Consider the following 72,089-nt stretch of genomic DNA (forward strand, 5'->3'; position numbering starts at 1 on the left):
TATCAAGAATAAATCTTAAAAAAAAATTTTTTTTTAATCTCACGCTATGATTCTGGATTTGTTGATTTCTTTTTGAAAGTGTGTTATATTTTGTATGATATATTTTGAAGCTTTGTTGGTAAGTTTATACAAGTTTAAAACTGTTATATCCTGGTATTTGTGTCATTATGTAATGGCTTTTTAAAATCTCTAACAATCATACTTAAAGTATACTTTGCTTTGTATTAACTTAGTTAAGCTGGGTGTTAGATGTTTGCCTTGTGTGTTTCATGTCTAGTCTTTTATTTTCATTTTTCTTTGTCTTTTAATTTTATAGTTGTCCCTTCTAAATAGTACATGGCTGGATTGGGGTAAGGGTTGGGAGTTGTGTAAGTTTCCCCCCCTCTAGTCTGAAAGTCTTACTGTGGAAGGTGTGTACTGATTATTTGAGACTTTGTTAATTTAAGTTCACATGGTAAAATCTGAGGACAATCTCTAAATAAGTAGAGATAAAATCCATAATTTGCAATGAAGAGAGGAGAAGAATAAAGAAAACATGATTAATGCAATAAAAGGAAGGAAAGGAAAAAAGGCAGCAGAACAAAAGCATAGTAAAATAGAAAGCAAATAAATAAAATAGAAAGCAAAAAGTAATAGTAAAAATCAATTTAAATATGTAAGGGTCAATAATAAATGCAAATTAAATAAGCCTGTTATTTAAAACAGTAATAAATTCCAATTAGGGGGCATCTGGGTGGCTCAGTGGGTTAAGCATCTGCCTTCAGCTCAGGTCTTGATCTCAGGGTCCTAAGATTAGGCCCTGGGTGGAGATCCCTGCTCAGTTGGAAGTCTACTTGTCCCTCTCCCCTTGCTCATACACTCTCTCTTTCACTCCTTCTCTCCCAAATAAATGAATAAAATCTTTTTAAAAATTTATTCATTTATTTCAGAGAGAGAGAGGGAGAGAGAGAGACAGAGAGAGGGAGAGCGAGGGCACAGTGGAGGAGGGGCAGAGGGAGTGGAAGAGGGAGAAGCAGACTCACTGCTGAGTAGGGAGCTCCATATGAGGCTTGATCCCAGGACTCTGAGATCATGACCTGAGCCAACAGCAGATGCTTAATTGACTGAGACACCCAGGTGCCCCATAAATAAAATCTTTAAAAATAATAATAAACATTAGAAAAGAGAACAATAGAGTTAGAGATGAGAGCAAAGAAGAACAGCAAAATCAAAAGCTGGCTATTAAAAAAAGAAGTTCCAACTAGTTTTAATTCAAATTTCATCTGTTATTTTTATTTTTATTATTTTAAACGTTTTATTTATTTAAGTAATCTCTACACCAAATATGGGGCTCAAACTCACAACCCTGAGATCAAGAGTCCCATGTTCTCTGACTGAGCCAGCCAAGTGCCCCTATGTGTTATTTTTAAATAATATCTTGCTCTCTTTAGTGTTTCATTTTCTTCTTTCATGATTTTAATCATTTTTAAGAGATTTTATTTATTTACTCATGAGAGATACATAGAGAGAGGCAGGGACATAAGCAGAGGGAAATGCAGGCTCCTCGCAGGGAGCCCCATGTGGGACTCGATCCCAGGACCCTGGGATCATGCCCTAGCCAAAAGGCAGATGCTCAACCACTGAGCCACCCAGGTATCCCTGATTTTAATCATTTTAAACCAAATGTTTTTGTATTCTCTAGTAAAAGCTCAAGAATATAATACATAACATCACTCTTTTTCACTGAGCTCTAAACTGGTAAGAAATAAAATGTATTGGAGACAAAATGAATATTTTAAAACACAAGTTTGGTGTTGAAGGCAGTAACATGTCTTAAAATTAATGAATTTGTAGCAATTTCTACTACGTGATTAGTTACTGATCTGATCACCAGGTTAACTATGCCCAATAGAAGAGGGACTAATGAGCAATTTTAATTTTTTTCCCCTGGTATCCAAGGGTTATTGCCTGGAATGAAGGAACAAAAGAACTACAAGGAATGGGATGACATGAAGCAAATGTACAAAGGTAAGAGATATTGGAAATATTAGTGGAGGAGGGGAGTTTTAGAATACTAGAAGGAGGTAGTATGCCAAGAGAAAATGCTAGTGTTTGGATAGGCCAAATTATTAAAGGCAGTATTCCTAATGGCATTTACTTCCAATATGCATACACATTGGCTGCCATTTTTAATTTTTGCTATATCATCTTCTGCCAACTTATAAATTTCTACATGGTATATATTAGTTGACTTGCTTTTGGACAAATATAAGAATTACATTTAATATAAAATATCAATATCCTGGATGATGAATTTAGAAGTGTTGGGACTTTTATGATAGTTTTCAAAATAATTTTCTTTTACACTGTGAAATAAGCATATGTTTTAAAGCAAACAGCTACCTTTACCCTAGAGATATATCACCTGCAAACTGCTACCAGTGTTAATAAAACATCTCTTGCAGTTCTAACACTCTTTTAATTTCTTTCTGCTTTTTTTTATCCTCAATAAAGTTTCTTGCTTTCTGTTCCTCTGCACAATTTCTCTTGGGAATGAGAAAAGCAATACACTGACCATGTGTTAATATTTGAAAATCAGCTTCTTATTTCAAATCGACCTCTAACACAAATACCATTTACCTAGTACGTTGCAAAGTAACTGGAGTTTTCTCAGAAATTAGCAAATACTTGCATATATTGTATTTGTGCCTTAAGATATGTAACTGAAGCAATTTTAAAATTATTTCTAATAAATTCATGCTCTCAATCCATAAAAATAAAAAATAATTATGATTTATCTTGATTTCATGAAAATTTAAAACTCACTTTTAAAATTAAAAATTTTTAATTAAAAAGAACTAAGATTAGAAGCAAGGATAGACATTTTAGGAACTTTATAAGCACTTTATTTATTTGTCATATTTTTTATTAGGCAATTTGTGTATCTTCACCAAACTGCATTTTGCAGAGAAAACATCAACCTTTATGTTTCAGAAGTGAGAAATATTATGACTTTATTTATAGTACAGTATTAACAAAATCAAATATCTAATGGCTTCAGTACAAACTTTCTCAGACACCAGGGATGCAAAGGTGAAAAGATGGAGTCTGTGCTCACCAAGAATTCATGATCTATTAGGGGTAGCAGAGAAATAATTATTATTCATGATGAATTGTATCAAATGGTGTAATAGAGTTAACAAAAAGATACTTAGAACTATGAAGGAAGATAGATTGATGCTAGAGAACTTGAAAGCAAATTGTAAAAGGCAGTATTCATCACAAAATTTATTTTCAATACATGCATGCACTGGCTGCCATTTTATATTTTGTCCTCTCATAATTTCTAAAGGCTAACAGAAGTTGGTAAAAATTTTGCTATTATTTAAAAAAAACAAAAAAGTATGGAAGTGGTAAACCACAAAATCCCATGTTCACTCTCACTTTTGTGGGAGAATTTGGAATTGTGTCTGTGTTATATGTTTCACTACTGATACCAAAGACATACTTAGAAAAGGAGAGTCGTAAGACTACTAGACACTTTGGTGTAAAGATTGATATTTTGTGATGTTATTCAATTAATTAATTATAGTACCTACAATATTTGTCCCAGAGATAGATGCCATATATAGCAAAAGACAAAGTAATAATAATTTCTTTTTCCCTAATGTTGCAATTACATAATTATACTTGTAAGAGCTAAGAGGAGGGTGGCCTGGATGGCTCAGTGATTGAGCATCTGCCTTCAGCTTGGGGTTCTGGGATTGAGTCTGGCTTTGAGCTCCCCATAGCGAGCCTGCTTCTCCCTCTGCCTATGTGTCTGTCTCTCTCTCTGTGTCTCTCATGAATAAATAAATAAAATCTTTAAAAAAATAAAAAAGCTAAGAGGACAAGGAGGAGAAAAAATTGAGGAAAGAAAGAATGAATGAATTCAAGCTGTAGATATATGAGTTCGATGTGAACCCAAAATTTATATCAAAGACTGATGCCACTTTCCTGATTCATAGACACTACATTAGAAGGTTGGAGGCACATGAATCCTACTGCCCAAAGAAAAATGAAACAGCCATTAATGGGAATTACAGGTTCTGAATGAAAGCTTTAGCCCTGACCTCTGTAGAGCTGATGTGGAAGGTGCTGGTGATGATAAAAGCATAGGAGATAAAAGTAGTGCTGATGGGCACCAAAATGTTCATGTCTATTAGGACAAAGACCATAATCTCATTGTCGGTCCTGGTGCAGGAAAGCTGACTGAGCACAGAGAGTATGTCAAGATCGCGGTTGACGATACTGGCATCACAGAAGGGCAGTCTCACCATAGAGAGTGTGGGCTAGGAAACCCAGACATCCCATCACATATGCTCCAAACTCCAACAGAGAACAGGTCTGAAAGGACAATATAACACCATACAATAGTGGCTTGCAAATGACAACATAGTGATTATATGCTATGCTGTTGATACATAACATTTGGAAATGACAAAGAAACAAAAGAAATAAAGGTGCATCAACCACCCTGGATAGGAGGTTTTCCTCTATACAATGTTCGTGAGTATTTTGAGGGCAAAGACAGAAGAGTGATAGACATCGATGTCAGAGAGACTAAAGAGTAAATATCATATGAATGTATGAAAGTATGTATTTAGTGAAATTAATATAATCAAATTCAGCCTGAGAATCACAGCCACCAGATAGATCTCTAGAAATAGGAGGGGGAGCTAAAATACTCTGGCTTTTTAGATAAATCTTGAGGATAAAGTCTGTCACCAGGGAGTAATTTTCATCTATCATTCTCCTGTAGGAGTCAATCTATGGAGATGAAGGAAGAGCCAATTAGAGGAAAACTGACCTGAGCTATTTCTCACTCATGAAATATCACACAGGCTGGAATTCTCTGAACCTTTGAAATCCCAGGATTTGCATCAATAACTTCTACCTACAGAAGGGCTACAGTGAGAAGAATACTAAGTATATCTTCACTTTAGAAGAAAGTTTACTAATAAAATGGAAAGTCTAAAGAGAGAAATCTTGAAGTTGGTGATTTGACCAGTAGAAATTGTCAAGAAAAACACAAGCAATATGAGGCAAGGTATGGAGGCAGAAAAACATAAGGTACTTTGGAAGAGGAACAGCCACTCTATTTTAATTGGGACCAAGGGATTTGATTGCTCTTTCCTAGAACTGGCCTTTAACGTTATGAGGAGTCATTAAAGAATGTTGGATAGCAGAATTACATAATTAAACTACTTTTGCAAAAGAAGAAAGAAGAACCACAACCACCACTATGGAGAGGTACAGATTGAATCAGAGGAGAACTTGAGACAGAAAGTCAGCAGAAAACCTATTTAGTAAGGTAGCAAGGTCATAAGGTCATTGTAAATTGGGAGACACAAGAAGACTTCACATAACATGGAAAATATAAGATACAGATCATGAGGCAGAAGTTCAAAATGACCATGTTTTTTGATTTTTTGGAAAGTAGGAGAATGGCATTTTCATTAACAAAAATGAGAAAAAACTAACAGCAATGAGTTTGGGAGAATGTTGGTGAATTAACTTGATGTGAAGAAAGAGGACACAACCCTCATTCTGGTGTGTACCATCAGATACATGAAAATGCACCCCTCTTCCCATCCCAACACTGTTAAGGCTGCTCCTTTAATAAGTGGGCAAGTTTTAGCAAAATATAAAAATAAATTAATGTTCTATAGACCCTGGGGAAAGACCTCTTTGATAAAAAATAGTGAAACATAAGTAGACAAATTCTTAACCTACTTTGAACTCCACATGCCTGTTATCCTCTCAAGAAGACTTCAGTCTTCCATCACGGAGTTGGACTCCCCAGCCGCAGCATCCATGTGTTCTACACCACTGGAGAAACTTTCTACAGTGTATTGAATTTGCCTGTGTGTTTGCTTTACTGTCTCTCCCTCTAGGCTGTAAGTTTTTTCATAGAAAAAAAATTGTGCTGTGTTCAAAGAATCTGATAAGGTATTTGTCATACCACAGAAACTTATTAAATGGTTATGATGGTGGTAGCTGTAGTGATAATGGAGTGGTGATGGTGAGTTGGAAAGAACAGGGCCAGCAAAATAAAGAGGAAAGTTGCCTTAATAGAAGTGATTGTTGGAGTTATATAAGGTGAATGAGATCATTACAAAGCGTAGAGAAAGAAGAACAAATGGCAAGTGGAGATTTAGATGACCCCTACAGTGGATGGACCTACCATAGCCAACAATACATTCTGGCTCTTTCTCCCTAATTTGTCAATCTCACAAACCCAATTTCTCTTCCTCATGCACAATCTATCAGTTGGATGGATGTTAGACCTACTACATCCTTGTTATTATATTCGAGAGACAGAAAGAGACCCATAACAGGGAAGCAAAGAAATAATAATAACTGTTACAAATTAAACAAGTAAAATATATACTAACTGGTTGTTGTTCCTAACTAGATAGCAGGACTCCTAATTAGATGCAAGGTAACAGGAGTTACTTATGAAATATGTGCTATTTGAAAAGACATACTCCATAGGCCTACTGTTTTCATAATAGAGATTACAAAAATTTGGATTCTGTAAAAACCTCTTATTTTCTGGGTACATGAAGAAGAATTTAAAATATTTCAGGGGACACAGCTTTGAAGGGTGGAGAAACACTGACTAGTTGGTAAGCTCTGAGAAGGCCAGGACCTTCTGCTTTCCTCATGTATCTTTGTACCCAGAACCTAGAACACAGGGCTAGTTACATAGTGATAAATAGTTAAGAAGTGCTGAATAATTATTATTTGAGTGAATAAATGAATGCATTTCTGTATGCTAATTTATTAGTATATATTGCTCTGAATCTTCTGTTATAAATGTAATGATTATTTAATTATCCCTTATGTCTCCCTATTTGGCCAACAAACTATCTTTTCATTTAATATAGTATAGAGATTGATAGCCATAACATTCTAGAAATAACTAATATGCAGTCTGGTTACAGGCTCACTAACCAAGGGAAAGGTCAATTAATTTTAACTATGAAATAACCATCAGACAATAAGAAGATTTAACAAATGATGGAGAAGGAGGCAAGAAAGAGTAGTAGTCTGCTAATACCCAACCCTTGATTGTGGAACTTTCTTTTAGAATTCCCTCTCCAAATGCAGTTCATCTAATGAGTCCCTAATGTTTATTCCCAAACCCCTGTGTACAACAGAAGATCCAATATTATTCAGCAAACAAAAACAAAAAAGAACCCTACAAGGTAAGTCTCATTTGTGTCCTGAAGGGGATGAATACTTCATGGATTTATTCTAAGTTTTTGTTTCCACAGGGAATTTTTGAGGCCTCTTCTGTAAATGATGCAAGATGCAGAGATAATTCCTTTTCCATTTCAACTTCCAAAGGGATTCCATCTCAGAGAAATTAAATTTGCAAGAAATTGCAAATTCTAATGTTCAAGTGAAATGAGTGTGAGAGCTACTTTTATTTTCTATTTCCTAATGAGAAATTTCTTTAGACATTATTATTTTCTTTATTAAATTCTTCCACAACATCTATCCCTTCTGCTCCCTAAAAGGAGCCTCACCTAAGATGGGGTGAATGTCAGGGAGGTAGAATAACTCTTCCTACCTTCAGGAGGCTTCACTCTAGAGAACTCTTATGATGAACAAGATTTCAAGCTCCCACAATTTTCAGGACCCATATGTTATTTTTGTCAGTATACACCAAAACTATGAAAGATTCAGTTACCTGGATCACAAGAAACTAATGAATGAAGGTAAATGCCAACTTATTAACTTCTACTGAGAAATATAACTGTCATGTTACAAAATTTTAGGCTGTTGATGATGATCAGAGCATGACTCAGAGAAATAAAATGACTTGCTGATTCTGCATAGCTAACAAGGGCTGTAGCTGAGTTCTGATTGTTCAGGATTTCTTCCATTATATAAAATGCCCTTTCCTCACCCCACCCTGGTTCCTGGACTCCTTTTTCTAGTTCTCCATTCTCATTGACTTGTAAAGATTCTCCTTAAAAATGAGATTCGCATGTTAAGTGTTTTTTTTTTTTAAGATTTTATTTATTTATTCATGAGAAACACAGAGAGAGGCAGAAACATAGGCAGAGGGGAAAAGCAGAGTCCCTGCAGGGAGCCCGATGCGGGACTCGATCCTGGGACCCCGGATTCATGCCCTGAGCCCAAGGCAGGTGCTCAACCGCTGAGCCACCCAGGCATCCCCCAAATGTTACATTTTAGAGTAAAAATGCTCCACTGGTCAATGCTGCTCTGAAAACAAAGTCCGTGTATTGTTACACAAAAATACAGTTATAACACAATAGAGTTGTACAATAAGTGCTGTAAGTAGAGTTTGTGTGCATTGATGTCTGTTGTGCACTGAGCTCATTTTAGGCCCTTCAGCATAATATTTATACCTGAAACAGTTATGGAAATGTATGATAGCTGTGTTGTCCTGTATTTATTGTATTTCTTTATTTTTATCATATAAAAATATGGCACAGTGGTTATTTGCTACTTAGCCTTTATTTTTATCATTAAGAGCAAATCTTTGATAATAATTCATCCCATAAAACAGGAAATCCCCTTGGAGACTTAATTTCCAAGAGTGCCTTCTTAAAGAAATGCTGGGTGCCTTGTGGGGGATTTGGGGGTGGAGAATCACAGGTAATTCACTCATGGTTAAATAAAGTAAATCTTAAATTGCACAAATGGATTCAATATAAGCACTATTAGGGGCACCTGGGTGGCTCTGTAGTTGAGCGTCTGCCTTTGGCTCAGGTCATGATCCCGGGGTCCTGGGATTGAATCCGACATGGGGCTCCCCACAGGGAGCCTGCTTCTCCCTCTGCCTATGTTTCTGCCTCTCTCTCTCTCTCTCTCTCTGTGCCTCTCATGAATAAATAAATGAATCTTAAAAAATATATAAACACTATTAAATAGATCTATTCGTTAGGGCACATTTGCTGTCCACCACTTTCACACAAATTTGTCAAATTGCATACGTTCGGTGATTTAGGAAAACTAAGCATCACTTCATGAAAAATGTACAAAATGAATTTTCATTGAGTTGCATTATTAGTATATAAATTAGGATGTGAATGCCCAAGTAGGGCACAGGTACAGTCCTAGCTACAGGCTTCCTGCTTTCCTCCCTCTGAAAGCCCTTCTTTCACAGTAAATGGAGTTTCCCAGTCATTCACCACCGGTGCTGAGCATTACAAGTCTATGCCCACAAAGCCTCTGACCTCAGCTAACCCAACCCCCTGTCACCTCAGCACCCATTATGGTTTATTTTAAACCTTCCCCTCCCTCTGCAGAGGTCCCATCTCTTTACCACCACTAGTGGGTGGTAATCCCTTTCTCTTATTTGATGGAGAAAGACAAAGGGATGGAGGTGTTGAAAATAGTACCAAAGGCGTCCACTCCCATCCAAGGATAATCCAGCTTCCTACATGATCTCCTGTGCCTGCAGGATATGTTACTCAGGCAATCGTCCCTGCTCATTCTCAAGGCTCAGCTTCTCCCTTCTCTACAGGCTACTTCCTCGCAGCTTATCAACATGCCCAACTAAGTCCCTCAATGTAGTTCATGTAGTTCTATTGCTTGTTCATCCTCTAACATCTGCCTTGTCTTTCCTTCTCCTCTTAGCACTGTCTTCTTTCATGTTTAATAGACTTCATTTTTTAGAGCACTTCTAGGTTCACAGCAAAGCTGAGTGGAAAGTGCAGCCCATTTGTGAACCCAGATACCTCTATCCATGCACATACACAACCTCCTCCATTGTCTACATAGTGCACTGCAGTAGTGTACTTATTACAACAGGCAAGCCAAACTGACACATCCTTATCACCCCAAGCCCATACTTATATTAGGGTAATTTTGTATTGTGATGCTATGAGTCTGATAAATGTATAATGGCATGTAACTACCATCATAGTATTAAGCAAAGTAGGTTCACTGCCCTAAAATTCTCCTGTGCTCCACCTATGCATCTATCCCTCCTCCCAAACCCTTGTGGTAACTACTGATATTTTTACTATCTCTGTACTTTTGCCTTTTCTAGATTGTCATACATTTGGAATCATACAGTATGGAGCTTTTTCAGATTGGCTTCTTTCACTTGGTAATATGCATTTATGGCTGTTTCATGTGTTTTGTACATGACAGCACATGTCTTTTGGTGCTGTACCACAGTTTATTTATCCATTCACCTTTTGAAGGACATCTTGGTTGCTTCCAAGGTTTGGCAATTATGAATAAAGCTTCTGTGAACATCAGGTGAGGGTTTTTGTGTAGACATAAGTTTTCAGTACCGTTAGGTAAGTACCTTGAAACACAACTGCTGAATCATATGGTTCAAGTATAATCAGTTTTGTAAGAAACCACTAAATTGTCTTCCAAAGTAACTATACCATTTTCTATTTTTACCAGTAATGAATGAGGGTTCTTTTTGCTCCCCATTCCTGTCAGTATTTAGTGCTGTTAGTGTTTTGGATTTTAGCCATTCTAACAGGTGTCTAATTATTGTTTAAATTTGCAACTCACTAATGACATATGATGTTAAGCATCCTTTTATACTTATTTGCCATCGTATATCTTCTCTTGAGGTTCAAGTCTTTTGCCCATTTTTTAAAACCAAAGTGTTCATTTTCTTATTAAGTTTTAAGAATTCTTTGTATATTTTGGGTAAGTCTTTTATTGGATATGTCTTCTACAAATATTTTCTCCCAGTCTGTGGCTTGTCTTTTCATTCTCTCGGTGGTATATTTCAAAGAACAGAAATTTTTAATTTTAATGAGATCCAGTGTATCAATTCTTTTTATGTAGATTGTGCCTTTTGTGTTGTATCTAAGAAGGCATTGCCAAACCCTAGGTCATCCAGGCATTCTCCAGTTTTATAGTTTGCATTGTCATCTTATAGGGTTTTTGTACCTCTCTTTCTAAAACTAATACATGACCATTGTGGAAAATATAAAAATAATACAAAGTGCAATAGTTAATCTCAGTAAATCTGCAAATTTTCCAAGAAAAAACATGCATATATACATAAGTACATAATATATATGTGTGTATACACATATTAATACATTACACACACACATATATAATGCATTTTTTTGAAAACTGAGATAATCTTCTACATAATATTTGCAATTTGCTTTCTTTACCATGCAATGTATATAGTACATACACATTTTTTCATGCTAATGTTTTCTACAATATAAATTTCAAAATCTACAGTTTCTAATTGAATGCTTCTTCCATGCTGTTTAATCAATTGTCTACTGTTGAACATTTATGTTTCTCCTTTCACACAAACAATACTTAGATGAATGTCCATATATATTGTAATTTATTCATTTAAAAATTTTTAAGTTTCTAGAATATGCCACAGCCTAACATCTTCATCCCTGTTCATACGTTTTAGACTTAATTATTATAATTAAGAAATAAAGGGTGAAACAGTCAACGTACTTGCCTGCAAATTAATTATAGCTTACTTTTTTTGCCACTACAGCTGGAAAATCCCAGGAGGAATTGGGAAGAAAAGAGATGTAGAGATAGCTTTTAGCTATCAGATAAATATTAAGTAAAAAATGTCGCCTTCCATTTCTCCCCTTGTTTAATATATTTCCTGTGGTTTGGAATGGTTACTGTATTCTCAGACCAATAAAAAGTTGAATAAAATTCCACAATAAGAAAAGAAGTCTGTTTAAAATGTAAGTAAATGTTAAAATGTCTATTAATAAATGAAAATCATAAGTTGATTTCAACAGTAAATTTCATGAGTACACAATTTCATGGTGTTTTATTAATTTGGTCATGGGAAATCCTTTATAAATGAATTCTTCTTTAAAGTATTTTATTTATTTTTAGAGACAGAATGTGCAAGCAGAGGAGAGGGGCAGAGGAAGAGGAGAGAGAGAATCTCAAGTAAACTCCAGGCTCAGTGCAGAGCCCCATGTGGGACTCAATCACACAACTCTGAGACCATGATCTGAGCCGAAATCAAAAGTCAGACACTTAACTGACTGAGGCACCCTAAATGAATTCTTTACAAATGAAGTGCCAGAATGACAGTCTGGTTTGCATACTCAGTCACATCAGGAAGGCATTCATTCAAGTTCCCCCACAACTAGTAAGGAAATCTTTGTACACATCACTCATTATATTGTTGGACTAAAGTCCTAATGCTTAATTGCTGGGTCAAAGAGTGAACAAGCATAGGGTTTTTTTTAATACTGTCATCCAAAATAAATCATACATTTCATTCCTATTACAAGTACACAACATGCCTTTTGTCTATAGTCCCATCCAGTACTGGATCTAGTTTTTTGATCTTTGCTAATTTGATAGAATAAAATTACATCTCACTGTTGTTTTAAATTTACATTTTTTTGTTTCTATTAAGGCTGAATTTTTTTCTTGTATTTGTTAACGATACTTCATCATTTGCCATTTACTTATATGCTGAGAACATTGATCACTTAGTTTAACCTGACACCACAAAATCTCCTTTCCAGTAAAGTTTATAAGTGCCCACATATTCCTTTGTCCAGAGACAATTTTAGAATCACAGAATGTTAAGAGTGGAAAGTTCTAAATCACCAGTTATCTACACAAATAATATCATAATCATTTGAAAATAATCCTAAGGTGCATGTTCCTGAATCCTGCCCACAGACATATTCTGATTGAGTAGGTCGGAGATGGAACCAAGAGATCATAATTGTAAATGTTTCCTGAATGATTCTATCACATACCCAAGTAGTAAATTATTAATCCAGTTCAATCCTATTAGTGTGTAAGTCAACAATTGAGACACAATTAACACAGATTTTTTAAATAAATAGAATACCTGGCATAATCCAACCAAGCCTCTTGTCTTGCAGGTTACTTAATCTGAGGTTCTGAAATGAAATGGCGTTACTATACGGTGACGAACACTGAACTACACCCATGTACTATAGTTTGCATCCCAAGCAAAAGGATAACAAACTTTGCAAAACCCTTTTAAATAAATACTATTATTTTTCTCATTTTAAAGTTGAGGAAATGGATATCTTGAAATGTTAAGTAACTTTTTCAGAATCACATAATTAGCAAATGACTGAGCTGAAATTTAAACCCAGGTAGTCTGACACCAGAAACTGTGAGCTTACTCTACTTTGCTGCTAGAAGTCTGCCCAACTCCTCCCCCAGTTCCTTCCCTGCCTCCCTTCCCCCAGTTCCTGCATACATACAGCCATCTAAATAAAACCAAATCAATCTCTGTTTTTTTTTTAATTTTTATTTACTTATGATAGTCACACAGAGAGAGAGAGGCAGAGACATAGGCAGAGGGAGAAGCAGGCTCCATGCACCAGGAGCCCGACGTGGGATTCGATCCTGGGTCTCCAGGATCGCGCCCTGGGCCAAAGGTAGGCGCTAAACCGCTGCGCCACCCAAGGATCCCTCAATCTCTGTTTTTCATCACTGTGCTTTAAGAGAAGATGGAGAAGAAAAGCAATATGAAAGCAAAGTATTAAGAAAATCACTCTAGGAGGGAGAAGTGCTAACAATTCTTTGAGTGACTCTTCTCCCCCCAAATCCCCTTTTTGACTCAAAATTTAAAATCAAATAGGCCAGCATATGTTTGTCCCACCAATACTTGCTGAGCTTTCACTAAGTGCTATACACTCTGCTACCCATTACGGGTATAAGAGAGAATAGATATACATGGTGCCTTTCCTCACAGGGAAGACATATAATCAGACAATTACAAAAGCATATGAAAATTGTTCTCATTACTGTGGCAGGCCTGACTACTTCACTCTGGGAAATACAAAACAGAGCACTTAAACTTTATAAGATGGGTTAGGCGGTTGTTTTCCTTCAGGTGATACCTGAAGTATAAACAGAAAACGAAGAGGGTTAGAAACAGGTAATGAGAGTGTGCTGGAAAAATAGAAATAAAAAGATAATAGATAGATGATAGATGATAGATAGATAGATAGAGATAATAGATAGATAGATGATAGATAGATAGATAGATAGATAATAGATAGATAGATAGATAGATAGATAGATAGATAGATAGATAGATAGAAGGATAGCCAACCAACTATGGAGGGACCATGAGCAAAAATGAATTTTCAAGGAAAGATAGGGAAAGATAAGAAGAAACCTCCTAAATACCCTAAACATTCTCAAATGTTTTTCCTAACATTTTAAAGAGTCCAACTTGGATAAATATGTCTTTCTTACATAACCTACTCCATTGTGGTTAACTATAAATTTTCCTGCAAATGACTTTCTTAAAGTTTTCTTATAATTAAGTAGAGTCAGATTGTACATTTCAAGGGAAAAAGAATATGAGTACAAAGGGATCCATACCTCAATAGGGTCTACACAGAATGCTACCAGCATATATCTGAAGGTCATCTAACATTACCTTCTGTCCAGAAAGACTTCCCAGAGGTTCTGGATAATCTAATACCTAAAGGATGGACAGGCTGAGTGAGGCAAAGAGGGTACATGAGGGTGTTCCTGGTAAGAGCAGAGCTTGTAGGGAAGCATGCAAAAGAACAAGCATTTATTAAATTTGGAAAAGTTCATTGTGAGTTTAGTAGACTACTAGAATAAAGGCATGGAGGTGATGATGACAGAAAGTCAGGCTAGGGATGTGACCAAGATCAAGATATGATCCTTGTTTGGCATAATGTGGAGCTTTGTTTTACCTTGAAGACAACTGCAGGAACAGAGTAAACTAAGGTACATGAGATCTTATGGTAAGCATGGAAAGAACACTCTGGTTGCAGTGCAGAGAACAGATTTCAAGGGATAAAGACAAGAGAGGAAGTGACTTGTCAGGAGGCCAGTTTTCAGATGATAAATGATAGTGTCATGAGGAGAACAAGAATTGTCAGTACTTAATAAATTGGATATAGAGGACAAGCAAAGAGAGAGGAATCAAGGAAGACACCAGTTCGGAGTCTGAGCAGTTGAGTAGAAGATAGTGCCATTCATGATGACAGAGATCGCAGGAAGATAAGACAGTCTGTGAATGTTCTCTCTATGGGATAAGAGGAAAACAATGGGAAGAAAGAAAGAGGAAGGTTGAATAAGTAGGAAGAGAGGAGAGAACATAGTATTGGGCCCCCAATACTATTCTACAAACATCTATTTGCATTAATTTATTCATCCCAATAACACTATAAAGTAATATGATGCCCCCCCATTTTGCAGAGTTTTCACCCTGGGCCTTCAAATTCCATGTCCAACACTCTTTCTATTATACTTAATTTCTTTCAACACAAAAAAACCTCTATAAAGGAACAAAAACAATTTTAAAAGAAAGCCATGTTCATTCTCTTATAATAATTAATACTATTCCAGCTCAGGAAAATGTTTTTCTATTCAAGCTTTTTTTCAGGGCAACCTTAACCTCCTTATTCCTGAGGCTGTAGATCAGAGGATTGAGCATAGGCACCACAATGGTATAGAAAACCGTGGACACTTTCCCCTGGTCCATGGACAAAACAGAAGAAGGATGAAGATACATGAATGCCCCTGACCCAAAGAAAACAGAAACAACAATTATATGTGAGCTACAAGTGCTGAAGGCTTTGGACCTTCCTTCCGTGGAACGGATACGGAGGATGCTGGCAAGGATGAAAGTGTAGGAGACAATGATAGTGAGGCTGGGCACACCAACATCAAAGCCCACAACAATGAGAACCACCAGTTCATTGAGGTGAGTGTTTGTGCAGGAGAGCTCCAGGAGGGGGAGGATGTCACACATGTAGTGATTGATGCTGTTGGCATCACAGAAGGTCAACCTCAGCATGCATCCTGTATGGGCCCAGGCACCAATAAATGCCCCCACATATACAATCATAGCCAGCAGAGAACAGACCTGCGGGGACATGGTGACTGTGTAGAGCAGGGGCTTGCAAATGGCCACATAGCGATCATAGGCCATTACTGTCAACACATAGCACTCTGCGCTAACAAAGAAGCAGTAGAAAAAGAGCTGCGTCATGCATCCTGCGTAAGAGATGGTGTTCAGCTTTGACACAAAGTTTACCAACAGTTTTGGGGTGATGACGGAAGAATAACAGAGATCAATAAATGATAAATTAAAGAGGAAATAGTACATGGGGGTGTGAAGGTGAGAATTCAGTCCAATTAGAGCAACCAAGCCCAGGTTTCCTGTCACAGTGACAATGTAGATTCCTAGGAAAAGGAAGAACAGGGGCAGCTGAATCTCTGAATATTTGGTTAAACCCACAAGGATAAACTCAGTGACTAAGGAACTGTTTCCCATATCCATGCTCTTCCAGTAGGATCTGAAAGATAGGAGAGTAGAATCACATTGAGAAAGAATCCATATTTCCTATGCAATCCCATGCCCAGTCCAATCCGGAGCCAAAAAGCCAAAAGACTCTGCTGAAGTTTAGCTGTTTTATAGAAAGCTGGATCTGGCTCTGCTCATACAAGGAAGACAAGTATCTGGGAGGCATCAACATACTTTCAAGTAACAATGGGAGAATTATTTCAAGAGGGGAAGAAGCGCAGAAATTTGTCATCTTTTCTCTGCTTTAGTTTGTCACTTGTATTTTTTATTCCTTCATTTACTCCAGTTTGTACTTTTGATCTTTAATCAGCACACACTGGCTACCTGTGCTGGCCACAGATCCAGATCGGACACTGTGTAGGAGATCATGAGTGCAGAGACTCTGGTTTCCCAAGCACACACAGTAAGAAAAGTCATTAAGTCAGGAATGGAAGCTGGGTCTCCTTCATAGGAAATTCTCTAAGGGGCAGAAAAGATTGGAGACAATCCTTCTGCAAACCCCATTAGCTCAGCACTATATCTAATCTCTACTTTCTTCCTATGCAGATCCTGTGATCAGCTGTGCCCAGGGCCAGAGCTGGTAATAGCAGAACAGTTTATTACTTTCCATAGTTCTGGGTTTTGAAAAACATAAAAACATAAGGGTTCAATGCTCACTCTTCTTTCCCTAGTGGCATCACAGCTACCTTGTGGTTTTCTCTCCAGCACTGATCTCCAAAAAGAAAGTTCTGCTGCTATGGATGGCAATAGAGCCCAACCAAATACTTTGACTTCCATTTGTGTGGAGGGCTCAGAGCATTTATAATCTCAGTCTTCAACTTGCTCTGAGACTCATTCAGACAAAGATCATTATTTTTAATAATGATTTTACCCAGAGGTGATCATTAAACTACAAAAATAAATAAAAGAATATTAACAGCTCTCTTGATTTTCAACATAATAACAGAGAGCATCATGTATATGATCTTATTCTGAGCTTGGAGGTCTCAGGGGTTTGATACAGGGACTTTCCCAGGAGACTCCATAGTTTAAACCCTTTGGGAAGGGCAGGTGTATAAAACTGTACATGGATGAAGATGCTTATATCTTGATGTCTTTGGAAGCTCATATTGTACTCAAAATTGCATATTCTTCTGGAATAAATGAGGTAGAGATCTTTTTTCTCTCTCATAGTGCCTCTTTGGCTGTTAGAGACAAATGCTAACACATAGCTAATTATATTTTAAATACCTATAAAAATAATACATGTACATACATATCCTTCCACACATATATATTGTTAACATCATGGCATACTTGATCATATGATTAATGGTTTGTATCTTTTAGACACCATTGCCTTCTGTTCCTTTTTCTTGGCACTCTCTTTCCTGTTTTAGCTCCCCTTCATCCATCATGCCCAGTCATTTATGTTTACAACTTACAACATCATTCCTTATTTTCCTAAATGCTGATATAACCAAATAGATTTATAAGGGCTTTCCAATTGACTACAAACTACATATTTTTAAAAATTTATTTATGAGAGACACAGAGACAGAGAGAGAGAGACAGAGAGAGACAGAGACACAGGCAGAGGGAGAAGCAGACTCCATGCAAGGAGCCTGACATGGGACTCGATCCGGAATCTCCAGGATCACGCCCTGGAATGAAGGTGGCGCTAAACCACTGAGCCACCCGAGCTGCCCAAAACTACATATTTTTTTTACCTTTTGCTTTTGTCATTTAATAATATTTCACTAAAATCTCCCAAAATTCTATGTTTGGACATGTCATAACTTTAACAACAATACCACATTGATAGAATTCTATAATTTTTCCATTTTTATCACCAAAAGCAATGATAAAATAGTCATGATTGTGCATACATTTTGATATACAATACTTTTATTTCAGTGGGAAAGATTCCCATAATATTCTTTTAATTAATTTCATATGTTTTTTCCCAAATACTATAATAATTCATATCTCTGCAAGCAATGTATAAAACTACTCCCCCTCCCCAATTACATTAATGAACAGATCATTTAAACTGAAAGTCAACAAGGGAACAGTGGCCTTAAATGATACATTGGACCAGATGGACTTAACATACATATTGAGGATATTCCATTCTCCAACACCAGAATGCATATTCTTTTCTAGACCACACAGAACATTCTCCAGAATAGATCACATATTAGCCTACAAAACAATTCTCAATAAATTCAAGAAGATTAAAGTCATACCATGCATCCGTCCTAACAACAATGCTATGAAACTAGAAGTCCACCACAAGAAAAAAATCTGGAAAGACCACAAATACATGTAGGTTAAAGAACATCCTACTAAACAATGAATGGGTCAACCAGGAAATAAAAAATAAATAAAAAATGGATGGAAATGAATGAAAATGAAAACGCCATGGTCCAAAATTTTGGGGATGAAGCAAAAGTGGTCATAAGAGGGGAGTGTATAGCAATATAGGAAAAAGCAAAAAAAATCTCAAGTAAACAACCTAACCTTATACCTTAAAGGAGCTGGAAAAATAATAAATAAAACCTAAAGCCAGGAGCACCTGGGTGGCTCAGTAGTTGAGCATCTGTCTTTGGCTCAGGGTGTGATCCCAGGGTCCTGGGATCAAGTCCCGCATCAGGCTCCCTAGAAGGAGCCTGCTTCTCCCTCTGCCTGTGTCTCTGCCTCTCTCTCTGTGTCTCTCATGAATAAATAAATAAAAATCTTTAAAAAAAAACCCCAAAAACCTAAAACCAGCAGAAGGAAATAAATAATAAAGATTAGAGCAGAAAGAAGTGTGATTAAAAAAAAAAAAAAAAGGAAAAAACCACCAATAGATCAATGAGACCAAGAGTTGGTTCTTTGAAAAAATAAAATTGATAAACCTATAGCCAGGCTTATAAAGAAAAAAAAAGAAAGGGCTCAAGTGAATGAAATAACAAACAAGAGAAGAGAAATAACCACATCATGAAAATACAAAGGAGTATAAAGGAATATGAAAAATTTTATTCAACAAATTGGATAACCTGGGAGAAACAGATAAATTCCTAGAAACATATAAACTACCCAAACTGAAACAGGAAGAAATAGAAAATTTGAGTAGACCAAAAACCAGCAAAGAAATTGAATCAGTAATCAAAAAATTCTCAATGAAAAAAGTCTAGGACTGGAGGACTTCATAGGCGAATTCTACCAAACTTTTAGAGTTCTCCTCCTCCTTCTCCTTCTCCTTCTCCTTCTCCTTCTCTTTCTTCTTCAGATTTTATTTCCTTATGTGAGAGAGAGAAAGAGCACAAGCAGAGGGAGAAGCAGAAGGAGAAGGAGAAGCAGACTCCCCACTGAGCAGAAAGCCTGATGCAGGACTTGATCCCAAGACCCTGAGATCATGACCTGAGACGAGGCCAGACGCTTAACTGACCGAGCCACCAGGTGCCCCACTACCTATTCTTAAACTATTCCAAAATATAAAAAAAGAAGGGAAACTTCCAAATTTATTCTATGAGTCCAGCATTACCTTGATACCAAAACCAGATAAAGACACCGCTTAAAAAAGAGAGAGAGAGAAAAGAGAACTACAGGCCAATATCCCTGATGAACATAGATACAAAATTCTCAGTAAAATACTAGCAACCCGAATCTAACAACACATTAACTGAAAGTTATCTGAGGGGAGGTAGGTGGGGGGGATGGATTAATAGATGATGGGGATTAGGGTGTGCACTGGTTGTGATGAGCACTGGGTGTTGTATGAAAGTGTTGAATCACTATATTATGAACCTGAAACCAATATTACATTGTATGTTAATTAACTGGAATTTAAATTAAAACTTTTTTTAAAAGTGGGTTGCATCTCATGCTGTAGTTGTTACATAGTAATCATAAAACACAAGACCTGAAGACTGTGTGTGTGTGTATGTGTATAGGAAGGCAGTATAAAGAGAAGTTGATGATGGAGATCTAAAAATTTGGGGTTCAGAAATTAAGGGAACATGGAACTCAAAACCCTCTTTACTTTTTTTTTTTAACAGTCCTTAACTACTGTGCACACTGATCGTTCCAAATTTAATCCTAAACAGCAACGACAGCTTACTTAGAGAAAGTGTCGATTAACCAAAATCAGGATGTAATCAGGGAACTTTCTTTAACTAAGAGGACCGTGTTCTGTTAGGCATTGAAACTCGAAGTGTTCACACTGACTTAGAAACAGCTCTTAGTTCACAGGCACAGGTGAATCTCGTGGCTTACCTGTTTAATGCTCAGCTGTCCAATTTCAACACAGTCATACATACTTTCATTATTTCATTAGTGCCATTCAGATAACTCAAAAAAGCAAGAATTGTTAAGGAAAACTCTACATTTTACGTGTAAAACACCCTGACTTGATTCCCTTCCTTTGAGAGAAGTCCAAATAGACACAGGGAGCTTGATTTCTAACTAAAAGTTATAGTTAAGTCACTTTATTTATTTATTTTTTTAAGATTTTATTCATTCATTTGAGAAAGACAGAGAATGAGTGGGGGTGGAGGAGGGCAAAGAGAGAGGGAAAAGCAGACTCCCAGCTGAGCAGGGAGCCTGATGGGGGCTTGATCTCAGGACCCCAGGATCATGACCTGATCCGAAGGCAGACATTTAACCAACCGAGACACTCAGGCCCCCCTAAGTCTCTTTCTTTTAAACTTTGCCAAAATAGATTTTACAAGTTTTATTTAAACTTTTGGTAGTTACTTTTTTCAAAAATAATCTAAGAAAATGGACACTAATTTGAAAGAAATTTTACCTTCTCTAAATGCAACAGATTTAATTTGTATTTTCAGTCCTCTTGAATGAAAGTTTAGTGACCAGGTTTAACACTTTCTTGGGGCCACCTCAAATAGTGATTAAATATATAACAGAATGGATGCAACTCTGCAATATCTACAGAGGTCCCAAAAATAGCACAAATATTATTTACTTATGTAGATGCACTTCAGTCTCAATAAGGAAAACAATTTTATCAAAAGGGACAGTAAGGTGCTTGGGTGTCTCAGTTGGTTGCACATGCAACTCTTGATTTCAGCTCAGGTCATGATCTCAGGATCGTGAGATTGAGCCCTTCTTGGAGTTCCATGCTGGGCTTGATACCTACTTGGTATTCTCTGTCTCCCTCTCTTCCTCTGCCCCTCCTCCTCCCTCTCTCTCTCGAAAAAAAAAAAGAGAGAGAGAGAGAACAATAAATAAATCTTAAAAAAAGAATGAAATAAAACACCAACTTAGATCAACCATTTTATATAAATAAAACTTAGATGAAAAGCATATTAATAATGGAGTAAGGAGATGTGGTATGAGAAGTCATGCAAAGCGTAAGTTTAGCAATGCCAAACATCTACAACAAGCAAACATACCAGTCTTGCCAACTTTCACAACATCTACAACTTTTTTTTAAGATTTTAATTTATTTATTCAAGAGAGCCACATAGAGAGAGGCAGAGACACAGGCAGAGGGAGAAACAGGCTCCCTGAGGGGAGCTCAATGTGGGACTTGATCCCTGGACTCCAGGATCATGGCCTGAGCCAAAGGCAGATGCTCAACCACTGAGCTACCCAGGCATCCCTCATGACATCTACATCTTAAGTGGATATTAGAAAGCAAGTAAAATTGTAAATATTATTAGTTATCTTACAAAATGTTGACATTGTCGCTTAGTTTAGATCAAGGATTTTTAGAATAAAAATTTTTGGCCTCTTTTCTCCAAAGAAAAACAACATCCTATAACAGAAAAGACATTGTCATAATTTAATTTATTCACCAAAAGTTTCTTTGAAATTATTGTTGCTTCCTTAATCACAACTTGAGGGTATTATATCTTAAATTCATAAGAAGTAGCATCTAGAAGTCAACAAAAAACAGGAGTGACTTAGTTCTTTTTTTTATGTCCTCAAGTCCTAGGGAGGTTAACTTTTTTTTTTGTTTTTTTAATATCAAATAACTTGAGAAATCCTGTGATCCTCATATTTCTAGGGCCTTCCAGGAAGACATGGAGAATCATAAGAAGGGACTTTTACCACATATCATTTTGCTTTCCAGATTCCTTCTTCCTAACTTGAGTATTAATTACTACTTACTGCTTTATCTTTTGAAATGACCTCTATCTACCTGGTCCCACAAATGTGACTACCGCTTTTACCCTTCATTCCACCAAACACTACTGCTGTATGCTCACTGTACATTATAAATTTTATGAAAGCTTTATAGACTATATTTTTACAGCACAGTATAGAGCAGGATTAAAACTGAGATTGAAATGTGGTTTCTAAATCCTCCATGACCATTCTGTACACCGAGACCTTTTATTTATTGGCCATGTGTCTTGTTGAGCCATGGCCTAATTATATGTTCTGAGATCCTTTCTCTCCTCTGTCTTGCTCGGTGAATTACAAGTATGCATGAACATTCCAAATTCATTTTATTTTTTAAATTTATTTATTTATTTATTTATTTATTTATATTCCAGTTAGTTAATATACAGCATAATTATTAGTGTCAGGTGTACAATATAGTGATTTAACTATTCCATACATCACCTGGTGTTCATCACAAGTATATTTCTTAATTCCTATCATCAAGTTCATTTTATTTTAATTTTGAAAAAGTAACATTTCATTTGAGCCAGTCCTTTCTGAACTGTACTTGCCAGCGGAGCTTCCCCTTTTCCAAGGGGAAAAAAAGAAAAACATCAGAATGTTTTCCTAAACAAATAAACAATCGAAAGCAATACCCATCCTGAGAGAAATTCATGTATCATCCTGGAACAAAGCGGAGTCAGTTTTGAAATCAGAAATGCTTTCTTGTTTTCCATGCTTATGGAAACAAAAAGTAATAGAATAAAGTAGAAGCAAAGTACACTACAGAGTAGTAGATTTGAAACCAGAAGGCTGAGACTTTAGTCTATACTTTTCATTCAGAAGACAGACAGCTGTAAGTCACTAGCTACTCTGAGCTTTACTTTCCAATCCATGCAATAAACATATTCCAGAAAGAAAAATAAAAGTTCACTATGATAAAGAAAAAAAAATAGATAATAAGCTTATTTCTTAATATTATTACTAACTGAAAAAAGGGGAGAAGAAAGTGTGCAAATGGAGAAGAAAGAAGCCTACTCTACAAAAAGTAAAAATATGATGTTGTTGGGGAAAAAAAAGTAAAAATAAATTATAGAGAGAAGATTCTCCTTTCCTTCAACATGATAAGAAAGAAATAGGATAAGAAGGTTGCCAATGAAATTACCGTAATTAAAAACAGAAGCTCCCTGTCTTTTGACTAACTAGAGACGCTGTTTATGATCAAAACTGCCTCCTACTCAGAGTTTTTCTCACAGAACATTTAACATCTTTATTTCTCAAGCTGTAAATGAACGGGTTCATCAAGGGAACCACATTGGTATAAAAGACAGAGGAGATTTTCCCCTCATCCATAGACCCAACAGAAGATGGTTTAAGATACATAAATGCACCTGATCCAAAGAACAAAGAAACAGCAATTATGTGGGAACTGCAGGTGCTGAAAGCTTTGGACCTGCCTTCAGTGGAGCTGATGCGCAGGATGCTGGAAAGGATGAAACCATAAGACACAAAGATGGTGACAGTGGGCACAATGATGTTGACGCCCACCACAATGAAAACCACCAACTCATTCACATACGTGCTGGTGCAGGAGAGCTGGAGCAGAGGGAGGATGTCACAAAAATAATGGTTGATGGTGTTTGCATCACAGAAGGTCAGTCTCAGCATGCATCCAGTGTGGGCCATGGCACCTGAGAATGCCATCAAATATGAACCAAGCATAAGGAGGGAACACACTTTAGAGGACATGGCAACATTATACAAAAGTGGGTTACAGATGGCCACATAGCGATCATAGGCCATGGATGTCAGCACATAGCATTCAGAAATGCCAAAAAAACAGAAAAAGTAAAGCTGGGTCATGCACCCCCTGTAGGAGATGATATTCTTCTTGGATATAAAGTTAGTCAGCATTTTGGGTGTAAACACAGAAGAATAACAGAAGTCTATGAAGGACAAATTGAAGAGGAAAAAGTACATGGGGGTGTGGAGGTGTGAATTCAACCCAATTAGAGTGATCAAGCCTAAATTTCCCAGCACAGTGACCACATACATGAGTAGAAACAGGCAGAACAGGGGGAGCTGGAGATCTGGTAGGTCTGTGAGCCCCACCAGAATGAATTCAGTCACAAAAGAAGCATTTCCAGGAGGCATTCTTCTCTAAAGGGATCTGTCTGTACAGAAAAATAGTTACATTAAGAAACAACTCAACTCTTCTTGCAAGATCTTATACAAAAGAGAGTGTGTATATTGGGAATGCCTGAGACTAGCCCAACATGGACCCAAAGAATTTTACCACTACCATGATATGAAGGGACTCTAACTCTCCCTTTATTAAAGCCTTTATAAGATAAATATAGCAAAGGGCATCTCAAACTTAGCCTAGAGAGGCAGGTCCAACGACGGACCTCTGGACACACCAATGGAGAAGAGAGAAGTTGGGACCAGGACAGAATTATCCTTCTCACATCTCACCATTTTGTTCATTCACTTCACCCTCTCCTCACCCGTAAAATAAGTGGCAGAAACCGTAGCAACCCTGTGCTGGCCTCAAGTGCAAATTATACTTGATGGAGTGAGAATTAAGAACACTGCTTCTGGGGCAGCCTGGGTGGCTCAGCGGTTTGGCGCCTGCTTTCAGCCCAGGGCATGATCCTGGAGACCCAGGATCAAGTCCCATATCGGGCTCCCTGCATGGAGTCTGCTTCTCCCTCTGCCTGTGTCTCTGCCTCTCTCTCTATCTGTGTCTCTCATGAATAAATAAATAAAATCCTTAAAAAAAAAAAAAAGAACACTGCTTCTGACCTAAATAAGGGACCAGAGTCCAGGGGAGGCTGAGTTACTGCCCCAAGTCACAGAGTAAAAGCCATAAATCCAGGAGTGAGAGTTCCATCCCTGAAGAGGGCACTTACTGGTGGAGATACTGAACCCTCTAATCTCTGAATATCCTCTTATCTTCCTCGAACACATTCCCCTGCCAACTTCACTTGAATGTCAATACTGCACAAAATAGGAAAGAGAGTGGCATATCTCAGAGCTCTGAACTTTCATCTCAAAACAAAGAATGCGTTATTATAAATGGAATTCAGATACTCACGCTCCTTAGGTAAGAAAAGCTCCATGTTCTCTTATCCCTGGTATTTACCCCTGTGGTCCTGGAAAGGCAATTTCAGGCTCTGAGGCTTTGGTTCTAATAGGATTCAGCCTGACTTAAATTCGGATATACCCTTGAAATATTTCTGATCATAATTTCTGATTATGACTTCAAGTCTACTTGGGAAGCAGAGAAAAATAAAGATTTTATTATTACCACACTTACTACTTGATTGGACATAGTTTAAAATGTGTTTCAGGATATAATGCACTTAGTTATAAATAGGGTAGAGGCTTGCTTAGTGTTTTCCTCAGGGAACAGATTTTATGTGTAAAAGAATAAGGAGACATGTACCTTGGGCCATGACATGTCTTTAGCTCCTAAGGGACTCAATATTTCACTCATTTTCACTTCTCTCTAGGGATTGTACATCCTTAGATTCAAAGTAAAGTCCCATCTCCCCTTTACCTTCATCTCTGAAGGGAAATCTACTGTGTTGTTCTATCCCTTCTTTGTCCTCATATCCTAAATGGAATTTTTTTCTGAAAGGGTTCTGCCTCCAGGCTTCCTTATTTCTAGACCTCAAAGTTTTCAAGTATTAGAATAACTCACCTGTTCTCTCTCCTGAAGTATCTCTAAAATAATTTGCAAAACATTTTTAACTAAAAAATAATAAATAATAATAAAAAAATTTGCAGTACTATATGTTCCTTCTCAAGTTTACACTTTAATAACCTATTGGAAATTTGTACCTGATCTGCTATCATTTTATGCAACATTTCAGCAACTGGGGTTATCAATTTCTTTTCATCACAGAAAACAATAGGGTCAATGGAGTTAGAGGGTATGTGTATGAATTCTATCTGCCTACTTCCACTCTTACAGTAATACCTCGGGCAGGTTACTTAATTTCTCTTTCTGTGGTTCATTTTTGTAAAATAAGGATGATAGAAATAGAATTTCTTTCATTGGGTTGGTGTGATAATTAAATTTTTATTTTATATTTTTAAAGTTTTTATTTATTTATTTGAGAATATATTTCATTTTATTATGTTATCTTATAAAGAGCTACTTGTTAATCTGAACATTTATTTTGGACCTCTTTACTTCTATCCTTCTTAAACCAATTACACTTAGTTAACATAATACTAGTTTTAGGTGTGCAATATAGTGACTCAACACTTCCATACAACATGCGGTGCTCATCATGGCAGGTGCACTCCTTAATCTCCATCACCTATTTCATTCCTCCCCTCTGAGAATCAGCAGTTTGTTCTCTCTCTCTCTCTCTCTCCCTTTAGTAATATGGTTAGAACAGTGCCTGGCATATAATAGTCAATAAATGTCAGTGATCATTATTTATGTCCTCATGAATACATCATAATATTCATCAGACATTTTTTCCCCTTAATTCCTATGTTCTCCTATAAACTATACAAGTTCTATAAGGACGAACATCTCCTCTGTCTTGCTTAGTACTTTGCTTTTGGGGTTAAGATCAGTGTAGAGCATGTTGAAGAAATTCAATAATATTTCTGAAAATCATGTTGTTCTTTGGCCTGAACCTTCAGAAAACATTCCACATGTCTCACATGCTAAGCAATGTGTCCACAATGACCTCCGTCCTTGTCCCTCAGCCACCACATATCCTCCTAGATTTTAACTGAATCAGACTGCTCAGCTGTAGTACCTCCTATTATTCTAGCATCTCTCCATATAATTCCTCTTATTCTGTCGTGATCCTCTTACACTGTTGCTAGAATAAGCTTCAAAAGCTAAGCTCTGTCTCTCCTTAGTTTAAGAGCCTTCACTCGTTTTCCATTACCCATTGGGCAGTTGAAATTTTGTAATAAAAGTATGAGTCTCAAAATTAAGAATAAGTCTTGGATAAAATTAAAGAAGAAACCGAGTCAGAGTTATATTTAGGAAGCCTTGAAAGAACTATTTTGATTGATTTATTTTTTTTTAAATTTTTATTTATCTATGATAGTCACACAGAGAGGGATAGAGAGAGAGAGAGGCAGAGACACAGGCAGAGGGAGAAGCAGGCTCCATGCACCGGGAGCCTGACGTGGGATTCGATCCCCAGTCTCCAGGATCGCGCCCTGGGCCAAAGGCAGGCGCCAAACCGCTGCGCCACCCAGGGATCCCTTGATTGATTTAATAAGTATTTTGCTCACATTAGGTGTTTTCTTTTTAAAGTTATTTATTTATTTGAAAGAGAAAGAGAGCATGAGCAGGGAGGAGAGGCAGAGGGAACGGGAGAAGCAGGCTCCCTGCTGAGCAGGGAGCCCAATGCAGGGCTTGATCCCAGGATCCCAGGATCATGACCTGTGCCAAAGGCAGACTCCCAACTGACTGAGCCATCCAGGTGCCCCCACATTAAGTGTTGCACAAACATGTAGCCTTCTTACAAATATAAGAAAAAATATTGGAGGATGTTTCTATTTCAAAGACCATAGGGTATACTGAACAATGATCATAGTCCAGGTGAACCAAAGATAATGGTTAAAATTTACATGTAAATCTGCACAAACTCACCTTCTCATCATGATAAATTACATTTTCTCTCTTCAGTGTTTCCCAAAAAGGAATAAGAATCTCACAAAAATGTTCATTTGTTTAAGTAACATATTTTTTATTTAATATCCTGGGAATGCAACCTTCAATCTAATTAGAAAGTTTCTAGCTTCAAGTTACAGAATGCCCAATTAAAACCCCATTTTAAACAGGAGCTTATTTCTCTCACCTAGCAATAAGTTTAAAACTAGTTTATCCTAGGTTTGTTCCAGCAACAAATCACTCTTATCAAGAATTCAGTCTCTTCCATTTTCCTGTCCTCAGTTTGTTGGCCTTCATTCTCAGGCTTGTCATCTCATGGTCACAAAAAGGTTGCCATAGCTCCAAGATCACATCTAAACATCAATATATCTGAAGAAGAAAGAAAGCAACAAGCCAAAAGAATTATTTTCATATATCTCTCTATAGCATGAAGTAAATCATCTCCAAATTCCAATAAAATGTTTCTTTGCAGTCATGTGGCTATGGCACATGGCCAACCCAGCTGCAAGGAAAACTGACAGAAATGAGAATCTCCCTTTTCAGCCTCTATAAAAAAAAAAAAGAAGAAGAAGAAGAAGAAGAAGTTTCTGTCATTAAGAATACTTGGATCAGGTTGCTTTGGATGGCTCAGTAAGTTAGCACCTGCCTTCAGTTCAGGTCATGATCCCAGGGTCCTGGGGTCGAGTCTCACATCAGGCTCCTTGGCCAGAGGGGAGTCTGTTTCTCCCTCTCTCTCTGGCTCTCTACCCACTCACACACACTCTGTCTCTCAGATAAATAAATAAAATACTTAAAAAAAAGAATACTTGGAGAAGGAATACCTATTGCATAGACCATCCATACAATCTACTACCAACAAAGAGCTTGTAAAAGATATTTATAATAGGGATTGTGTTTTTTGATTTAAATATAGAGTATAATTGTTATTTTTAAAGTGAATTTACAGTTTTAAGCTTTAAATCAACCCAATTGCCTTAGGATATTCAACTCATGTTATAAATATATTGGTATTTGTATGTGGAAAAAGGAACATATATAGCTACATATTTACACATATGCTACTGTATGTATGTGGTGAGGGGAGGAGAGCATCATTTTATAAGAGAGAGTAAAAAAGCATCAGATACTGAATGTTTCAAACTGTGGAAAGTAAAGAGTGCCTCCAAACAGAAAATAACTTGTGCTACCACAATCACAAACACACACACACACACACACACACAATTTTTTTCCATAACAATTCCTAAAAGAGAGAGATGGAACAGATTGCTAGGCAATAAATGTCTGATGGATCAAAATTAAGATTATACCTTTTGAAATTTTATTTTATTATTTTTTTGGTTTAAACTCACAGATTTTATTTTTATAATTTAAATTCAATTAGCCACTGTATATTACATCATTAGTTTCAGATGGAATATTACACAGCCATCAGAAAGGATGAATATCTACCATTATCATCAATGTGGATAGAACTGGAGGGTATCATGCTGAGTAAAATAAGTCAATCAGAGAAAGACAATTATATGGTTTCACTTATTTGTGGAATATGAAAAACAGTGCAGAGGATCATAGGGGAAGGGAGGGAAAACTGAATGAGAAGTCATCAGAGAGGGGGAAAAACCATGAGAGACTCTTACTATAGAGAAAAAAATGAGGATTGTTGGAGGGGAGGTGAGTGGGGAGATGGAGTCACTGGGTATGGGCATTAAGGAGGGCATGTGATGTGATGAGCCCTGGGTGTTACATGCAACTGATGAATTACTGAACTCTACGTCTAAAACTAATGATGTACTATATAGTGGCTAAATAAAATTTCAATTTTAGGTTTCTTTGATATATCTTCTTAGCTTTCTATCTTGTTTAGAATCTTCCCCATATAATATTTGAAACTGATAGACTAAATTAAGTAATAAAAGGGAATTTCATTATGCAGAATTTTAGAAAAAGATTGAAGGTAAACAGAAAATTATTAATTACATGAATTGAGGTTTATTTATTTTTTAATAATAAATTTATTTTTTATTGATGTTCAATTTGCCAACATACAGAATAACACCCAGTGCTCATCCCGTCAAGTGCCCCCCTCAGTGCCTGTCACCCATTCCCCCCACCCCCCACCCTCCTCCCCTTCTACCACCCCTAGTTCATTTCCCAGAGTTAGGAGTCTTTATGTTCTGTCTCCCTTTCTGATATTTCCTACCCATTTCTTCTCCCTTCCCTTCTATTCCCTTTCACTATTATTTATATTCCCCAAATAAATGAGAACATATAATGTTTGTCCTCCGATTGACTTATTTCACTCAGCATAATACCCTCCAGTTCCATCCACGTTGAAGCAAATGGTGGGAATTGAGGTTTAAATTCTTGCTAAGACACTCCACTTCTTATTATGTTACAAAAAAAGACTCCGGGCTCCCTTCAGGGATATCCTTGTACCAATCCTGACTCCCATCTGAAGAAGGTCTGATTAAAAATAAGAAGGCTTCAAGTGGAAGTTATTAAGTATTAAAAAATAGATCAAAAAAATAGAAATCCTGCGAGTAAAGGCAATGAGCAACTGCATTTCTGGAAAATAGGAATCAGAAATGTGCCCTAGCAAATCCTACAGTGTCATGATACATGTATTGTTTAAAGAGAGATGCAGTAATCTGGAGTTCAAGGTATTTGGGTATAACTGTCCTACCAATAACCCACTTAGAGGAAAACTCTTTTTGCCTCTGATATGTGTTAGATCATAAATTCTCTAAACAGTCTAGAACATAACTCATGATAAAGGAGAGAAGGGGGACGCCTTCATGGCTCAGCGGTTGAGTGTCTGCCTTTGGTTCAGGGTGTGATCCCAGAATCTGGGATCAAGTCCCACATCAGGCTTCTTGCATGAAGCCTGCTTCTCCTTCTGCCTGTGTCTCTGTCTCTCTGTCTCTCTGTCTCTCTCTCTCTCTGTCTCTCATGAATAAATAAATAAAATCTTTTAAAAAAAAAAGGAGAGAAGGAACACTAGGTCTGCTCATTTGCATTAGGCATCTTTTGAAAAATAAAAAATGATCCTGGTTGCTTGTAGGAAATAAACTGTAGGAGGCAATGGATGAAGCAAGCATTTAATTAGAGAGCTTTGTGTTAATGCTAGTAAGAGACAACAGTTTCCCAAATCAAGGTAGTGTCATAGTTGTGATATATAGGGTAGTTATGTCTATATTATATAGATGTTTTATGTGTATATGGATATTATGTATTATGTTTTAATCTCTGGTACTCCTTTTCATTTAGTAAATGTCCAAGTTTCAAAATTACCAACAATTTCCACCATGATCTTGTCCCATGTTACATGTCTGTCCTTGTTTTCTTCAACTCTGTCTCTTACTGTTTTTATTCAGTACATTGGCCTATTCTGTACTCTCAATCATGCCAAAAGTATCACCTTAGGAGTTTTGCACTGGCCAATAAACTGCCTTAAAAATATTTTTTTTCCAGGGGCACCTGGGTGGCTCAGTCGGTTAAGTGTCTGCATTTGGCTCAGGTCATAATCCCAAAGTCCTGGAACTGAGCCCCATGGTAGGCTCCCCGCACAGAGGGAACTCTGCTTCTCCTTCTGCCCCTCCTTCTGCTTGTGCTCACTCTTGCTCTCTCTCTCTCTGTCAAATAAATAAAACCTTTAAGAAAAGATACTTTTCCAAATATTCACTTTAAACATAACCTTCTCAATGAATTAGGGTCCATGTCCAATTTACCTTTGTATTCTTAATATTTAACACATTTCTTGACATAGGATTTTTTTTTCCTCTCTTCAGATTGCTTCTTCTTAGATGCCAGGTAGCTGCAAGGTGGATACTATGAGTAAGTCTCTTAAAATGCAAGTTTACTTTTACTGACTAAAATATTCTATTTGGAGAGTCTGCTTAAGAGCTACTATTTAAATAAATAATATATATTTATTTTGTTTTTTAAATATTTATTTATTTGAGAGAGAGAGAGAGAAAGAGGTAGCACATACAGGGAGAGGAAGAAGCAGACTCCTAATTGAGCATGGAGCCTGATACAGGGCTCGATCCCAGGACGCTGAGATCATGACCTGAGCTGAAGGCAGATGCTTGAATGACTGAGCCATCCAGGTGCCACCCCACCCCCCCTTTTTTTAAAGAACATATTTTTATTTCAAAATGAGAGAAAATTTATGACTATAAAACTGTTTGGGTTCATGGAGAAACAAAACACATCTGCCTCTTCATTTCTTACTAAGGGAAGCTGGCTGTTCAATATTCATTCTCTTTTAATTCCCTGCTCAATTTACCATTCATTTTTATGAAGTATTTATAACCTATTGTACCTCAGGAAATTAATTTTTAACCAGAAAGTTCTAAATATAGATACAGATTTAGCCTTAGAGTTCTCAGTTAATATTTTGACAACAGGTCTAAGTCAAAATTAAGTAGAGGAAAAGATTGAAATGAAACAATGACCTAAATATGGAAACTCAGTTTATTAATAAAATGAATGTTGTTAAATTTAGTGGCATTTAAATAAAACTAAATATAAAAGCCATGTTTTTATTTTTTTCATTGCAGAGCTGCTAAATGTTTACTAATGCTTATCTGTTTGAATAAAGTCATATATTCTGATTAAGGAGAAAACTCCTGTTTTAAGTCTCATGAATCTCAGTACTTACTTAAAGCTACCAATTAATTCTATGTGCAAAGAAAAAAATCTGAAATACTAAATCAGGAAGCACCACATTAAATTTCGAGTACGCTGACTCAAACGCCACCATCTTGCAACTCACAACAACCACTATACACACCATACCTATAGTTCTGCCACTGAGTAGTCAAATGAATTAGAGGAGCACCTATGAGGTACTAGAAAATGAAGAATTAACAATTAATGAAGTAACCATTACCTCTAGAGATCTTATACTTTAGTAAGGGATGGAGATATTTTCTGGGAAGAGATGCCTAGGATCTTCTTCACTGGAAGCTGAGATTCTTCAATCAAACATCCAGTCACTGAAGCTCACTTGACTGAAATATAAAACTAGCTAAAGTGCTTACATTGTGATCGATTGGTTTGAGTAGAGTCACCAATGCTATTTTGGGAATATAAGAATGTCAAGCAGTTTTTCATATATATGCATGTATATGTATATGTATTTGTATCTATGACTTGTGCATGGACATGTCAGCACATAAATGTCTGGCAAACTTCCACAAATGTCAGGACTATGTCTTGCTAGCCAATAACAATCAAAATGCAAATTAATAGATATCTAATACAACATGATTTGTAGTTGCTGAGTCTGGCCAATAGCAGTAGGTTTCCTGACGAAACAGACAAGACCACTTTCTTGAGACCTTCAGATTGTAGGTCAGCTCCACCCACCATTCTCACTGGACATGTATCTACTCTTCTTAGAGGGGTGAGAAAGTGGAAAGTCTTACTCAACTCCGTTTTCTTTGTTGTGCCTGGAACATAGTTGGTATCAAGCACTAAAACATGGTTTTGTTTTATCCATGCTTCCTGAGTACATGCTCCACACAAAGATCCACTTGTTTTAAGGGGGGAAAATCCACTTTATTGAGATTGACAAAGAGTAGAATAAAAACATTTATAATACAATGTGATAAATGGTATGGTAAAACCAAACACCGATGGGATGCAAGCCAAAGCAGGGAACCTTCATCTAGTCTTAAGGAATTGGAAAATGTTCCTGAAAAAGTTAAGACCAGAGGGTAATAGGATAGGGAAAGTCAGGAGGTAGTGATTTCAGGCAAGAGAAAAAGTATGGGCCAAGGGTCAAAGGTACATCAACTACAATACCAATTTTCCAAGATATGAAAATAATTTTTCATTCTGTACAGTTTAACCCACAATTTAATACATAGAAATTCTATTTTCATTTTTACAAGCTACAATTCCACACTTCAGTTTCAGTAAACAAGATTCACAATTCATTGATACAAATACCTATAACTTGAGGTTTCTTTGAAGAGTAGGAAGAATTTTCAAAATTTTGGGACAAATTAAGTGCTTTTTTTTGGTGAGTGAGTATTAGAAGACTCTTGCCTAACTAAATGAAAAAGCAAATGAAAAAAACACCACTGAATCACAGCCTGAGTAGACTTTTACTAGTTTGGGAAATCAATTCAGATATTCAAGACTGATTTCTATCAAAGTAATGTTATTTTGTGCCAGTACCACACTGTCTTGATGACCACAGCTTTGTAGTACAACCTGAAATCTGGCATTGTGATGCCCCCAGATATGGTTTTCTTTTTTAAAATTCCCCTGGCTATTCGGGGTCTTTTCTGATTCCACACAAATCTTAAAAAAATTTGTTCTAACTCTCTGAAGAAAGTCCATGGTATTTTGATAGGGATTGCATTAAACGTGTATATTGCCCTGGGTAACATTGACATTTTCACAATATTAATTCTGCCAATCCATGAGCATGGAATATTTTTCCATCTCTTTGTGTCTTCCTCAATTTCTTTCAGAAGTGTTCTATAGTTTTGAGGGTATAGATCCTTTACATCTTTGGTGAGGTTTATTCCTAGGTATCTTATGCTTTTGGGTGCAATTGTAAATGGGATTGACTCCTTAATTTCTCTTTCTTCAGTCTCATTGTTAGTGTATAGAAATGCCACTGACTTCTGGGCATTGATTTTGTATCCTGCCACGCTACCGAATTGCTGTATGAGTTCTAGCAATCTTGGGGTGGAGATTTACCCCAAAGATACAAATGCAATGAAACGCCGGGACACCTGCACCCCGATGTTTCTAGCAGCAATGGCCACGATAGCCAAACTGTGGAAGGAGCCTCGGTGTCCAACGAAAGATGAATGGATAAAGAAGATGTGGTTTATGTATACAATGGAATATTACTCAGCTATTAGAAATGACAAATACCCACCATTTGCTTCAACGTGGATGGAACTGGAGGGTATTATGCTGAGTGAAGTAAGTCAGTCGGAGAAGGACAAACATTATATGTTCTCATTCATTTGGGGAATATAAATAATAGTGAAAGGGAAAATAAGGGAAGGGAGAAGAAATGTGTGGGAAATATCAGAAAGGGAGACAGAACGTAAAGACTGCTAACTCTGGGAAACGAACTAGGGGTGGTAGAAGGGGAGGAGGGCGGGGGGTGGGAGTGAATGGGTGACGGGCACTGGGTGTTATTCTGTATGTTAGTAAACTGAACACCAATTAAAAAAAAAAAAAAACAAAGTAATGTTAATCTGTTCATATTTCCTAATCTCAGTATCAAGGAGGAGTGAGCGGTTGGTTTTGGCCCTTATTTTATATAATTGTCCCTTTAGTTTTAGTTTTTCATGTGTTTTTTTTTTTTATCTTTCTTAGCAGTAACTGCCAAACTGCTCATTTTACTGATCTTTTCATCATTACATTTCACCATCACTTTTATAAATTAAATAATTTATACTGAATTCATGGCCAGTCCAAAGAGTAACCTACTTTTAGAAAGATAAATCCCAATTAGAGTATATATATACAAAGATCAAGAGTCATTGATTTATTCACTCTCCACTTTACCTGAATATAACACATTTACACCATCAGACTCAGGTCTATCCTGATCTCCAAGAACAATGCTTATCTAGGCAGGTGAGGTTATAAAATGCTCTCACTCAATATGCTGAGACTCAACACAAAGTTATTGCTGATCATCTCTGAACTTGAATTACAATTGTGATACCTGATTCTGATTCAATCACTATGTTTTATAATATTTCCAATGAATGATGCAGTCTTTTCTCTATGCCTAAATGTTGCCATATTTATATATTTTCAAATGGTTTTCTTACAGGTATCAAAAACAATGCTGGAAAAAAATTCTTTAAGGAAAGATTTTATGAAGAAAGTAGAGAGGATTCAGAAAATGAAGTTATGTGAGATGGATGCTATGGAATGAGAGCTATATTCTCTTTGCCACATCACCAACCTAAGCATAATGACACATGACATACTACAATCCGTATAATGGGACTGTATATTCACTCTTACTTCCACAGACACTGATGGAAATTCTTCATGGGTTTATAAATGGTCTCTGCCCTGGACTGGTCTGCATTATTCTGTTAAGTATTACACTACATATGGTAGTTCTTTTCGATGGCAGCCAACCTGTACTCAGAGGGCATCTCAAGACTTCACTCTCATGTTTTGCTTATGGCTTATTTGAATGTTTGGTTTAAGAGGAGTTCTAATCAAAGTTATGTAATTTTAATATATTGTTGAATTTAGCTTAAATACATAAAAAATTCTAAAAATGACATTTCACTAATGATTATAAGATTAAAAGCTTATAATCACCATGCAGACATAAGAATAGAATATCGCTAGCACATACTAGAGAGCCCTCAATTCTCCCTACTTGTTAATAGCACCTATTCTTCCATTCTCCATCCTGATTTTGTAACAATCATCCTCCAGCTTTTCTTCACAGCTTTATCACCAAATAGGGCCTCATTGTCATCTGTACCCAGCTCACAGAAGGTTGAGGAGAATAGGGAAAAGATATATCTTGTTTCTGGGGTGGTATCCATCATGTCTAGAACTCCGTACATGCCACTCTTCACTGCAAGATGGGGATGTAGGTCCTGGAAGAGGAGATGGACAGCTAGCAATCTCTGCCACAGTGAGCTAATCAGAGTAGCGCCTACCAAATACCACTGAGGTCAAGACCGAGTAAGATAATGAAGGTGTGAACCTACTGTTAAACCTGGGACATAGTACGCACCTAATGATAATGATTATTATAGGCTCTATGTGCTTCACATGCTTCCATTTATTGTATAGGCCTGTATTAATTAAGAATACCTTCACATTTTCTCAATCAGGCAACAGAACTGTCAACTGTGAAATATGAAAGATACTTTCTGGGCATTTTTCTTATTTGAGTATTTTGTCTTTAGTTTGTGTTAGAAGTGGTTTTACAGTGTTCAAGTCTCACTGATTTTTAAAACTATAATAAATTCTGTATAATACAAAGAGCACCCAAGATTTAGAATCAAAACACTCAAGTCATAAGCTCAGCTGGACCACTTATTAGATATGATTTGGAACAAGCCATGGACATCTGTGAGCAGTAGTCTCAACATCTATGAAGTGGGAACTGGATCCTCTTCCTTACTGACCTCAAAGTTCTTCCCCAAGGAACACAGAGACTGACAAACACAACATGCAGAGAACACTGCAATATCACACTCTTCCTAAGAGCAACTGTAAAGTCTTGCACATTTCTTTGTTTTTTAAGTGTATCTATTTGACCTTATGTGAGAGAGAGCACAGGTGATTCCACCAGCTACCCCACCCACTGAGGAAGACAGGAGTCTCTGCCTCCAAGTATAAAACTTCCCACATTGAATGAGATTTTAGTATTTAAAGATGCAGCAAGGCACTGTATGCAAACCAATCACTTCATCTGGCCTCAGACTGAATACATAGTGAAATGTCCCAATACTAGAGAGAAAAACCAAGAAGTGTGCCACTCTTAGAGTAAAATATCATGTCAGTCCCCAATGTGGACATTTGCTGACATAATCAAATTTCAGGAGTAATGTCATTGACCCAATGAGACAAATTTTAGACTTCATCCACATGTAAGATGTAACTCTACTCTGCTGCATTACAAAAATCTGCCTTTATATCAGTCTGTTACTTTGCCATTTTTGGTTGTCACATAGAGCACATTCAACAAGCCAACAAATCGGGATCCCTGGGTGGCGCAGCGGTTTGGCGCCTGCCTTTGGCCTAGGGCGCGATCCTGGAGACCCAGGATCGAATCCCCCATCGGGTTCCCGGTGCATGGAGCCTGCTTCTCCCTCTGCCTGTGTCTCTGCCTCTCTCTCTCTCTGTGACTATCATAAATAAATAAAAAAAAATTAAAAAAAAAAAAAAAAACAAGCCAACAAACCACCTAAGCTAAATTTCAAAATACTTAAATATTGAGTGTAGCTGGGAAAATGGTAAATAATGAATATTATTAAAGGTATCTTATAAAATATTTATACTGCACTTTGATATATCGTATTGATGATCTTTAAAATGACATTTTCTTGCCCTTAAAAGAAAAATCCACATTCTTTCCAGTAAAGATATTGCCACTGTTTGGTTTATTCACCAAATGTTTCCTTCAAGTTGTCATTTCTCTCCCAGCTGAAATTTGAAGTTTTGTACCTTAAAATCCATATGGGAATAGCATTATGGAAGCCAAAAACAACAACAACAACAACAACAACAACAACAACCCAGAAGTGATTTAGCTGTCCCCAGGTCCTCAAGCCCTGTAAATTTTACATTTTTAAATATCAAATGACCCACAGTTTGATCCTAACCAGAGAAATATTGTGATCTCCATATTTCTGGGGCCTTCCAGAAAGGAAAGGAGAGTCATAGTAAAGGCTTTCCTTATCCATCATTTTACCTTGTAAATTCATTCCTCCTAACTTGAGTTCCAATTACCCTTTACTATCCTATCCTCTGAAGCTGATGCCCTCTCTCACCCTAGTGCCAAATGTGGCCACAGCTCCCTGTCTTCATTTTGCAAAATACTACTGTTGTAGTCACTGGGTGTTATAATTCTATCTTAGATATGGATGGTGGAATACATGTGTGGTACTTCCTACAAATGATACAATTTCAAAATGTAGTTTCTAATACCCAACATCCTCAGAGAGGGACCTCTTATTTACTGGTCAAATGTCTTGTTGAATCCTGACCTAATAAAACATTTCTGTGCTCCTTTATTTCCCATGTCCTGATCTCTGAAATACAAAAACTTGCAAATATTCCACGTTCAATTTTTAATTATTCTATACTGTATTGTGTACCAAGTATCTTATTCTATAGTACTTTGGTGCCAGATTTTGATGTAATAAAATTTAGCAGTTTAATTTTGCAGATAAGTAATATCCTTATTTGAACCAATCATCTCCACATTATACTAGCCCAAAGGGCCTTCGCTTTCCCAACAAAAAGAAGGAACAATATGGTTTTCTAAGTAAAAAACAAAAATGTAACACCCAGCATGAGAAAAATCCATGTGTCATCCTGGAACAAAGCAGAATCAACCTTCAAACTAGAAATGTTTTTTCACAGTCCTTGTTTTTTTAAACAAAATCTATAAAGTAGAAGCAAAGCATACCACAAAGAGTAGTAGAGTCAAAATCAGAAGATTAAGAGGATACTTTAGATCTTATCTTTCTACAGGTGTGTGACTTTGGGTGAAACATTAACTATTCTGAGCTTCATTTTCCCATCCTTACAGTAAATATGTTTTGTTGATCAGTTATGTGCTACTTTGACTATATAAAAATAAAAACAAAGAAAATCAACTCTTTGCCAAAAGAAGCCTGCTGAAAAAGGTTTCCAGATGCAAAACAGATTAAAATAATGGTTTTTATGGAAATTTCAGTTTCTACCATTTAAAAAAAGACATATTCTTGGGGCACCTGTGTGGCACAGTTGGTGAAGGGTCCAACTCTTGGTTTCAGCTCAGGTCATGATCTCAGAATCTTGATATTGGGTCCATGCTCAGCACAGAGTCTGTTTGGGATTCTCTCTCCATCTCTCCTTGCCCACCCTTTCTAAAATATGTCTTTAAAAAAAGAAAAAGACTTATCCTTGCCAATCAGAGCAAAGAAACAGGGAGTGTACATACACTATCTGATTTGTGTTTCTAATTGCAAATTAGAGAACAACAACCCCAATGGTACAGTGTCACTCTATTATTGCTCAATTCAATTATTTAAGGACTATTCATCTTTTTCTAGCGAAAAAAACAAGTTCAAAATGAAAAATTTTAAAAACTCAAATACTACATTCCTGTTGCTAAACAGGAAAAAAGTGAAGACATTGTTAAATAATGAAAAAAATACCTAGATATAAAGACCGTAAGTAAATTATAGAGAGAAGACTCAAATCTCCTTTACCATGTTCAGAAAAAAATAGGTGAAGAGACTACCACTAAAAATATTTCATTAAACACCTACAAGCTCCCTGTTGTGTAACTAACTGCATAGAAAGACATTATTTCTGATTAAAACTGTCTCCTACTCAGGATTTTCCTCAAGGCAAGCTTAACATCTTTGTTTCTCAAGGTGTAAATTAAAGGGTTCATCAAGGGAACTGTGTTGGTGTAAAAGATAGAAGAGATTTTCCCCTCATCCATAGACCCAGCAGAAGATGGTTTAAGATACATAAATGCACATGATCCAAAAAACAAGGAAACAGCAATTATGTGGGAACTGCAAGTGCTGAAAGCTTTGGACCTGCCTTCAGTGGAGCTGATGCGCAGGATGCTGGAAAGGATGAAACCATAAGACACAAAGATGGTGACACAGGGCATAATGATGTCGATGCTCCCCACAATGAAAACCACCAGCTCATTCACATACGTGCTGGTGCAGGAGAGCTGGAATAGAGGGAGGATGTCACAAAAATAATGGTTGATGGTGTTTGCATTACAGAAGGTCAGTCTCACCATGTATCCCGTGTGAGCCATGGCACCTAAAAATGCCATCAAATATGAACCAAGCATAAGACTGAAACACACTTTAGAAGACATGACAACATTATACAAAAGTGGGTTACAGATGGCCACATAGCGATCATAGGCCATGGATGTCAGCACATAGCATTCAGAAATGCCAAAAAAACAGAAAAAGTAAAGCTGGGTCATGCACCCCCTGTAGGAGATCATATTCTTCTTGGATATAAAGTTAGTCAGCATTTTGGGTGTAAACACAGAAGAATAACAGAAGTCTATGAAGGACAAATTGAAGAGGAAAAAGTACATGGGGGTGTGGAGGTGTGAATTCAACCCAATTAGAGTGATCAAGCCTAAATTTCCCAGCACAGTGACCACATACATGAGTAGAAACAGGCAGAACAGGGGGAGCTGGAGATCTGGTAGGTCTGTGAGGCCTGCCAGAATGAATTCAGTCACAAAAGAAGCATTTCTGAGAGCCATTCTTCTCTAATGGGATCTGTGAGCACAAAAGAAAAAAGTTACACAGAGAAAAACCCAGCTTTTCCCACCATCTCTCCTCTCCTAAGTGTGGTGTATACACAGGAAAGGTCTGAGACTAGCCCAACCTGGACCCCATAGACTCATTTACCATTATCATGATACTGAGTGACTCAGACTTCCCTTTATTAGTTTTTGTAAGCTAAGTAACAAAGAGCTTCAAAGCTTAGCCTATAGAGTGAAGGGAAATGCTTCCAAATATAAACACCTGTTGGAAAAAAACAAAAGATAAGTGAGAAGTTTGCACCAGGACATAATTATCCTTCTTTCTTCAATCATTTTCATTTACTTGAGCCCTCTCTTCACCAATAAAACTGAAACTTGGAGCTGGCCTCTAATGCAGATTGGACTTGGTGTGGTGGAAACCAAGTAGATTGTTTCTGATCCAAAACTAAAGGGCCAGTATACAAGAAGTTACTGCCCCATGTCACAGAGTAAAAGCCACAAATCTGGAATAGCAAGAGTCTTGCCCATGGAGAGGGAATTTATCAACAGAATGCATTCTTTGACCACCCCCTACAATATCTCTAAACATCCCTTACTCCTGGCAGATTTTTCTGTCAATTTCACTTGGGTCTCAGTGTGAAACTGAGAAAGTGGCAAATTTAGATCCTCAGATTTCAATCTCAAAAAAGGAAGACATGAATAAAAATGAAATTCAGAAACTCACCCACTTTAGGCCAGAAAACACTGGTCTTCATTATCATTGTCATTACCCATTGTCATGGAAGGGCAATTTCAGGCTCTGAGGATTTGGTTCCTTTCATTCAAAGAGAATGCAGCCCTGCTTATTTGCTGATATGCCCTTTTAGATATCTTTTAGAACTATAGATCATAGTTTCTGATTATGACTTTTAGTACCCTCAGCAGACAAAACCAGTCTTTATTATAATCATTTTTGCCGCTTGGTAAGTCACAGAATATTTAATGTGAGTGTAATTATATAATGTACTCAGTTGTAAACAAGGCAAAATCTTGCTCAGTGTCTTCCCCAAGGAAAATTTCTAAGTATAATCAGAAACTGTGGGTTTCTATAAACACCCTGGACCATAATCTATCTTCAGTTCCTCAGGGACTCAATAATTTTCTCAAGTTTTCTCTTCACTGTAGGGATTTTATATCCTCTCAAGGAAGAGCCAAAAATAAACTCCCTTTTCCCATTCTGCAAGATGGTGGAAGAGGAAGCCTTAATACCTCTTTTTCTGATTCAAAAACAATTTGTGTACAGATTCCCTTCATATGAAATCTAGAAACTAGCTAAGAAGGTCTTGCACCCAGTTCATGCATGAAACCAGACATATTGAAGCTGTTAGGGAAATTCAAGATACCCTCTTGTTATAATACCTATGTTGACATACCACATGTAATTGGGACAAATTTCCCCAGTTGCAAGCTACTACCTGGAAAAGGAAAGTGGTATACCATATATCCAAAGCCTCAAGTTTTTTAGAAGCTATCCATAAGACTAGATTTTGCACAGTAGGTCTCAGAAAGGTGAAGGGACATGGAACATGGTATAGTTTAGCTACACAAGGTGAGAGAGAACAGAGACAGTATTTTGGGTTGGAACTCACCATACCCATCTACCCACCACTCATACCCCACTGACTCAGCACAGAGCTACCAGTAGAAAACATTTTCCCTCCAATCATGTATATAATGACTCAACTTATTACAGGGCTTCCTGAGGAATTGGCTTTGGTCTTGCTTGTTTTAGGGTGCTGATGGGACCTGACATACTCCAGAAGCCATGGAGAAAAAAAGAACAAAGAAAGTGGCATGGAAAGAAAAGAAAAGTAAGAGGCTCCCACCATCTGGCCGGGCTTGTCGTGTGGGTCTTCTCTAGTACAAGGCTAATCCGTGAAGATTAGGAGAGGTGAACATTTTGTCTAATGGCCAGACACAAGCCCAGAGAGTCTAAATATTTCCCAAAAGAACAACATAAATCACCACAAACTGTCCCTAAAGAAATGGAAATATATCATTTATGTGAAATAGAATTCATAATAGCTGCCATAATAATGCTTACTGCAGTCAGGGAACAATACATGAAAAAAGTGAGAATATCAAGCAAGAGACAGAAACCTCTAAAGGATACCAAGCAGAAATCATGTAGCTGAAGAAAAGAATACCTGAACTGAAAAATTACTGGAGGGTTAAAACAGCAGACTAGTTCACACAAAAGAAAGGATCATAGAACTTTAAAAAATGATTTGAAAGTATTGATTAAGGTAGTGAAAAGAAGAAAGAATGAAAAATAGTAAAGAAAATAAGAGAATTATTGGACAGTATCAGATGGAATATATGAATTATAGGGATCCCAAAAGAAGAGATGGAAAATGACCTGAAAGATCTCTCAAAGGAAATAATGGCTTAAAAACTCTGAAATCAGTGGAAGGAAATGAACATCCAGATCTAGGAAACAAAAAATGTCCCCGCTCCCAGCACAAAAAGATGACTTCAAAGAAATCCATAACAAGACACATTAAAAATAAAATTACTGAAAAGTCAAAGACAAAGACAATTTTGAAAGCAACAAAAGAAATGCAACTTATCCCATACAATGAAACCCCCATAAGAATATCAGTGGCTTTTTCAGCAAATTCAGTGGATTTTAATAAAAATCATGCAGATCAGAAGGGAGTGGGATGATTTATTTAATGTACTGAAAGAAAAAAAAAAGCATCAACCAAGAATAATATAAATAGCAAAAGCATCCTTTTGAAAGGAGGAGAGAAAATATTTTTTCTCAGATGATCAAAAAGCTAGAAGAGTTCATCACAACTAAGCCTGCCTTATAAGAACAGCTGAAAAGAAAGGACACCAAATAACGTCATGTCAGCTTAAGAAAGTCTAAAACAAATTGATAAAGGTAAACACATAAAACAGTACAGATTATAGTATTATAAAAGTGGTGAGTACATTTTTTTATTTTGATACAAAAGTTAAAAGACAAAAGTATTAAAAAGTAGCTCTAACTAAAAATGTTATAGACACAAAATGCATGTATGTATTCAATAAAGCCTTTTTAAATGATGAAAGCAAGATGTCAGAAATATTTCTCTAAATCAAAACTACAGCCCCAATAATGTATCTAAGTATATGACCAAATAGGAAAATACTTGACAGTGTGTGCTAAAGTTACACGTGTATATTAAGCAAATCTATTATGATGAACACATTTTAAAAAAAGAAGAGATTCTTAAATCAGTAACCTACCTTTATACCTCAAGGAGCTAGAAAGAAAACAAATTAAGCAGAAATACATCAAATAGAAAATAATAGTAAAATTGCTGAAAATAAGAACTGTTTTTTAAATTTTATTTATTTGAGAGAAAGAGCACAAGTAGGGAGAACAGCAGAAGGAGAAGGAGAGGTAGGCTCCTCACTGAGCAGGGAGCCTGACATGGGGCTCGATCCCAAGACCCTGAAATCATGACCTGAGCCAAAGGCAGATGCTTAACCGACTGAGCCAACCAGGTGCCCCAAGAGCTGTTTTAAAAGATAAAATTGGCAAGCCCTTAGCAAGTCTAAATAAGAAAAAAGAGACAAGGCTCAGACGAGTAAATCAGAAATGGAAGAGGAGACAATAAAACTGATGCCACAGAAATAAAAAGAAAAGGATCATAAGATTATATGAACATTTATACACCAAAAAGTGGATAATCTAGATGAAATGAATAAATTCCTAGAAACATACCACCTACCAAAAATAAATCTTGAATGCACAGAAATTCTGAACAGAACTGTAACTGGAATCATGATGAACTCAATCATCTAAAACCTCCCAACAATCAAAATCCAAGCTTCAAGCATAAGTCTACCAAATACTTAAAGAATTAATACCAGTCCTTCTCAACCATCCCATAAAACTAAAGAACAGGGTAAATTTTCAAATCCATTCTATGAGGCCAGCTTTACTCTGATATTAAATACAGACAGAAACACTACAAGGAGAGAAAATTAGAGCATTCCTGAAGAATTCTGAATTCTTATTCATCTGAAGAATACAAAGCATGTATTTACGTACACACTTAGTAGGGAAGAAAGGGCAGAAGGGCATCATTCTTTACTTATGTTGAGAGAATTCTCTTAGTATTAAAAAAAGTAATCAGATTGAATTTCTCCAAATGTGTAAATTTGAGAAAGAAGAAATGACTCAAAATAAGAAATAGCTCCAAACACGAAACAATGACTTTTGCCTACCACAATTATGGATTTTTATTTTTATTTTTTATTTAAATTCAATTTAGTTAACATACACTATATTATCAGTTTCAGGAGTAGAATTTAGTGATTCATCAGTTGCGTGTAATATCCAGTGCTCATTACATCAAGTGCCTTCCTTAATGCCAACTCTAAAGGGAGAAGGATGGAATAGACCATGTAGGTATGTGTTAGCCTGTTTGGGCTGCTATAACAAATCCATGGATTGGTGGCTTATAAACAAGAGAAATTTATTTTCATCTCTGATGAGTTCTCTCTTCTTGGTTCATACACTGCTTGTCTTCTTGCTCTGTCCTCACATGATCAAAGAGAAAAGCGAACTTTCTGATATGTCTTTTATAAGGGCACTGATCCCATTTATGAAGGCTCTACCTTCATGACCCAATCATCTACCAGACTTCTCACCTCCTAATACCATCACACGAAGGGGTGAGTTTCAGCACAGGAATTTGAGGAAGCCACAAACATTCAGTCTATAACAGACTTTACTTTAAAGGTCTTTCTTCATTCTCTATATCTATAATAAAGATCTACATTTAAAGTCCATGTTTAGGATCTTTCCAACATACCACATATGATTTTGAAACTTCTATACTCACAAAATTAGGGGATTCAAGATGCAACTATTTGGAAATGGACCAAGGTAAAAAGTGGATTATTAATTATATGAAATGAGGTTAGAAATCTTGCTAGAAAACATGACTACTGTGTGTGGTATTAAAGGAGACACCTCATTCTCTTTGTGGGCATCTTTATAAAAACCAAAACTCCCCATCTCGAAGTACAAATATAAAACTGCAAATGGAAGCTATGATTAAGAGCTGGCTAGCTTGACTTTATTTTTCCTCTTGGAATCTGAGTAAAAATGAAGAACCAGAAAAGGGACCTGCTGATCCATGACTTGTGTGACCAGTGCATTTAATGCCTATCCCCTGCTCAAAATAAGTGGCCATGATTAAAAGCTACTCTTTCCTGTACTCAAAACTTGTCATAATATGAAATTTCTGAGCAGATAAAAAGTATAAAAATCTGGGGTGTAAAGGAAATGAACAATTGGGTTTCTGGACAATAGAGCTCAAAAACATGTCCTAGCAAATCCCACACTGTGACAGTATATGTATTATTCAAAGAGAAGTGCAATTGGGGCACCTGGGTGGCTGAGTGGTTGAACATTTGCCTTTGCCTCAGGTCGTGATCCTGGAATCCTGGGATCAATCCCACATCAGGATCCCCACAGGGAGCCTGCTTCTCCCTCTGCCTGTGTCTCTGCCTCTCTCTCTCTCTCATGAATAAATAAATAAAATCTTAAAAAAAAAAAAACAAAGAGAAGTGCAGAAATCTAGGATTTACTCTATTTTGAGCATCAACTGTCCTATCATGACACTTCTAGGAAAAATATGTTGCCTCTGAGATTTTCTAATTCATAAATTTTCCACACAATTTAGAATGTAAAAGTGAGAAGGAACACTTGGGTCTTCAGGGGAAAGCCTTCTTACAATCACAACTATCCTAAAAGTAAGAATTTTCTTCTGTATCAAAACCGTAACAGTGTGAAATATTAATTTGTTTTATTTCTCTCTAAGAATTAAGGTATAGAGTTATGTGGTCCAAGGAGGTCCCTACCAATTGGAAATTAATGTTTCGGCGATAATCTAAGTAAACAGCTCCCTCTGATGGGGACTTTTGTCTTAGACAATGTTTGAATCAATTTAAAAGAAAAAAAAATGCTATAAGGAATATCCCAAGAAGGCTTTAGGAATATTTATTTTCTTTTTTCTTTCCAAGTTTTTATTTAATTTCTAGTAGGTTAACATATAGTGTAAATTTAGTTTCAGGTGTACAATTTAGCAATTCAACACTTCTATAAGACACCTGGTGCTCATCGCAACAAGTACACTCCTTAATCCCTATCACCTATTTAAACCATCTCCCATTCACCTCCCCTCTGATAACTAACAGTTTGTTTTCTATACTTAAAAACCTGTTTCTTGGTTTTCCTCTCTTTTTCCCTCCATGCTCATTTGTTTTGCTTCTTAAATTCCACATATGAGTATTTTTAAAAGCAAATTAAGATCCTTGATATATATATATTGGAATATATATATATTCCATATATATATATGGAAACCATGTATAGGAAACCATATATAGGCAAACCATATATATATGTATGTATGTATATATGTTAGTTTCACTTTAAACCTGAAAAAAATATACATTTTAATATGCTGGAAGAAAAATTTGGTAATTATTTTGCATTCTCCTTTCACTTACCCTTATGTCAATGTAACAAGAATTTGAATTTTTTTTCTTCCAAATTTATCTAGACATAGTGACATATAACACTGTGTAGCTTTAAGTGTACAACGTGTTTATTTGATAAACATATATTTCCATATGATCACCACAGCAGTATTTGCTAACACTTCCATCGAGTTACTTAGTTACCATTTCTTTTTTGCAGTGAGAACTTTTAAGAAAACTCCCTTAGTAAATTTTAAGTATGTGGTATACATACACAATGCAACATTTTTCAGCCATGAGAAAGAACGGAATTCTGCCCTTTACAACACCATAGATCGTCCTAGAGGACTTGCTAAGTGAAATAAATCAGGGAGAGAAAGACAAAATACTGTATGATACCGCTTGTATATGGAATCTAAAAAGCCAGACTCAAAGAAATGGAGAGTAGAAAAATGATTACCAGGAGCTGGGAAAAGTGGGAATTGAGATGACGCTCATCAGACTTCCTGTTAAAAGATGAGTAAGTTCTAGATCTAATGCACATAGCACTGTGATTATAGAGAGTGTTTGAATTCTTTAGAGGAGTGGTAAGGGCTAAAACAAGACATTTTTCAAAGACTAGTTAGTACTAGAGAAAAAAAATTAAGGCTGTTCCTTATTCCTTCCTACCTACCCTCTCTATTCCCTCCGTGTTCATTTGTTTTGCTTCTTAAATTCCACATATGAGTGGAACAATCTTATGGCATGTATTTCAATGAAGAGAATGTAAAAATAGTCCTCGTATTAATGGTCACTTAACTTTCAACATGGATGCCAAGATGTTCTATGGAGAGTCAATAATCTCTTCCACAAATGCTGGAACAAGTGGATGTTCACATTTGAAGAAATGAAATTGGATCCGTATCTCACACAAGAAAAAAAAAATTAACCCCAAATAAATCACAGATATAAATATAAGAAGTAGTATCATAAAACTTATGCAAGAAAATATCTATACAAGACATTGTGACCTTGGGTTCGGCAATGATTTCTTTAATATGACACCTACAGCACAAATGACAAGAGAAAAAAATAGATAAATTGGAATTCAACAAAATTACAATACAAAATGTAAGTGTATACATCTAATGGAGTAGTATGTGGAAAAAAGAAACCAAATAAAAGCAAAACTTATCAAAACAGAGGTAATATAGTTAAATGTAGTGCTTACATGCAGTTTAGGCACCTAAGTACCTGTACTTGACAAGAAGATATATTTCAAGCCAAAGGTTTATATTTCCATCTCATAAAATCACAAAAAAATAAGCCCCAGGGGCACCTGGGTAGTTCAATTGGTAAAGCAACCAATTGGTTAAGCAACCTCTTGGTTTAGGGTCAGGTCACTATCTCATGGTTGGTGAAATGGAGCCCCACAATGGGCTCCAAGCTCAGTGGGGAATCTGCCTGAAGATTCTCTCCCTCTCCCCCCTCCCCATGCACTTGCGTGCTCTCTCTCAAATTAATACATAAATCTTAAAAGAAAAAAAACCCTAAACATGCAAGAAAAAGTAAGTTATAAATGTAAGGGCAAAAAGCAATAAAATAGGAAACAAAGTACAATATGTAAAATCAATTAATCTAAAACGTCTGTTTTTGAGATCAATGAAAATAATAATCCTTTAGCCAGACTGAATAAGTGAAAAAGAGAAAGGCACATATTACTGATACCACAAAAATATAAGAAGTTGTTACCACAGATCCTATGGACTTGAAAGTAAGGGAATATTATAAACAAATTTATGCTAATAAGTTTGGCAAACAATTAAATGGATAAGTTTGCTGAAACACACAAACTTCCAAAGCTTACTTAAGAAGTAGGTAATTACAGTGGCTTTATATCTATTAAAGAACTTGAAATTTCAGTTAAAAATTTTGACATGAAAAGATGGCGGAAGAGTAGGGTCCCCAAGTCACCTGTCCCCACCAACTTATCTAGATAACTTTCAAATCATCCTGAAAACCTATGAATTCAGCCTGAGATTTAAAGAGAGAACAGCTGGAATGCTACAGTGAGAAGAGTTTGCGCTTCTATCAAGGTAGAAAGATGAAAAAAAAAAAAACAAAGACAGAAATAAAAAAGCATTCAAGGGGTAGGGGCCCCCTTGAGGAGCCGGGCTAAGGCTGCCCCCAGGACAGGAAAAATTTTGACATGAAAAAAAAGCATTAAGTCTATCTAGATAATTTCATTGTTAAACACTTTTAAACATTTCCAGAAGAAATAATACAATTCCAGCAATCTCTCATAAAAATTAAAAAGGAGAAACATGGCAATTCATTTTATACAACATGCAATACCTTGATATCAAAACCAAAATCATTACCAGAAAAGACAACTGTAGAACAATGCCCATCATAATCACAGATGTAATCTTTTAGTTCTAGCACACTGAATCCAAATATATAGAAGTAAAAATATATCATGAAAACTAATGTTTAACCGTGGGAATACAAGCCTGGCTTAATATCTGAATATCAGTCAAATTAACTCATCATATCAAAGGAGTAATAAGGAAAACTATATGATCATCTTAATAAATATAGAAAAATGTTATATAAATTACAATGTGAGTTTACTATTTTACTGTATAAATGTATACAATTATGTATAAAATACATAAGTAAAAGGGAAATTTCTGAACCTGAAAACAGGCATCTCCAAAAAAAACAACAGCTCATTTCACACATAAGGATAGATAGTAAACATAATTTATAAATGTAAAACATAAAACCTTAAGACTTTTACAAAAGAAAAAAAAAGAAAAATGTTTATGGCCTATGGTTAGGGAAATATTCCTAAGGCATGATAAGAAAATGAAACATCTATAAAATAAAACATTGTTAAATTGCACATTATCAAAATTAAACAAGATAATATTAAAAGATTTCTTTGTGTAACCTTCAATTTCTTTCATAAGTGTTTTAAAGTTTTCAGAGTACAGATCATTTACCTCTTTAGTTATATTTATCTTTAGGTATCTTATGGGTTTTGGTGCAATTGTAAATGGGAACAATACCTTGATTTTCTTTGTGCTGCTTAATTATTGGAGTACAGAAATGCAACTGATTTCTGTGCATTGACTTTGATCTTGTGACTTTACTGAATTCATAAATCAGTTCTAGCAATTTTTTGAAGTCTTTTGGGTTTTCTACCTAAAGTATCATTGCGTCTGCAAATAGTGAGTTTGTCTTCTTCCTTGCTGATATGGATGCCTTTTATTTCTTTTTGGTTGTCTGATTCCTGAGAAGCTAGGACTTCCACTACGATATTAAATAACAGTGGAGAGTGGACGACATCCCTGTCTTGTTCCTGACCAAAAAGGAAAAGTTGTCATTTTTTCCCAACTTAGGATGATAATAGCTGTGGGTTTTTCGTATAAGCAAAAGGGAAATCATTCCATGTTCATGGATTGAAAGAACAAATATTGTCAAAATGGCTATACTACTCAAAGCAATCTACACATTAAATGCAATCCCTATCAAAATTCCAGGAGCATTTTTCACAGAGGTCAAACAAACAATCCTAAAATTTGTGTGGACCCACAAAAGACTCCAAATAGCCTCAGTAATCTTGAAAAAGAAAAACAAAGCTGGAAGCATCACAATTCCATACTTCAAAGTATATTACAAAGCTGTAGTGATCAGGACAGTACGGTACTGGCACAAAAACAGACACATAGATCAATGGAACAGAATAGAAAACTCAGAAATGGACCTTCAACTATATGGTCAACTAATCTTTAACAAAGCAGAAAAGAATGTCAAATGGAAAAAAAAAAAGTCTCTTCAAAAAATACTGTTGGGAAAACTGAACAGCAACATGCAAAACAAGGAAACAGGACCACTTTCTTACATCATACACAAAAATAAATTCAAAATAGGTGAAAGATCTAAATGTGCGACAAGAAATCATCAGAATCATAGATGAGAACACAGGTAGAAACGTCTTTGACATCAGCCATAGCAACTACTTAGTAGTTAGGTACACCGAGGCAAGAGATACAAAAGCAAAAATAAACTATTGTAACTTCATCAAGATAAAAAGCTTCTTCACAGCAAAGTAAAAAAATCCACAAAACTAAAAGTCAACTTCTGAATGGGAGAAAATATTTGCAAATGATATCTAATAAAGGATTAGAATCCAAAATATATAAAGAGCTTATCAAACTCAACACCCAAAAAACAAATAACCTAGTTAAAAATGGGCATAAAAAGGAATAGACATTTCTTCAAAAACCTACAGATGTCCAATAGACAAATGAAAAAGATATCCACCACCTTGATCATCAGGGAAATACAAATGAAAACTACAATGAGATATCTATCACCTTTCACCTATCAGAATGGCTAGAATTAACAACACAGGAAACAACAACTGTTGGCAAGATGCAGAGAAAGGGAAACCCTATTATACTGTTGGTGGGAATGAAAACTGGTGCAGCCACTCTAGAAAAGAGTATGGAAGTTCCTTAGAAAATTAAAAATAGAACCAACCTAGGATCCATCATTGTACTACTAGGTATTTACCCAGAGGATACAAAAATAGTGATTTAAAGGGATAAATGCACTCTGATGTTTATAGCAGCAGTATCAACAATACCTAAATTATGAAAAGAGCCAAAATGTCATTGACTGATGAATGGTTAAACAAGTGAGGTGTGTGTGTGTATATATATAATGGAATATTTATTATTGAGTGATGGAAAATAATGAAATCTTGCCATTTGCAATGACCCAGATGGAACTAGAGATTATTACAATTCCATTTATATTCATGTCTTCCTTTTGTGATGGAAGTCCAGGGATCTAAGATGGCACTTTTCCCCCCTCCCCCCAGTTTTTGCAATCCTCACACTCATGTGAAATTGATAGAAGGACCTGTTCAGGGAGAGAATGGTAGTGCAGGGAAGGTTCAGAGATATTATTATGTCCAAAGGATGCACTTTATCAGCCAGTTCCATGAACAGAACTCTCAGTTTGTACATTTGTGGTTTTTACTCTGTGACATGAGGCAGGAGCTTAACCTCTCCTCAACTCTAATTCTTTAGTTTTGGATTAGAAAGAATGTGTTACCTGTTCATCAAGATGGTAGAAGAAGTAGCCCTAGTCCCTTCTAGGCTCCATGAACACGCTGATTCAAAAATATTTCAAATACATATTCCCTTTGTAAGAAATCCAGGTACTACTTAGGGTAGACCTGCTCCCAGTTAAAGCATGACTCTATTCTTATTGGAACTGCCAGGGAAATTTTAGATATTCTCTTGTAACACTTATCGTTGCACAGCCACCATCAAATTGGGACAACCCCTCCCCCTAATTCTTGGCTTCTCCCTGGGGAGGAAAATAAATATACCATGTGTCCAATGACCCAAGGTCTATCCAAAAGACTGTGTCAGAAGTCAGAGGGGATACAGGACATGGCATACTTTAACTGCCCAAACCAAAAAAGTAGTGGTTTGGGCTGAAAGTCACCAGAGATCCTCCCCTGTCACAAAGATGCTCACTGGAATCAGAGAACAATACACAAACCAAGAGAAAATTTCAACACAGAGCCAGAAAACTTAAACTTATTAAACAAATCATGAAGCTGAAGAACAATATCTGAACTGAAAAATTCAGCAGAGGTTCAAGAGCAAAGGAGATTATACAAAAGAAAATATCACTGAATTTGATTAAAGGTCACTGAAAATTACTCAGTCAGAAGGGCATAATGAAAAAGGAAGGAAATGTGGTGAAGAAACCCTGAGGGACTTATTGGATGCTACCAAGTGGATCAATATATGCATTTTGGAAACGCCAGTGGAGAGTGAGAAAGAACCAAGAAGCATATTCAAAGCAAAAAAAAAAAAAGGCTGAAAAATTCACAAACTATGGCAACATCCCAATACTGTGACTCATTTATAGAAGGATAAAACCCATAAAAATTGCATAATGAGTATATGTATATACAAAGACCAAGGGTCAACTACTTCTCCACTCTCTACTTTACTAAATGAGCTAACCTCACTTCCGCCTTCAGACTCAGGTCTATACCCATTTCCAGAAAGGATGCTTATAGGCAGGTGAGATATAACATGCTCTAACCCAATATTCTGGGACTCAACACAAAGTTGCTGACTGCTGCAATCACCTCTAAACTTGAATTGTGATTGTGATCTCTGGTTCCTATTTAATCTATGTTTTTTGACACCTCTGGGAGATGAAGCAGTCTTTCCTCTATGCCTAAACATATCCATTTTTCAATATTCCCAAATTATTATCACAACACAGTTGTCAAAAATAATGCATAGAGAAGTTCTTTAAGAAAATATTTTATTAAATAAAAAAAGAAAATTGTAAACGCAGCAAGACAACAGAAGTCCCTAACTGACAAGGGAGGACAAATAAGATTAGCAGCAGATCTGTCAAGAGAATCTTGGCAAGCTGGAAGAAAGTGGCATGATATGTTCCATATGCAGAAAGGGGGAAAATTGCAGGCAAGAATACCCTATCCAGCAAGACTGTCATTCAGAATAGGAAAGATAAATTGTTTCCCAAATAAAAAATAAAGGAATTTGTAACCACTAAATCAGCCCTGCAAGAAATATTAAAGGGAAAAAAAGAAATATTAAAGGGGCATTTTGACTGGAGAAGTAAGACCAAAAGTGGCAAAGACTAGAAAGGAACAGAAAAAAATCTCCAGAAACAACATTGAACAAGTAATAAAATAGCACTAAATTCATATCTATCAATAATTACTCAGGGTGGTTCAGTATGAACAAATCAATCAACATGACACACCACATTAATAAAAGAAAGGATAAGAAACATATGATCCTTTTAGTAGAGGCAGAAAAAGCATTTGACAGAATACAAAATCCATTTATGATAAAAATCATCAACCAATTAGGGGTAAAGGGAACCTAGTAAAAGCCATATATGAAAAACCCACAGCTAATATCCTCAAGAGGGGAAACACAGAGTGTTTCCTTTACTGTGAGGAAGAAGACAGGGATGCCCACTCATTCCATGAATATTTAACATAGTACTGAAAGTCCTAACCTCAGAAATCTGACAATGAAAACAAATAAAAGGCATCGAAACCTGCAAGAAAAAAGTCAGACATTCACTATCTGCATATGATATGATACTCTATAAAGAAAATCCAAAGGACTCCACCCAAAAATTGCTAGAATTGATAGACAAATTCAGTTACAGTCACAGGATACAAAATCAGTATAGAGAAATCCTTTGCATTTCTATACACCAATAATTAAGTGGAAAGAGAAGTGAAGGAATTTATCCCACTTACAATTGCACCAAAAACCATAAGATACCTAGGAATAAATGATAGCAAGAGATAAAAAGTCAGTACTCCGAAAATTATAGAACGCTTATGAAAGAAATTCAAAACAACACAAAGAAATGGAAAGGCATTCCATGTTCATGGATTGGAAGAACAAATATTATTAAAATGTCTATACTACCCAAAGCAATTTACACATTTAATGCAATCCCTGTCAAAATTCCAACAGCATTTTTCACAGAATTAGAATAATCATAAAATCTGTATGTAGCCACAAAAGACCTCGAATAGCCAAAGCAATCTTGAAAAAGAAAACCAAAGCTGGAAGCATCACAATTCCATATTTCAAGTTATATTACAAAGCTGTAATGATCAAGACATTTATAATGTATTTGCTCAAAAACAGGCATATAGATCAATGGAACAGAATAGAAAATCCAGAAATTGACACTAATCTTTGGCAAAGCAAGAAAGGATATCCAATGGAAAAAAAAGACAGTTTCTTCAACAAGTGGTGTTGGGAAAACGAAATAGTGACATGCAGTAGAATGGAACTGGACTATGGCACGCAAAAATAATTTCCAATTGGATACAAGACCTAAATCTGAGACAGGAAACCAATAAAATCCTAGAAGGGAGCATAGGCAATAACCTCCTTCACATTGACTATACCAACCTCTCAGATATGTCTCTCAAGGGAAGGGAAACAAAAGCAAAAACAAACTTTTGCAACTTCTTCAAAATAAAACGCTTCTGCACAGCGAAGGAAACAATCAACAAAACTAAAAGGGCAGCCTTCAGAATGGGAGAAGATATTTGCAAATGACATGTTTGATAAAAGATTAGTATCCAGAATATACAAAGAACTTTTAAATCTCAGTATCCAAAAAACAATCCAATTAAAAAATAAGCAGAAACATGAATAGACATTTCTCCAAAAACATACAGATGGCCAACAGAAACATGAAAGGATGCTCAACATCACTCATCATCAAGGGAATGCAAATCAAAAGTACCATGAGATATCACCTCACACAAGTCACAATGGCTAAAATTAACCACACAGGAAACAACAGATATTGGCGAGGATGTAGAGAAAGGGAACTCTCTTACACTGTTGGTGGGAATGCAAACTGGTGCAGCCACTCTGCAAAACAGTATGGAAATGTCTCAGAAAATTAAAAATAGGGATCCCTGGGTGGCACAGCGGTTTGGCGCCTGCCTTTGGCCCAGGGCGTGATCCTGGAGACCCGGTATCGAATCCCACGTCGGGCTCCCGGTGCATGGAGCCTGCTTCTCCCTCTGCCTATGTCTCTGCCTCTCTCTCTCTCTCTCTGACTATCATAAGTAAATAAAAATTTTTAAAAAAAAGAAAATTAAAAATAGACCAAATCTGGGATTCAGCAACTGCACTGCTAGGTATTTGCCCAAAGGATGCAAAAATGTTAGCTTTACCCGAGCTTTTATTCTGAGACTTGGCATTTTGATTACTGTAATATTTAATTTAAATACAGGTATAATCCAAGTTTTTCAGCCTTAATTTACCATGAAAATCAGCATACTTATAATTATCAAAGCCTACAAAATATATACTTCAATCATTATTATAAAATGAATAGCTTATAATGACCATGCACCTATAAATAGACCATTCCATGTCCCAGAGCCATCTATGTGCCTCTAGATCCTCCCATCCTCCACCTCAATAGGGTTGCAATCATGCTCCAACTTTTGCTCAGAGCTTTACTACTTAAGTGGGTCCTCATGGTGTTCCATGTGCAGCCAGAAAAAGGAGGAAGAGAACGTGGAAATGATTAGTATACTCTACCTTTATGTGTTTCCATATATTGCATGGGCCAGTATAAAATAGGAATATATTTTATATATTCTTAACTAACTTAGGCAATAGAGCTTTCAAATATAAGATGGGAAAGATGCTTTCTTGACATTTTGCTTAGTTTAGCATTTTGCTTTTATTTGTGTTCTGAGACTTTTTATTTACTGCAACCATTTTCATGTTCACATTTTCATATTTTAAAGTATAGTATGTTAATAATAATAATACCCTGATATATTTAGAATCAGAACACCAAGTGCTAGTCTTAGCTCTACCACTTAAAAGTTGTCATTTGAGACAAACCATGAACACATCTGAACATCAATTTCACATCTATGAAATGAAAACTAAGATTTGTCTCCTCTTTATCTCACATGACTTCCCTTGGGAATATAAGAACTGAGAGATGTGACACAGCAGAAAAACTAAAACACATTAAGAGCAATGGTAACACCCTGTCTCTATATTAATATTTGAAGTGGGTTAATTTAACTTTATGTCAGATAGAGACTTCCTACAGCCCCTTTGATACCACCAGCCATCCTACTCCCTCAGAAAGATGAGAGTTCCTCCCTCAGAAAGTAAAACTTCACATAGAGTAGGATTTTAACATTTAAACGTACATAGTTTGTTCAACCAAGCCCTGCAGATAAACCAACTACTTTGCCTGGTGGTCAGCTGATAATACAAGGGAGAAAAGCCAACTATGACAGACTCATGGAAAAATACCATATCTGTCTTCAAACATGGACATCAATTCAATAAAATCAATTTTAAGAACTAAAGTTTGACCATATAAGACTGCTTTTAAAATCCATTTTCTCTGTTGTGTTAAGAAAATCTACATTTTCCATCAAAATCCTAGAGAAGAACACAGGCAACACCCTTTTTGAACTTGGCCACAGTAACTTCTTGCAAGATACATCCATGAAGGCAAAGGAAACAAAAGCAAAAATGAACTATTGGGACTTAATCAGGATAAAAAGCTTCTGCACAACAAAAGAAACAGTCAACAAAACTAAAAGACAACCTACAGAATGGGAGGAGACATTTGCAAATGACCTATGAGATAAAGGGCTAGTATCCAAGATCTATAAAGAACTTATTAAATTCAACACCCATCTTTCAATGGACACCGAGTCCATCGAAAGATGAGTGGATAAAGAAGATGTGGTTTATGTATACAATGAAATATTACTCAGCTATTAGAAATGACAAATACCCACCATTTGCTTCAACGTGGATGGAACTGGAGGGTATTATGCTGAGTGAAGTAAGTCAATCAGAGAAGGACAAACATTATATGTTCTCATTCATTTGGGGAATATAAATAATAGTGAAAGGGAATAGAAGGGAAGGGAGAAGAAATGTGTGGGAAATATCAGAAAGGAAGACAGAACGTAAAGACTGCTAACTCTGGGAAACGAACTAGGGGTGGTAGAAGGGGAGGAGGGCGGGGGGTGGGAGTGAATGGGTGACAGGCACTGGGGGTTATTCTGTATGTTGGTAAATTGAACACCAATAAAAAATAAATTTAAAAAAAATAAATAAATAAAAGTAAAATAAAATTCTGATTTTCAAAAATAAAATAAAATAAAATAAAATAAAATAAAATAAAATAAAATAAATTCAACACCCAAGAAACAAAAAATCCAATCACAAAATGGGCAAAAGACATGAACAGAAATTTCACCAAAGAAGGCAGACATGGCCAACAAGCACATGAGAAAATGCTCCGCATCACTTGCCATCAAGGAAATACAAATCAAAACCACAATGAGATACCACTTCACACCAGTGAGAATTGGGAAAATTAACAGGACAGGAAACAACAAATGTTGGAGAGGATGTGGAGAAAGGGGAACCCTCTTGCACTGTTGGTGAGAATGAGAATTGGTACAGCCACTCTGGAAAACAGTGTGGAGGTTCCTCAAAGACTTAAAAATAGAGCTACCGTATGACCCAGCAATTATACTATGAGCGATTTACCCCAAAGAAATGAAATGCTGGGACACCTGGACCCCAATGTTCATAGCAGCAATGTCCATAATAGCCGAACTATGGAAGGAGCCTCGATGGCCTTTGACAGATGGATGGATAAAGAAGATGTGGTCTATGTATGCAATGGGATAGTACTCAGCCATTAGAAAGGACGAATACCTACCATTTGTTTCGACATGGATGGAACTAGAGGGTATTATGCTGAGTGAAGTAAGTCAGTTGGAGAAGGACAATCATCATATGGTCTCACTCATACAGGGAATATAAAAAATAGTGAAAGGGAATAAAGGGGAAAGGAGAGAAAATGAGTGGGAAATATCAGAGATGGTGACAAAACAAGAGAGACTCCTAACTCTGTGAAATGGACAAAGGGTAGTGGAAAGGGAGGTGGGTGGGTGGATGGGGTAACTGGGTGATGGACACTGAGGGGGGCACTTGATGGTATGACCACTGGGTGTTGTACCATATGTTGGCAAATTGAACTTCAATTTAAAAAATGGAAAATAAATAGATAAAGTAAGTGTGAAAGTTAAAAAAAACTACATTTATATTCTTCCCTCACTATGTCTTATTTATATTAGTGACATACACCCCAATGCTACACATTGCTGGGTACTCAGAGGTACAAAATGCTTTGTGTGAGCATGCAACTAAATGTGCATGTGTGTTAGTACATATGTGTGCACATGTGTATGTGTATGTGTGTTTCCATGAACAAACAAAAGAATAAAGCAGCAGCCACTTCCTTTTCCTAGATTCATAAATACTTCCTGCTCAGCCTTTCCTCTCAGAAGGTGGGACAAGGAACCATCTACCAGAAAGTGGGTTGCATACCATGCAATCATGTTAGCAATGATCTCTTAAAATATCTCAAAGAATATGACTTGTACACTGTGTGTAGGAGTGTGTGTGTGTGTGTGTGTGTGTGTGTTTAAGGAGGCAGTGTAAGGAGGAGTAGAGAAGGAGGTTCAATACGTTTAGGGGTTCAGCAACTAAAAAGATAGGGAATTCAGAACCCCTTGCTTGCACTTCTGCTTTTTGTGACACCTTAACCTCCAAGTACCTTAATCATGCTCATTCCAAATCTGGTTCCAAACAACCATAGCAGCTCACTTACAGGAACTTTACATGAAACAAATCCAGAATGTAATCAACTTTGCTTCTGGTTCTGAACAAGGAGGATCATTTTCTGTTATTGCTAAGAAAGTTCAGGGAGAGCTCTGTCCTTGACACAGGTACAGACAAATCCCATGACTTACCTGCTTGACTGTTAGCTGTGATCATTTCAATAGACTCATATTTTCCCTCATAACTTCCTTTATGTACATGCACATAACACAAAAAAGCAGAAACCATAAGGGATAACTCTCTGTTGTGCATGTAATACATCTGACATCTGACTTGGTTCTTCTGAAAAAAAAAAATAAGTCCCAATACATAGGTAGTGCTTAAGCTACAAATCAGAAAGCTGTCAACTAAGTTGTTTTTAAGACAACTTTGTAAATCTTAACTTTAATAAACTGTCTTTAGAACTTTTATAACAATTTTAATGAAATTTTCCCCAAGTAACCTGAAAAAAATGGAATTCAGTCCAAAAGGTAGTTTATCCTTTCTGCAATAAGAAATTATCATTTCTGAAAGTGGACTGAAATTGAAGATTACATTTGTATTTTGAGGCTTCTCAAACGAAAGATTAATGACCAAGTTTAACATATACTTTAGCTTCCTCAAGGAGTAATAAAATATATAAGAAAGTGTATGCCCCTTTGCACCATCTATAAGGGTTCCCGAATAGCCAACCTCATTTACATATTGACAAACTTTTATCAGTAATCAAAACAATTTCATCAAAATGGACAGTAAGTAAAGGAAAACAAACAAACAAAAAACCCCCACAGAAATTAAACCAACTATTTTATACAAATAGAACTTGTTAAATGGAAATCAAGCATCTTGATATGGAATTCAAGGGATGTGGTGTGAGAAGTCATTTAAAATCATATGTCAGGGAGGCACCTGGGTCTGCCTTTGTCTCAGGCCATGATCCCAGTTCCTGGGATCGAACCCAGTGTCAGTCTCCCTGCTTATGCTCTTTATCTCTCTCTCTCTCTCAAATAAATAAAATCTTAAAAGAAAAAAGTCAGTAACTGTATGGTGACAGTAACTACACTTACCATGGTGTGCATTTGGTAGTGTATATAAATGTCAGATCACTATGTTGTACACGTGAAACTAATAGAATGTTGTACATCAACTATACTTCAATTAAAAATAAATTAACTTTAAAAATAAATAAATAAACCATAGTTAAGCTTTTAGTGATGTCAAATATCTAAAACAAAAACAAGCCAACAAACCAGTTATGCTAAATTCACAATACACAAATCTTGAGTGGAAATTAGAAAACTGGTAAAATAGTAAATATTCTTCAAGTATATGAGGATTATCACCTGATTAAGCATTAAGGGTTTTTTTATTTTTAAGATTTTATTTATTTATTCATGAGAGACATAGAGAGAGAGAGGCACAGACACAGGTAGGAGAAGCAGGCTCCATTCCATGCAGGGACCCTGACGTGGGACTCGATCCAGGGTCTCCAGGACCACACCCTGGGCTGAAGGCAGCGCTAAACCGCTGAGCCACCCAGGCTGCCCAGGATTAAGAGTTTTTAAAGTAGTCATCTTTTTGTGTTTCTTCAAAATAAAAATAATCTAATATCCTATACCAGAAAAGGAATTGTCACAATTTGGTTAATCACCAATGTTTCTTTCAAGTTGTCATCCTCTCCCAGCTGTAATTTCAGGGTTTTTGTAACTTAACATCCATATGGGAGTAGCACATTGAAGCCAACAACAACAACAAAAACAAAAACAGCAGTCATTTAGCTGTTTCCAGGTCTTCCTGCCTTGCTAGTTTACCTATTTAAATATCAAATGACTGCAATGTTATCCTACCCAGAGAAATCCTGTGATCTCCCTAATATTTCTAGAGTCTTCCAGAATGGAAGAGTCACAGAAAGAGTTGTCTTTTTCCCATCATTTGCCTTCTAAATTCCTGCACCTTAATTTGAGTTTTGAAGACCACACACAATTTAATCTCCTGAAATTACTGTCCTCTGAGCTCCTGATTCCTCATAAATGTGGCCCCAGTTTTGGTCTTCATTCCCCAAAACACTATTAATATAGTGACACTGTGCCTTTTAAGTTTTATCAAAGCTGTATGAACAGTGTGGGTAGGGGGATACGGAGATTACAGTACTCTAGAGACCAGGATACAAATTTATTAGATTTAATATGGTTTTAAACCTCATAATCCTTTTCTACAGAGCAGTTTCCTGTTTATTGTCCATGCGGTTTTTGGGTCCTGACCTGTTTGTTGCTGGGTTCCTCTCTCCCATACCCTAGCCTCTGAATTACAAGCAGCTGCAAACATTCCAAAATCTTTTTTATTATTATTAATTTGCAGGGAAAAAATCCCTGTTGTTCCAATCCTCTCTCAAGCATCCTAGCCTAACAGGGCTTCTTTTTTTACAAGCAAAAGAATTATCAAACTATTTTCCTAAAACAACCATTACCCTGAGGGATATTCATGTGTAAGCCAACAAAGCACAGTCACTTTCAAAGTAAAAAAAAAAAAAAAAAAGTTTTTTTCTCACATTTCATGATTACCAAAATAAAAGAAATGAAGTGAAAGAGATAAAAAGTACACTTGAATGAGCAGTAGAATAAGTAGCCTCCTGAAATAAGGAGGCTAACAGTTTATCTAGGTTTTTCCTTCATAAGCCTTATGACTTAACTCATTACCCTTTCTCAGCTTCTGTATCATATCTACAAAACAAATATATATTGATGATCTATTATATGTCCTATGGGAAATATGAAATATCTGCCAGAAGGAGCTTAATGCTTAGTGCTTACAACTAGAAAGTGGATTGTATTTTAAAGACATTATGGAACCCGCAATACTGTGAAATACTGGCATTTTAAGGAGGCACATTACAGGCAAGTGGAAGGTGTAGATAGAAGTACAGATGATGTGAATCCTGATTCCAAAGGCACAGTACAATCAGCAAGTGCAGCTCCCCACAGTGATGCAGTATCACCCTTCCGTTACTTTATGTGATCATTTGCAAAAGCATTTATTTTTTTCCAGAAGAAATAAAACCAACTCTATAATGACAATGTACAAAACCGATAAATTTCTTGGTTAATGTTATTCTTAAAGTGTTAAAGTGATAAAGAGGAGAAGACATTGTAAAAATGATGAGGAAAGAAAATATATTATTAAAAAATTAGGAAAAATTGGGCTCTCTGCTCCTCCCCATCTGAAATAGTCACATCTTCTGGTGCAGTGCCTGCCACATCCCCAAGACAGATAGTGAAAGTCAGAGTACCTGGATTTGGCCATATGGTTGCCTGGTCACCAGGGCTACTATAACTTCTGGTAAAGTGGATGCTGCTGCAATGATTGACCTCATTGACCTCAACTACATGGTCCACATGTTCCAGTATCATTCCACCTCTGGCAAATAACCCATAAAGTCATGGCTGAGAAGAGGAGCTTGTCATCAATGGAGAACCCACCTCCATCTTCCAGGAGTAAGATCCCACCAACATCAACTGGGGTGATGCTGGTGTTGAGTATGTTGTAGACTCCACTGGGGTCTTCGCCACCATGGAGAATACTGGGGCTTATTTGGAAGTGGGGACAAGAGTATCTCCTGTGATGTCCCTGGCCCTTCTTCTGGCAATGTCCCATGTTTATGATGGGTATGAACCACGAGAAGTATGACAACTCCCTCAAGATTGTCAGCAATGCCTCCTGTACCACCAACTGTTTGGCCTCTCTGGCCAGGGTCATCCATGACATCTGGACTATAGTCCATGCCATCGCTGCCACCCAGAAGACAGTTCCTCTGTGATCTGTGGCATGATGCATAAGGGGCTGCCCAAAAAGTCATTCCTTTTTTTTTTTTTTTTTTTTTTTTTTTTTTTATATTAGATTCTCAGGCTTTATTCATTTGATAATGGAAAGTTTGTACCTTTTAACCAGCCTCCCTCTTTCCCTTAACCCCAGTCCCTGGCAACAAAGATTCCAGCTGTAAGTGAAGTATTTGTCTTTCTCTATCTGGCTTATTTTGTTTAGCATGATGCCCTCCAGGTACATTCATGTTGTTACAAATGATAGAACTTCTTTAATTTTTAAGGCTGAATAATATTCTTTTTTTTTTTTTTTTTTTTCATGTCAGCTGTTAGAAAACTCAGGACTAGAACCTAGCATCCTGAGTTTTTTCAGAGGGTTCTCTTTTTTTTTTTTTTTTTTTTTTTTTTTATTGGTGTTCAATTTACTAACATACAGAATAACACCCAGTGCCCGTCACCCATTCACTCCCACCCCCCGCCCTCCTCCCCTTCTACCACCCCTAGTTCGTTTCCCAGAGTTAGCAGTCTTTATGTTCTGTCTCCCTTTCTGATATTTCCCACACATTTCTTCTCCCTTCCCTTATTTTCCCTTTCACTATTATTTATATTCCCCAAATGAATGAGAACATATAATGTTTGTCCTTCTCCGACTGACTTACTTCACTCAGCATAATACCCTCCAGTTCCATCCACGTTGAAGCAAATGGTGGGTATTTGTCATTTCTAATAGCTGAGTAATATTCCATTGTATACATAAACCACATCTTCTTTATCCATTCATCTTTCGTTGGACACCGAGGCTCCTTCCACAGTTTGGCTATCGTGGCCATTGCTGCTAGAAACATCGGTCTAAATGTGAGACAAGATTCCATCAAAATCCTAGAGAAGAACACAGGCAACACCCTTTTTGAACTCGGCCATAGTAACTTCTTGCAAGATACATCCACGAAGGCAAAAGAAACAAAAGCAAAAATGAACTATTGGGACTTCATCAAGATAAGAAGCTTTTGCACAGCAAAGGATACAGTCAACAAAACTCAAAGACAACCTACAGAATGGGAGAAGATATTTGCAAATGACATATCAGATAAAGGGCTAGTTTCCAAGATCTATAAAGAACTTATTAAACTCAACACCAAAGAGACAAACAATCCAATCATGAAATGGGCAAAAGACATGAACAGAAATCTCACAGAAGAAGACATAGACATGGCCAACATGCACATGAGAAAATGCTCTGCATCACTTGCCATCAGGGAAATACAAATCAAAACCACAATGAGATACCACCTCACACCAGTGAGAATGGGAAAAATTAACAAGGCAGGAAACAACAAATGTTGGAGAGGATGCGGAGAAAAGGGAACCCTCTTACACTGTTGGTGGGAATGTGAACTGGTGCAGCCACTGTGGAAAACTGTGTGGAGGTTCCTCAAACAGTTAAAAATATACCTGCCCTACGACCCAGCAATTGCACTGTTGGGGATTTACCCCAAAGATACAAATGCAATGAAACGCCGGGACACCTGCACCCCGATGTTTCTAGCAGCAAAAAGTCATTCCTGCCTCTGCTGGTGTGCCAAGGCTATAGACAAGATCATCCCTGGGCTGAATGGAAAGCTAACTGTATGGCCTTCCATATTTCTACCTCCAATGTGTCAGTCATGGAACTGACCTGTTGCCTGGAGAAAGCTGCCTAATATGAAGACATCATGAAGCTGGTGAAGCAGGTATCAGGGGGCCCCCTCAAGGGTAATCTGGACTCCACTAAGGACCAGGTTGTCTCCTGCAACTTTAACAGTGACACACACTCTTCCACCTTCCATGCAGAGGCTGGCACTAGTGACAACTGTGAGAAACTCATTTCCTGGTATGGTAATGAATTTGGCTACAGAACCGAATGGTGGACCATATGATCCACATGGTCCTCAAGAGTAAGAGCCCTCTAGACCACCAGCCCCAGAAAGAGCAAAAGGAGAAGAGAGACCCTCAGCTTCTGAGGAGTCTTGCCACAACTCATCCCCCAACACAATAAGAATCTCCCAACCTCTATGTAGCTTCTAACTCAGAATGTCTGAAGTGGGGAAGAAATTAGGGTGCCCTACCTTGTCATGTATCATCAATAAAGTATATATTACTCAGCTCCAAAAAAAAAGAAAGTAAATTGACAGAAGATTCAAATTTCCTTCACCATGGTAATAAAGACATAGGATATGAACACTCCCACCTAAACTATTCTGATGAAAGAAACAGAATATACTAGTTCTAAAACTACATACAAAGACAGAGGTTCTGATCAAAACACTCTCCTACTCTGGATTTTTCTCAGAGCAAGTTTAATGTCTTTGTTTCTCAAGCTATAAATGAAAGGGTTCATCAAGGGAACCACATTGGTATAAAAGACAGAGGAGATTTTCCCCTCATCCATAGACCTAGCAGAAGATGGTTTAAGATACATAAATGCACCTGAACCAAAAAAGAGAGAAACTGCAATTATGTGGGAACTGCAGGTGCTGAAAGCTTTGGATCTGCCTTCAGTGGAGCTGATGCGCAGGATGCTAGAGAGGATGAAACCATAAGACACAAAGATGGTGACAGTGGGCACAATGATGTTGACGCCCACCACAATGAAAACCACCAGCTCATTCACATACGTGCTGGTGCAGGAGAGCTGGAGCAGAGGGAGGATGTCACACAAGTAATGGTTGATGGTGTTTGCATCACAAAAGGTCAGTCTCAGCATGCATCCAGTGTGGGCCTTGGCACCTGAGAATGCCATCAAATATGAACCAAGCATAAGGAGGGAACACACATTAGGGGACATGGCAACATTATACAAAAGTGGGTTACAGATGGCCACATAGCGATCATAGGCCATGGATGTCAGCACATAGCATTCAGAAATAACCAAAAAACAGAAAAAGTAAAGCTGGGTCATGCACCCCCTGTAGGAGATCATATTCTTCTTAGATGTGAAGTGAATCAGCATTTTGGGTGTAAACACAGAAGAATAACAGAAGTCTATGAAGGACAAATTGAAGAGGAAAAAGTACATGGGAGTGTGGAGGTGTGAATTCAGCCTGATTAGAATGATCAAGCCCAAATTTCCCAGCACAGTGACCACATACATGAGTAGAAACAAGCAGAACAGGGGGAGCTGGAGATCTGGTAAGTCTGTGAGGCCTGCCAGAATGAATTCAGTCACAAAAGAGGAGTTTGTAGGAGCCATTCTTCTCCAAGGGGATCTGTGAGCACAGGGGGAAAAAAAGGATTTCATTAGAGAAAAAGCCAGCTCTTCCCACAATATTTCATCCTACAAGAGGGGATATACACTGAGAATACCTGAGGTCTGAGACTAACGAAATCTGGACACAGAATATCGTCATTTATCCTATCATGATACTGAGAAACACTACCTTCCCCTTTATTAGAAGTTTACAATCTAAATAGAGAAAAGGGCATCACAATTTAGCCTAAAGAGGAAAGTCCAGTCCTGCCACATGCAAACAGGACTGTTTGAGAAACCAAGGAAGAAGGGAGAAGGATGGACCAAAGCACAACTGTCCTTCCCTGGACTCACCATTTCCTCCTTCACTTAAACCTCCCATCAAGTAAAATTGGAAGCAGAGTCACTCCAATCTGGCGCTGGTCTCTAATGCACATTAGACTTGGTATGATGGGGACAAGAACTGTGTGTATATTAGAAAACTAAGCGACCAGGGTCTAGGACAGGTTAAGTTACTGACTCACGTCACAGAATAAAAGCCATAAATCAAAAAGAGTGAGAGCTCCATCCATGGAAAGGGAACTTTCTGACAGAGATACTGTATCCCTGTGCCCCTTAAGTCTCTGAATATCCCCTGATCTCCCCTTGAACAGATTCTTGCTCACCTGAATCTCCGAACTGCACAAAATGAAAAAGAAAGTTACATATCTTTGGTCTCTGGATTTCCAACTCACAAGAGGGACATTCATATAAGTGGAATTCAAGAACTCACCCTCCTTTGCCCAGAATATCTCAGTGCTTCCTTATCATTGCTCTTTACCCCTGCAGTCCTGGAATGGTTATTTCAGGTTCTGAGGCCTTTAGTCCCTTTGATTCCAAAAGGATGTAGCATACACTTAATTTCAGATATGCCCTAGAAATCTTTCCAAACTACAGGTCATAATTTCTGATTATGACATTGGGTTCTCTCATGCAACAGAGGAAAACAGTCTTTATTTTTATCTTATTTGCCACTTCTAAGATACAGATGATTTATAAGCACCTGCTTATAAACACAGTAGAAGCCTGCTCAGTCTCTTCCCCTTGGGATTATTCCTGTGTGTAAAAGAAATAATAGGACTGTATTTACACTCTAGACTGTGCATCTGTCTTTAGTTCCTTGGAGACTCTAAATTTACTCAAGTTTTCTCATCACTGTATGGATAGTCCATCTCCCAAGACAGAGCCAAAAATGAACTCCATTTTCCTTGTCTTCTTCATCTCTGAAGGGAAATTTATTATACTGTTTATTTCCCTCTTTATTCCCATATCTTAAATGGAAAATATTCTGCAAAGATTCTGTATTCAGGATTCTTTATGTCTTTTCTTTCTTTTTTAATTTTTTTCTTCTATTTAAATTCAATTAGCCAACATATAGTACATCATTATTTCAAATCTAGTTTTCAATAATTCATCAGTTGCATATAACATCCAGGGCTCAACATATTGTCTGCTCTCCTTAATTCCCATCACCCAGTTACTCCATTCTCCCACTGACCTCCCCTTCAGCAACCCTCAGTTTGTTGCCCTGAGTTCAGAGTCTCTCATGGTTTGTCTGTCTCCCTCTCTGATTGTTTCCCATTCAGTTTCCCCTCCTTCCCTTATGGTCCACTGTACTATTTCTTATATTCTGCATATGAGTGAATCCACATAGTTGTCTTTCTGATTGACTTATTTCATTTATAATAGTACCCTCCAGTTCCAACCACATCATTATAAATGGTGGGTGTTCATCCTTTCTGATGGCTGAATAATATTTCACTGTATAATGCCACATCTTCTTTATCCATTCATCTATTGAAGGACATCTCAGCTCATTCCACAGCTTGGCTATTGTGGACATTGCTACCATAAACATTGGGGTGCAAGTGCCCCTTCATTTCACTACATCTTTGGGTTGTAGGGTAGCTCTATTTTTAACATCTTGAGGAACCACCATACTGTTTTCCAGAGTGGCTGTACCAGTTTGCATTCCCACCAACAGTGTAAGACAATTCCCCTTTCTCCACATACTCACCAACATCTGCTGTTTCCTGTATTGTTGATTTTATCCATTCTGGCACGTGTGAGGTTATAGCTCATCATACTTTTGATTTGTATTTCCCTGATGACAAGCAATGTGGAGCATTTTTTTTTCATGTGTCAGTTGGCCATTTATATGTCTTCTTTGGAGAAATGTTGGTTCATGTCTTCTGCCCATTTATTGACTGGATTCTTTGTTTTTTAGATGTTGAATTTGTAAAGTTCTTTATAGATCTTGGATACTAGCCCTTTATCTGATATGACATTTGCAAATATCTTCTCCCATTCCATAGGTTGCCTTTCAGTTTTGTTGACTGTTTGCTTTGTTATGCAGAAGGCTTTTATCTTGAAGTCCCAGTAGTTCATTTTTGCTTTGGTTTCCCTTGGCTCTTGAGATATGTCCGGCAAGAAGTTGCTGCGGCTGAGCTCAAAGAGATTGCTGCCTGTATTCTCCTCTAGGATGTTGATGGATTCTTGTCTCACATTTAGGTCTTTCATCAATTTTGAGTTTCTCTTTGTGTATAGTGTAAGAGAATGGTCTAGTTTCATTCTTCTGCATATATCTGCCCAATTTTCTCAGCACCATTTATTGAAGAGACTGTCTTTTTCCATTAGATATTCTTTCCTTCTTTGTTGAAGAGTAGTTGACCATAGAATTAAGGGTCCATTTCTAGGTTTTCTATTCTATTCCAGTGATTTATGTGTCTGATTTTGTGCCATACCATGCTGTCTTGATGATCGCAGTTTTTTAGAATAGCTTGCAGTCAGGCATTGTGAGGCCACCGGCTCTAGTTTTCTTTTTCAGCATTCCTTGGCTATTTGGGGTCTTTCTGGTTCTATACAAATCATAGGGTTATTTGTTCCAACTCTGTTAAAAATGTTTATGGTATTTTGATAGAGATTGCATTGAATCTATAGATTGCTCTTGGTAGTATGGGCATTTTCACAATATTTGTTCTTTTAATTTGTGACCATGGAATGTTTTTCCATTTCTTTGTGTCTTCCTCAATTTCTTTCAAAGTGTTCTGTAGTTTTTAGAGTACAGATCCTTTACCTATTTGGTTAGGTTTATTCCTAGATATCTTACGGGTTTTGGTGAAATTGTTAAGTGGGACTGACTACTTAGTTTCTCTTACTTCAGTCTCATTGTTAGTGTATAGAAATGCAACTGATTTCTATGCATTGATTTTGTATCCTGCCACATTGCCGAATTGTTTTATGAGTCCTAGCAATTTTGGGGTGGAGTCTTTTAAGTTCTCCACATACAGTATCATGTCATCTGCAAAGAGTGAGAATCTGATTTCTTTGCCAATTTGAATACATTTTATTTCTTTTTGTTGTCTGATTGCTGAGGCTAGGATTTTTAGTACTATGATGAACAACAGTTATAAGAGTTAGCATCCCTGTCATGTTTCTGACCTTAAAGGGAAAAGCTCTCAGTTTTTCCCCATTGAGAATGATATTTGCCATGGGCTTTTCATAGATGGCCTTTAGGATATTGAGGTATGTTTCCTCTATCCCTATTGAAGAGTTTCAACAAGAAAGGATGCTGTATTTGTCAAATGACCTTTCTGTGTCTACTGAGAGGATCATATGGTTCTTGTCCTTTCTTTTATCAATGTGATCTATCACAATGACTGTGAATGACTTGTAATTGACTTGTGAATGTTGAACCACCTTTGCATCCCAGGAATAAATCCCACTGGTCATGGTGAATAATCCTTTTAATGTATTTGGATTTAATGTAATTGGATGCTGTTGGCTAGTATCTTGGTATTTTGACATGTGTGTTCATCAGGGTTATTAGTCTGTAATTCTCCTTTTTTGATGGGATCTTTATCTGGTTTTGGGACCAAGGTAATGTTGGCCTCATAGAATAAGATTTGAAGTTTTTCTTCCACTTCTACCTTTTTAAACTGCTTCAGTAGAATTGGCATTATTTCTCCTTTAAAAATTTAGAAGAAGTCCCCTGGGAAGCCATCTGTCCCTGGGTTCCTGTTTGTTGGGAGTTTTCTGATTACTGCTTCAATTTCCTTGCTGGTTATGGGTCTGCTCAGGTTTTCCATTTCTTCCTGTTTCAGTTTTGGTAGTTTATAAGTTTTCAGGAATGCATCCATTTATTCCAGATTGCCTGAATTGTTGGCAGACAGCTGCTCATTATATGTTCTTAAAATCATTTGTATTTCCTTGGTGTTCATCTTAATCTCTCCTCTTTCAGTCATTATTTTATTAATTTGGGACCTTTCTCTTTTCTTTTTAATAAGTCTGGCTAGGGAGTATATCTATCTTAGTTCTTTCAAAAATCAAGCTCCTAGTTGCACTGGTCTGTTTTTTGTTTTTTGGGGTTTTTTGGTTTTTTTGGTAAAGATTTTATTTATTTATTCATGAGAGAGCCAGAGACATAGGCAGAGGGAGAAGCAGGCTCCTTGAAGGGAGCCTGATGTGGGACTCAATCCCGGAACTCTGGGATCATGCCCTGAGCTGAAGGCAGATGCTTAGCCACTGAGCCACCTAGGCATCCCTGCACTGATCTGTTCTACTGTTCTTCTTGTTTCCATTTCATTAATTTCTGCTCAAATCTTTATTTTTCTCTTCTGCTTGGTTTAAGATTTATTTGCTGTTCTTTCTCCAGCTCCTTTAGGTATAAGTTTAGCTTGTGTATTTAAGATTTTTCTAATTTTTTTAGAAAGGCCTATATTGAAATGTACTTCCCTCTTAGGACTGACTTTGCTGTATCTCAAAGGTTTGAGCAGTTAGTGCTTTCATTTTCATTAGTTTGCACGAATCTTCTTTTTTTTATGAAAAGAAATATGTGGGCATTTTAATTGGGAGTGCATTAAATTTTTTTTAATTTATTTTTTATTGGTGTTCAATTTACCAACATACAGAATAACCCCCAGTGCCCATCACCCATTCACTCCCACCCCCCGCCCTCCTCCTCTTCTACCACCCCTAGTTCGTTTCCCAGAGTTAGCAGTCTTTACGCATGAATCTTCTTAATTCTTCTTTAATCTCCTGGTTGACCAATTCATTCTTTAGTAGAATGCTATTTAACTTCCATACTTTTGAGTTCCTTCTAATTGCCTCATATGATTAAGTTCAAATCTCAAAGCATTGTGGTCTGAA

General features: G+C 36.8%; 4 protein-coding genes and 1 pseudogene across 5 annotated transcripts; all 5 read right to left on the reverse strand.

Moving 5' to 3' along the window:
• Positions 1-2,053: 2,053 nt before the first annotated feature.
• Positions 2,054-4,770, reverse strand: LOC144304707 (olfactory receptor 8B3-like; annotated as a pseudogene).
• Positions 4,771-15,370: 10,600 nt separating this feature from the next.
• Positions 15,371-16,306, reverse strand: LOC144305861 (olfactory receptor 8B8-like). Its single transcript, XM_077884994.1, has one exon. The coding sequence runs from the start codon at positions 16,304-16,306 to the stop codon at positions 15,371-15,373; it is 936 nt and encodes a 311-aa protein (XP_077741120.1).
• Positions 16,307-23,644: 7,338 nt separating this feature from the next.
• On the reverse strand, positions 23,645-24,577 carry LOC144305872 (olfactory receptor 8B8-like). The gene has a single exon (XM_077885001.1). The coding sequence runs from the start codon at positions 24,575-24,577 to the stop codon at positions 23,645-23,647; it is 933 nt and encodes a 310-aa protein (XP_077741127.1).
• Positions 24,578-40,134: 15,557 nt separating this feature from the next.
• On the reverse strand, positions 40,135-47,748 carry LOC144311455 (olfactory receptor 8B8-like). 2 transcript variants are annotated; one of them, XM_077893975.1, is made up of 2 exons: positions 47,737-47,748; positions 40,135-41,073 (listed from the first exon to the last, which is right to left on the reverse strand). In XM_077893975.1, the coding sequence occupies exons 1-2, from the start codon at positions 47,746-47,748 to the stop codon at positions 40,135-40,137; spliced, it is 951 nt and encodes a 316-aa protein (XP_077750101.1). The 2 variants fall into 2 exon arrangements, with proteins under 2 accessions (XP_077750101.1, XP_077750100.1); XM_077893974.1 differs by lacking the exon at positions 47,737-47,748 and having other exon boundaries at positions 40,135-41,067.
• Positions 47,749-65,972: 18,224 nt separating this feature from the next.
• On the reverse strand, positions 65,973-66,905 carry LOC144305880 (olfactory receptor 8B3-like). Its single transcript, XM_077885008.1, has one exon. It carries the CDS (start codon positions 66,903-66,905, stop codon positions 65,973-65,975), a length of 933 nt encoding a protein of 310 aa, XP_077741134.1.
• Between the last annotated feature and the right edge of the window lie 5,184 nt (positions 66,906-72,089).

This window comes from Canis aureus, chromosome 3 (assembly GCF_053574225.1).
Source record: "Canis aureus isolate CA01 chromosome 3, VMU_Caureus_v.1.0, whole genome shotgun sequence".
Taxonomy (NCBI): Eukaryota; Metazoa; Chordata; class Mammalia; order Carnivora; family Canidae; genus Canis; species Canis aureus.

What these genes read in the sequence shown, in the direction of transcription:
- LOC144305861 (XM_077884994.1), bottom strand. Translation starts at nt 16,306, where the DNA reads ATGGATATGGGAAACAGTTCCTTAGTCACTGAGTTTATCCTTGTGGGT.
- LOC144305872 (XM_077885001.1), bottom strand. Translation starts at nt 24,577, where the DNA reads ATGCCTCCTGGAAATGCTTCTTTTGTGACTGAATTCATTCTGGTGGGG.
- LOC144305880 (XM_077885008.1), bottom strand. Translation starts at nt 66,905, where the DNA reads ATGGCTCCTACAAACTCCTCTTTTGTGACTGAATTCATTCTGGCAGGC.